The following is a 65126-nucleotide window of genomic DNA, read 5'->3' as shown; positions in this document are numbered from 1 at the left end:
TTCTAAGTCCCTCCGTACTATTTCTTATGCATCTCTCTACCCATCTTTCTGGCTCCCTTGTACTCTCTATGGCTGATTCCTGTCAACTAGTTGCTGGCTCTGCCTCCTGACCCAAGGTTGATTTTATTAATCAGTCTTGGAGTTCACAGTGTGGTAAAGTATCTCACAACATATTGGGCCCTGGATGGTCAGAAAGCAAGCCATGATAAGCAAGCCAGTGAACAGTGTTGCTCCAGGATCTCTGCTTCAGTTCCCACCTTGAGTTCCTGTCTTGACTTCCTTCCCTCCATGATGGACTATATGCTATAAGCTGAAATAAACATGTTCCTACCCAAGTTGCCTTTGGTCATTGTGGGAGCCTGTGGGAGACCAGCTCCAACCTTTTCCACCTTTTGAAGGGTTCTTAGGTAGAGGAGAGAGGAATTAAGAAATGACAGATAGAAAGAGAGACCTACCCAATGAGAAGAAAGACAGAAACTCAGGATAGCTTCAGGAGGGCCTGAATCAATATGCAACAGCCTCCAAGTTTATTCAAGAGGGCTTTTTATAATATGCCAAGGGGAAGGGCAAAAGATCTCCCCCTTGCAAGCTCAAAGCACATCATACAGCCAGTATAGACCCTTCCAAACACCTGGTAATCATGCCCCTGACCAAATCATCTCCTTATGCAGCCCCGCTGGGTAAAGCAAGCCCATATTCTCTGATCCTGAGTAAGTTCTCACTAGGAAGCCTCTGTGGGTTCCCACAGGTCATGATGCTTATCACTGCAAATTAGGACAGTGGAACACTGTCAAGCATGGAAGAGGCCGGCTTCACACCCCATCCTTCACGTTTCAGTGATTCAAGATTGGAATGGAGCATCTGAAATCAAGCTTCCCAGAGTGTTTGGTGACTCTCAGGACCATCTGGGGCTTGTGTAGAAAAGAGTGCCGGGTCTAATCCCAGCTTCTGACTTGGAAGCCTGGTGAGACTTGAACAACCTGCATTTCTAGGGAGCTCCCCACATGTGCCCCTGCTTTGAGGACTGCTGCTGGAGATGCTCCGGGACATCTCAAGCCTGGGTGTCTCCTGCCTTCTGCCCTCCACTGTCCCACCTCTTCCCTTTCTCTACCCAGGGTGCTCCATTTCTTCCCCACATTGGCTTACACTTTGATGAGTGCTCGGCATGTTGCCGGGGGAGCTGGGGCAGGGTAGAGGGCTACTGGGTTCACTCCCGGACTCACCCTGGATCCACTCTCTGTGTCTCTCTGTCACCTTCCAGGACCCTGTAGGACTCAGCTCTTCAGTTTACTCATTAGCTGTGTAGCTCCCTTGGATCTTGCTGGGACTCAATTCCAAGTCTCCATGAAAAAGAACATTAGCCTATTATCAGGGGTCAGCCCTGAGAGTTTGAACATCCAGTAGGTGGTTTTTTGTTTTTTTGTTTTTGTTTTTGGTGTGACAAGGCTATTCAATTAAAGCTGCTTGCTACTGAAAAGACATCTTGTCGTCACAGTTCCCAAGAGGAGTTGGCATGGTACACCATGAAGGGACAAGGCACTGGTGGGGCAGGAGCCACAGGAGAGGGAGGAGCAGTCTGCACTGGTGGGGGATGCAGGCCTACCACTGGCTGATGGAGATAACTTCATGAGGATCTGGGGTGACAGTTCTGTTCTTAGTTATCTGGTCCCTGGCCCTGTGGGGTGATTAGGCAAGTGGATGGGGACACAGAATGTGAAAGCGTGACAGAGTGGGTGGGCCAGGGTGTAGGCATTGCATTGGTTGGTTTGAGGCTCGAGCAGCCTGTGGGCAATAAATGGCTCGGTTAATGCAGAGTAGTCTGTGGAGAAGTGGGGAATTGTGGTTGTGGAGCTAGGTGGGCCCTGTGGATCCACCTCAAAACTGCCTTTATTTATTTATTTATTTTTGGATATGGCTTTTTTTTTTTCATTTATTTTACATATTTACATAGCGACCACAGTTTCCCCTCCCTCCTTTCCTCAGGTTCCCTCCTCCCACCTCCCTTCCACCCTCCTCCCCACCCCCACCCTCCCTTCCACCCTCCTCTGCCTTCATTCAGAAAGGGGAGGGCCTCCCACGGGAGTCAACAGAGCATGGCACATCAAGTTGAGGCAGGACCAAGCTCCTTCCCTGCATCAAGGCTGGGCAAGGCAACCCAGCATGGGGAATGGGTTCCCAAAAAGCCAGCTCATGTGCCAAGGACATATCATGGGCCCACTGCTAGGGATCCCACAAAGAGACCAAGCTACACAACTGTCACCCACATGCAGAGGGCCTAGGTCGGTCCTATGCAGACTCCCTAGTTGGTGGTCTAGAGTCTGTGAGCTCCCATGAGCTCAGGTCAGCTGTCTCTGTGGGTTCCCCTGTCATGACCTTGACACCTGCCTGCCCCCCCCCCCCCCCCGCCACCCCCAGCTTGTACAATCCTTCCTCTCTGTCTTCAACAGGACTCCTGGAGCTCAGCCCAGTGCTTGGCTGTGGATCTCTGCATCTGCTTCCATCAGTTACTGGATGAAGGCTCTCTGATGACAATTAGGGTAGTCACCAATCTGATTACAGGAGAAGGCCAGTTCAGACACCCTCTCCATTATGACTAGGAGTCTTAGCTGGGGTCATCCTTGTGGATTCCTGGGAGTTTCTCTGGTACCAGGTTTCTCCTTATCCCCCAACCCCCCCCCCCCCAATCAAGATATTTCTTTCATTATTCTCCTCGTTCATCCTGTCCCCTACCCACTCAACCTGATCCCTCATGTTCCCATACCTCCACCACCACCCCACCACCCCCAGTTTACCCAAGAGATCTCTTGTGTTTCCCCTTCCCAGGGAAATCCATGCATCTCTCTTTGGGCCCGCCTTGTTACCGAGCCTCTCTGAGGCTGTGAATTGTACTTTCTTCAGAACGACATCTAGTCTGCTCTTTGCTGAGTCCTGGGATATTCCTGACAGGGGTGGAATAAAGATTGCTTTTAAAAATTATTTTCTGTAGCCGGGCGGTGGTGGCGCACGCCTTTAATCCCAGCACTTGGGAGGCAGAGCTAGGCGGATCTCTGTGAGTTCGAGGCCAGCCTGGTCTACAGAGTAAGATCTAGGACAGGCACCAAAGCTACACAGAGAAACCCTGTCTTGAAAAACCAAAAACCAAAAACCAAAGCAAACAAAAAAACCTCAAAATTATTTTCTGTACTGATTACACATTAAGGAATGAAAACAAACAGCTTCCTCTTGGGGTCTTTTGACCAAGAGTGAGCCGGAATTTGAATCTCCACTTGTCTCCTTGTACTGTCTATCTTTTCTCTGGATTATTGAACAGCACAGAAAACATGGCATGGGAAAGGGATGAAGAATTCTTTACAGAAATCGTTAACAGAGTTTTTACAAGGGAAGAAGTTACCTTACTGACCCCCACTGTTCAGCACTGCAGACAGATGTTTCCAACCTACAGCTGCACATTGCTTCTGACATTACAGCATTCTAGTTGCTTAAGTTTGCTTTCAACCTCTTGGCTGCATTCACAACACACGCATATTATTCTGTGTCAGGGCATGGGAGAGTACACAATTTAAGATTAAAGTTATGTATTAGTGCTGGGCAGCGGTGGTGCACGCCTTTAATTCCAGCACTGGGAGGCAGAGACGGGCTGATCCCTTTGAGTTCGAGGCCAGTCTGGTCTACAGAGCAAGATCCAGGACAGGCACTAAAACTACACAGAGAAACTCTGTCTTGAAAAACAAAGACAAACAAAACAAAACAAAACAAACCCCCCCCCAAAAAAAAAACAAAAAACAAAAAAACCAAAACAGAAGTTATGTATTAGCTTAGGTTGCTGTGGTGGTTTGAAAGAAAATGGCCCCCAAAGGGAGTGGCACTATTGAGAAGTGTATCCTTGTTGGAGTAGGTGTGGCCTTCTTGGAGGAGGTATGTCACTGTGGGGACAGTTTTAGGATCCTGCCCTCACTCAGAAGGACTTTGAGTTTTTCTATGCTCAGGATACTGGCCAGTGTTACAGTCGACTTCCTGTGGCCTGCAAGATGTAGGACTCTCAGCTATTCCTCCAGCACCACGTCTGCCTGCATGCTGCCTTGCTTCCTGCCATGATGATGATGGACTAAACCTCTAAACTGTAAGCGAGCCACCCCAATTAAATGTTTTCCTTTATAAGATTTGCCATGGTCATGGTGTCTCTTCACAGTAATAAAAACCCTAAGACAGTTGTAAAAACTGATTGCATGAGAAATCCAAGGCATAGAAAGATGGGTGACATTGTTTTCTTAAAGGTAGTATAGCAGTCACGATTCTCTAGAGAAACAGAACTGATAGAATAAATTCCCCCCCACACACACATAGAATTTATTAGAGTGGATTATAGACTGTGATCTGGCTCATCCAACAATGGTTGTCTCCCAACAGAAAGTCCAAGAATCCAAGTTTTTCAGTCCACGAGTCTGGATGTCTCAGCTGGTCTTCAATGTGTCAGAATCCCAAAGAAGCAGGCTCTAATGCCAGTCAAGGAATGAACTTGCCAGAGAGAGTGAGAGCAAGCATACAAAGAGCAAAAACTTCCTTCTTCCGTTTCCTTCATAGAGGCCCGCACTAGAAGGTGTGGGCCAGCTTTGGGGTGGGTCTTCTGACTTCAAATGGTCTACATTTAAGGTCGAATCTTCTGGCCTCAGATGATCCAGTCAAGAAAATCCCCACAGTGTACCCAGCTTCTTGGGCATTAGTTAATTCCAGATGTAATCAAGTTGACAACCAAGAATAGCCATCACAGGCAGGTTAAATTTAAATATGCTGAGTACATAGTAGGATAGCAGGTTAAGTACACAGTATTAAGTGATCTCAAGGCTTATTATTAACTTGGTTTTCCAACAAGGTCCAGAAAATTTCAGTCTTTTTGGAGTCAAGAGCTTTCAACAGACCACTTTTTTTAAATTTAAAGACTTATTTATTTATTATATGCAAAGTGTTCTGCCTACATATATGCCTACCCACCAGAAGAAGACACTGAATCTCATTATAGATGGTTGTGAGCCACCCACTCAGGACCTCTGGAAGAGTAACCAGTGCTCTTAACCTCTGAGCCATCTCCCAGCCCCGTCAAGACCTATTTTCATAACGATGTATCACTATACTTCTTTCAGCTCAAAGGAGATGGGAATACTGCTAAAGTCCATTTTGGCTGCACATTGGTGTGTGTGTGCCCTTGTTCTCTAAGCTCAGCCTAGCTCTCTCCTCTGTCAGCTTAGGAACTGACCTCTTCTCTCCGTCCCTGTCTCTGTCTTTCTCTCTCTCGTCGAAGTTCATCGACATTGGCCGAAGCAGCACTCATCATATGCAAATGTTGTAACTTCAACGATGTTTGGGGAATGCCATCACGTGGCCACCACACTGAGTGCCTGTTATACAGAACTATCCTTCAAGCCAAATAGTCTTGAGAAGTTCAGCTGTGCCCTCTTGTAAAAGATCATCCCTCCTGGGTTTTCGACTGTTCACATCCCCGCATAGAGGGTAGGGAGGGGCATGAGACCCTCACCCGAGTATCCAGCTGCTCCCTACCACCAGGTGTATGCAGTTCTGCCCTAACTACGCTGAGGAAGATTACAGGAGTGGGTTCTGTCTATAGAGTTATTGGGAAAGACATCATTTCTGCTGGTAAAGAATGTGGCCTTGCTGATGTGGCCTTTTGGTGGGCGTGTCCAATTCCGTAACGAAGCTCAATATAACCTCATTGGTTCCCCCAGAAAGAACTGTGGTGGATTTGTATCGTGGTTTGTCAGTGGAACTGTGGGAGAAGAGGTAGGTGGAGCTTACATCGCCCCCTGGGAAGACACGTTAGCAATGGTGTCATTTCCCCCGAAAGCTGGCATTGCAGGATGAGGAGGAACCTGCCATCCTCTTCCTGGCTGACTTCACTGAAACTGCCCGCGTCTGCCAAGTCAGCGCACGGAGCCCATTCACACCAGTGTGTCCTGGGGAGAGGTGGGGTCTTGAAGATGACGGGGCTGAGTCAGGGCTCTGCATGAAGTGTGCGTGGGTGGGGAGCCACACTAGCATGTTACAGTGCATAAAGCGGGGGGTTCGTGAGAGGTTGCCGTGTATACACCATGATGCGAATGAAGAAGACGACGATGATGACGACTACGGGAGCTCTTGGGTATTATGGGATGGCTGCATTGCAGAAGCACAGGGTGTTGACAGCAGCTAAGGAAAGCAAATGATCTGTTGTGTGACTGAGAGATCAGTCGGAAGCATAGAGGGTTCATGATTCCAGAAAGAAGAAGGCTTGGGCGCTAGAAGATAATACAGAAGCTAGGGGAAGTTATGATATGATGGGCTGCTGAAGGCTGGAGGGGCGGCGAAGGAAACCACCGACCCAAGACTCAGTCATACTAGGCTTTGGGTAGTGACTTCGAGGTTTGTCTTAAACGAGTCCTACATATGGGTTCTATTAAAGTCCTGAAGCATTCTTTTTTTTTTTTTAAATTATTTACTTTTATTTCATTTGCATTGGCATTTTGCCTACTTGTATGTCTGTGTGAGGTTGCCAGATCTTGGAGTTAGAGACAGTTGTTAGTCACCATGTGGGTACCGGGAATTAAACCTGAATCCTCTGGAAGAGCAGGCCATGCTCTTGACCACTGAGACCCTGAAGCAGTTTCTAAATGTAAATTTTTAAAAACAAAATCTGATGCTTGTTACTCTGTTTGGGCCTGGGTCTTTAGTTTTTAATATACCAAGAGCTTTAACAATGTGACAGGGTGTGCGGTTTCTTACCCGTTGGCAGTCCTGTCAGGTCTAGGTGGTAGTGACAATGATTGGTGAATCAGGAATGCCAGGAGGCTGAGCGTGGTGGCTCTGGGAAGCAGGAAGAAAGGCTGTAATTCATTCACACGGAAGAAAAAAAGTCTACAAACACCTAACACCCTCTCCACATAGCTGGGGGATCCTAAAGTAGAGATCTCATCTAAAGGTTTGTGTGTGTGTGTGTGTGTGTGTGTGTGTGTGTGTGTGTGTGTGTGTGAGCACACGCACGTGCACCAACTTCATTGTGAGTCATGCCAGCTCAATTCTTCAGTAATTTTTACTTCGATATGAAGGCAGGATGAGCCAATGAGATCTCAATTAGACTGTCCACCTTGAGAAAATACCCATGCTTTTTTATTCTGAGGGAATGGAACTTTTTCTTCTCCCTTCCAGAGCAGAGTTTATGGAGGCCACTGCAGCAAGTGGCCTGTCCGTGGTCAGTGTCTGGGGTTCCCCTCCTGGACAGGCCCAGCAGGGAGAAAGGCAAGCTGCTGTTTGCGCTCCTTCTGTAAGAATCACTTCTATCAAATGCTAATAATACAGATGCTTAGAAAGCTGGAGAGATGTGAATGAAGGGATCTCAGGCACGGAAACCTCAACCAGAACTTTCACAGAAGACTCTTCTAGAATCAACCCTTTGCACAATGACTACCACAACCTTACACACACACACACACACACACACACACACACGCACACGCACACGCACACGCACGCGCACACACACACACACACACACACACACACACACACACACACACACACACAGATGTTTCTGCCCAATAACTTCCTGTTTAGCGTAACTGAAGCCACACATGGTATTGATCCTGTGGCCAGGCATTATTATTTCAAAACGACTTATGCAAGCCTTCTCTATTTCCCTTTAAAGCTGCCTCTTGACTCAACTTCCTTAAACTCCCACGTTCTTTACCATGGTGCATTCTCACCCTGATGTCCATCCCCAAATGAATTCATTGCTTTTGGAGGCTCTTCCTGTGGTCGTTGGTCAGTGTTTGACTCACATAAAGGAGGCAGTGGGCTCAGATCAGGGTAGGGAACCACTCGGTGTCCCTGGAGCCCCAGGGTTGGAGGAAAGACTGAGTGGGATTGATGGAAGAACACACAGTCTTGGGTGGTGGGTTATGCCTGGGTGCTCTTGGCCTGGTCAATTGGCACTGAAATGAGACCAGGTTCTAGCAGCCCTTTCATGATTATGTCCTGGGTCCTATGGGAAGGTGGGCTGGTGTGAGAGTGTTCAGGGGTGGCCAGTGTTAAGGTTGGACCCTCTGGGATTCCCGTTCTTCCTCAGTTTGCCTGGAAACCTGAGGTGGGAATAAGGAAAGAAGGAATAGGGAAATCAAAAATCCTTCCACAGTGAGCACTGGCTTTTCTTGGAATTGAACATCAAAGCAACGTTTCCTGGAAGTCTCCAAAACTCCACGCATACTTTGTTTCCACTTACTGTTCAACCCTAACCTGGGGTATGAAAGGAACTGGGAGACTGCAGTGAATAATTATGCAGAGCCATGTCGTTGTCAAGAGACAGCGTCTCTATGCTGAGCAGACTGGCCTTGAACTCTGGGACTTGAGTGATCTTGACACAATCTCTGAGTGCTGGGACTCCAGGTGCACACTGACGTAACTGACCGGAACCACCCTCTCATGCTTCTATTTAGAACGGTAAAGCACAGATTGTGAATGCCGGAAGGAAGCGTTGCACTTACATAGGCTGAAGAGCTGAGCCTAAAGATTTCTGTATCTGAGATTTGGAAGCCGGAAACATGCCCTCTAGTGTGGAGAAAGGGACTTCACTCGGATTTCCTGGTAGGGAGATGGGCCTGTGTTTGGTGCTTAAGGGGTGAGTGGTCCACTCACCAAGGAGGCCAAAGGAGGAAGGGAGTAGTGTGTGCAGGGCTGTAGCCCGTGAGCAAGAAAGTCACAGAGGCTGGAAAAAGACCAAGGCATGGGTGCTGCCCTTGGGGTTCCAGCAGGGACCCAGTATCAACTGCAATTCATTTTAGCCCATGGAGACTCATGCAGACCTTTCACCCCCAGAATGATGTAATAACAGGGAGCAAACAAAGATCTCATTCACCCCTGCCTTCATCTTTTTTTTTTTTTTTTTTTTTTTTTTTTTTTTTTTTTTTTTTTTTTTTCCGAGACAGGGTTTCTCTGTGTAGCTTTGCACCTTTCCTGGAACTCACTTGGTAGCCCAGGCTGGCCTCAAACTCACAGAGATCCGCCTGCCTCTGCCTCCCGAGTGCTGGGATTAAAGGCGTGCACCACCACCGCCCGGCCCCTGTCTTCATCTTACCTTTTCAAAACACAGGAGACTGAAGCCCATGTCTTCTCCTCCTCTCCTTAATTTGTGAAGTCCTTATGGGCAAGAATAGCTTTTCATGTCTCTATGAAAAATACATAGAGTTTCTCTGTTGCTCAGTTGACCAGAATAGGGTTTAGAATTCCCAACTGCATGATGTCTCACTGTGAATTTTATCCTAGGTGTTTGATGACCATATTCTCTTCCATCACAATTGCAGGATTTGAATCTGATAAGAACAAATGAATTGTATTTCAGAATTAGGATTATACCCTTAAACTGGGGACAAATTCATGATGTTAGGTAGCCCACATGCTGTCTTCCTGCTTACCTTCCTCCACCCTCTGGCCTGCACATCACAAAAAAGGACCTTGCTGCAGTATTTTCAGGGGGTGGCTGTTGGTTTCTGGGCCAGAATACAGGTTGGGAAAGCTCCCTTGGGTCTAAAAGATGAGGAACTGCTGCTTCAGCCTTTCCAACAAGCATCTTGGATAACACGCATCTTGAGCCTCAGAAGATCTTATGATGTCCTGGTTCATTTCCCATCAGCTGGTGGGGGAGTTGAACTGGACATCCTGTTGCTGGTGGGGTCATGAATGGAAGACAGAGGGGTATAGGAGAGGCAGCCATTGTTGCCTGGGTCCTGCAGCGGGCTTAGGGGTTTAGTCTCTGGGACTGCTAGGTTTGAACCTTAGTTGTTTTGATGTCATTGCTGTCCTCCTCCTCTTCTTCCTCCTCCTCTTCTTCCTCCTCCTCTCCTCTTCTTCCTCTTCCTCTTCTTCCCCCTCCTCTTCTTCCCCCTCCTCCTCTTCTTCCCCCTCCTCCTCTTCTTCCCCCTCCTCCTCTTCTTCCTCTTCCTCCTCTTATTAAGGTGTTACCATTTAACCCTAGCTAGACTGGAACTCTCTATGTAGACCAGGCTGGCCTTGACCTCACAGAGATTCACTTGCCTCTGCCTCCCAAGTTGCTGGAGTTACTATCATGCATTCCCTAACTACACCTTGAGCACTTGAAAGGTAAAGAAGCTTGCTAGGATGCTTCTAATTGCATCCTAGTTTAATAGGATTTATTAGTTTGGATTATTGGACTCTCTGATTGCCTTAATTAAGTTTCTAATGCTATAATAAACACCATGACCAAGGGCAACTTGGGGAGGAAAGGGCTTATTTCAAATTACAATTTACTATCCTTCATGAAGGGAGCTCAGGGCAGGAACCTGGAGGCAGAAACTGGAGCAGAGACCATGGAGGGTTGCTACTTACTGACTTGGTTTTCTTGGATTGCTCTGCCTGCATTCTTACACTATTCAGGACCACCCTCCCAGGGATGGCAGCCTAGTGAGATGGACCCTTCCATAGCAATCAGCAATCAAGAAAACTTCCCCACAGTCTTGCCTGTAGGCCAGTCTGATGGAGACATTTTCGCAATTAAAATCTCCTCTTCCCAGATAGGTCTAGGTTTGTGTCAAGTCAACAAAAACCACCCAACACAATGATCAAGCTTTCCATACACTGAAAATGAGGTTGGGTAAATTCCTCTTTATAGGTCACAAGGTTCATAGTTCCTCTTGACTGTAGACAAAGGCATCTGGGCACGATCTCGCTTCTCCTCTGAGGCTGTCTTAAGCTGTGTGTTGCCTTTGTTATTGGGTGAATAGGATCCTAAGTCAGGCACATCAGCTGGAGTGACCAGATTGAATGCATCGGCTATTTGCATGGCCTTTATGCTGGGATGGTGATGGCATTTAGGAAGACCTTCCTGTTGGGGTGAATTTCGGACTTTGAAACTTCTTTGGCATGGCTCTAAATTTATAACTTACTCTTCAACCTTACCATGTCAGAATTAAGAAACAAAAGCAAATAATTTTCCTTCAAGAGTCCTTGGTAAAAGAATAAACATGGATATAATTTAAAACTTACCCTTTGCCCCAAAAACTCATTTGGGGGTATTGATAGCTTCATAAGACCATTATCCAGTGTGTGTGTTGGCTTTCGTCAACTTGACACAAACCTAGATATATCAGGGAAGAGGGAATCTTGACTCTGTAAGATTGGCCTGTAGGCAAGACTGTGGGGGTATTTTCTTGACTAGTGATTGATGTGGGCGGGCCCGGATCATTGTGGATTGTGCCACCTCTGGGCAGGAGGTACTAGATAGTATAAGAAAGCAGGCTGAGTAATCCGTGGGGAGCAAGCTCTTTGGCCTGTTTCAGTTCCTGCTTTTAGGTTCCTGCCCTGACTTCCCTTGGTAATGGATTGTGACGACCTGAGAATTATGTGATGAAATAACCCTTTCCCCTCCAAGTTGCTTTTGGTTATGGGGTTTTATTGCAACAATAAAAACCCTAACTAAGATACCTAGTATGATACTACGTATGTGAGTAAATTAACACAGTTACGTCAAACATGGCCCCCACAACAGCCTGGATCTCAGTTTGCTCTTTTTCAACCAGAGGATGAATTTGACTGTCACCAAGTTCCCATCTAGTTCTCACATCTTATTTTTATGAGATACTAGTTACCCAATCTGAAATTTGAATCCCAGGAATTGCTTTCTTTGCTACCCAAAGGCTGTAAGTTTTAATGCGACCTCGAGACTTTAAAAAATATTTTGTTTCATTTTTTTGAAGTTACATGTATGTGTGTATCTGTGTGGGGTTAAGCACATTGGAACACAGTGTCCTCCATGGCAAGAAGAGGGAGTTGGATCCCTTGGAGATGGAGTTACAGGCAGTTGTGAGCCACTTTGACAGGGGTATTGGGAACCGAACTTGGGACTTCTACAAGAACTGTATGTACTCTTTACTGCTGAGTCATCCCTCCAGCCCTGGCCTTGAGACTTGTGTTGAGAGTATGGAAGTCTTAACGCTTTTCTTTAAATGCTTTTGAACCTACCTTTTCACCTGTGGGGATATGATGAGCTGATATAAACAAGGTAGAAAATATCATCAGGGCCAATAGCATGGGTTGTTTTTGTTTTTTTCCATCATTGATATTGTTTGTGTGTGGGTTTTTTTATTTGCAGTGCTGGGTTTTAAAGTACATTTTGTAAAGCCTTATTTTCCACCCTACAATGGGGGGCCTCTGAATGCACCTGCCTATACTGTATGGCACTGTCCAGCATCTATATAGCAGGGCCAAGGGGCTGTTGGAACTACATAGAGCTGGGAGACTAGCAGGGGTCAAGACCTGGTGCTTGTCCTCTGGAAAGGCCAGGACCAAGGCCCTGCTCTCTTCCACTTGGCTTCCTAACTAGGACCCAGTGGTAGACCATGATATCTTTGAGATCTTGCTAGGAGTCGGGGATGGATTTGAGGTGTGGTGCTGACAGACAGATGTGAAGTTGGCCTGCAGCAGCAGTAGGACTCCCCCTACCCCTCTCACGGTGTGGAGCTAGCTGCCTTGTGAATGAGAGAGAGCCTGCAATGGTATCATTCGGGTCTTTGGGGGAGTTAGTGAGGTGTTTCTTTAAGAACAGAAACTACTATTAGAACCATTTCACAAACTAGAAAAAAAAAAGAATTAGAAAAATCAACCTTTTACATCGCCCATCTTTGGGGAAAAAAATCATAGAAGGTAAAAAACAAACAAAACCCAAGCCCCCAAAACAAAAATTCAAATCAAACTCCCTAAAACAATTCCAGAAGCTTAACCCTCTTTAGATCCCAGAGAGTTCCTTGCAGGTAGGAGTGTGGACCTTCTGTCCCACTCATTAAAAACATCCTTTTCTCTGTAATGGGACCATGTTTGGGTTTTAACCAGCATCCGGCTGATGGGGTGAAATCCCATCCATGAAACTGTTTACAAATTGTGGATATACAACCAGAATCACTTTAAAATGTATTCTCAGCTAGAAGTACGTCATTTTAGCCAGTCACATACACACACATACAAAATAGGGAAACTCAGAGTTTCCAAGGCTACTTCCTCATCTGGCAAGCATGTACGCACAAAGCGCCACGAGCCTGAGTGCTCCCCTGTGAGGAGGGAAAAGGTGTGTCCACCGCCACCCATTCAGAGCGAGTGACACAGCCCAGTGAGGAAATCCCAGCAGACAGGAGCGTATAAATCCCTGTGGGGGCTGCGGAGACATCGCTGAAGGTGAAAGTCTGGCCTGGCAGCCTTCCCCAGCCAAGAAGCAGCAAGGTGCAAGAATGCAGGGCTCCAGGTAAGCTCGGAGAGAGGCGGGGAGAGACCAGAAAACAGAACAGCAGCTCCATTTTTTTTTTTAATGGGACCTCAGACCACTCTCTGTGCTCCTCCTGACTTCATCTGGGTGACCTTTCTCCCTAGTGAGTGTCTGGACAAGTGTGAATGTCACTTTAAGCGTTTTTTTTTTTTTTTTTTTTTTTTTTTTTTCTTTTCCCCACTTTGATTTTTCTGTTTAAAATAAAAGCGGGGGTGGGGTGGGGTTGGGGGTTGGGTCAGAGGGCTTCTAAGGAGAGTCTACAATTCCAGGCAGCAGATAAGCATCTAGAATCCTAGAGTCCTCCTGGAGAAGGTGAATGGGCTGGGCTCTCTCACCTTAGGAGGCTGCGCATGTGGGGCAGAGTGCAGAGCACTCTTTGGAGGGCTCCTGGGACTTTTCTAGTGTGGAATGTCTGTTTGTTTGTTTTAATGGACCTGAAGCCTCTCAGAAGCTAGAGCTCCCAGGCAGTAGGATTTGCCTAGCACACGAGGGTATTAGATAAATAGTCTCCCCGGCCCACCTCTTGCTATTTAAAGTCCCCTCTTTTGACTTCCCCACTCCCTTTTGGAGGTCCCTTTCCCCCCTCCCCCCACTCCCCTCCCCCTGTGAGCCCCAGTTTATCAGTCCCTGGCCTCAGCCTCAGATTACACAGGGTGATCTTGGCCAGAACTTCTCTTTGGGTAAACAGAGGCAGAGGATTGAGCTAGCCTCCCCGGTCTGCTTGAGGTGAGATGTTGCTGTCTTCTCTCTGCGCTCCGTATCACCTCCCATCAGCCTCACCCTCTTCTAACTCTGCCTTTCCAGGAGCCTTGCTTTCTGGGATCAGCATCTTGTTCCTACAGGCGTAAGTGCGGAAGAATGCCTTCCCCGGAGGCTCCTCTGAACCTCGCCTGTCTCAATGCATTCTTTTCCCTCTTTTAGCTTCTTAGCGTTCCCCAGGAGCTGTAGGTCTGGTAGAGCTGTGTGGATGGACCCTCCCCCATGGGCTGTAGGTTGGTTGCTTCCCCCACCATCATCCTCCAAATCCAACTGTTTGACACCTAGAGTTGTGATCACATCCCTCCCCTCCACCCCATACTCCAGGAGAGCAGCCAGCCTCTTGTTTCCGCAGAGCTGAAGTACTTACAAGTGGTACTGATGCAGGTGCTTTTTCATGGAGCTTTCCATGAGAGGATGCTTCATTGTGGCAATGCCTATGCTCACTCAGCAAGTCCTCAAACTTTGCCTCTATCAGACCTGCCTACGACACAGATTGCTTGGCCCACACAGATGTTCAGGTTCAGTAGGTGTGGAGGGGTGCTCAGGGACTTGCATCACAGACTGGAACTGCTTGTATTGGAAGTCCATTCTGAGAACTATTTTCTTAGGAGATAAGACAAGGTTCATGCCCATCAGTGAGCCTAGGAGGGAGTTATTTGGGGACAAGGACCTTGTGAGATCACTGTTTCTCCTGGGAGTCTTGTAAACACGCGGGTGATCTTTATTCGTGGGAGCTGTTGCAGGGCCTGAGCATCTGCATTCCTCACACGTGTTGCTCGCATTGCTGGACCACACACTCTGAGTAACCGAGCTTTAAAGAATTTGGAAGAGACCTTACTTGAGTGTGAGGAAGGAGTAAATGTAAAGCATTGGGTGGGTCTTGAATGTTCGAGAGGTAATACTCATTGGGATGTTTTACACATGTGTAATAGGCAGAACTGTAGAATGGGACCCACTGATTCATGCCCTGTTTAATCCCCTCTCATTGAGTGAAGCTGGGATGTATAAACAGATGAATGCTCACAGCCATGGCTTGCATTACCTTATATAGTGAGGCCGAAGGACTTTTGTGGGTGCAGTTCAGGCTCTTAATCAGCTAAGCAAAAGGAAGAGCAGATTGGTGGATCCCATGTAAGAGCCTCATTCTTTATAAGTGGGTCTGGAGGTCAGAATCAGCGAGAGCTGCAGCAGCATCAGATGGACTGTTGACCTCGAAGAGATGCATAAGGCTAGAGACTGGGTGGTCACTGGGACCCGGCCTTCAGCTGCTAGAAAGGAGGGGCTCAGGATCCCAATCGTAACCATCATGCAAACTTGGAAGAGGACTGCAGGTTCAAAATAGGAACATAGCCCAGCTGACCCTTGGCTTTAATCATGAAGGACTTTGTGCAAAGAAACCATCGAAGCTGAGCTTAGACATTAGGCCTATAGCAGGTGGGGCGAAAATGCCGAGGGCGTGGCCATTGGTTTCACAGAAATAGAAAACAAAACTGCGTCCTGGTCTTTCTCTTTGCCTCCTGTATGGACTAATCCAAGCTACAATGCAGTGGTACCTACAACGCCCTATAGCTTAACGCAGTATCAGTCAGTTTTTGCTCCTGCTGTTTCATCTTCCATCAACTATTCCAGACACTGATGACTCCTCACAGCTCCCCCAGGCCTCCCGGGTCATTTTCAAATCAGTATTTGCAGAGAACATCTACTGGATTATTATTGTTTAGACATTTGTCCTCTCTCTGAGACTCCTTCTCTCTGTCTTGGTGTCTCTATCTCTTTCTATCTTTCTGTCTGTCTGTCTCTCTCTCTGTGTGTCTGTCTGTCTCTCTCTGCCTCTCTGCCTCTCTCTCTCTCTCTCTCTCTCTCTCTCTCTCTCTCTCTCTCTCTGTGTGTGTGTGTGTGTGTTTGTGTGTATGTGTGTGTAATACCTCACAGGCTTGCTACAGGATATACGGGACACGAAACTTCCTCTTATGTCCCACGGAAGTGGTTTTCAATGTGTAGTCCCTGGACTAGAGGCTTCAGCATCATTTGGGAACTTCCTAGAAATGTAAATCCTTGTGTCTATGAGTAGAGACTCATACCTCCTAAAACATACAAACATCAGCAGTTGGATCTTAGGCATCTCTTGTCAGGGTGGCCAGCTGTGTTCTGCAGGCAGCGTTCACAAGAGCTAATTATTTACCATGGGCAGAGAGTAGAGGGCTGGAGTAGAGAACACTAGCTGTGAACTGGGTAGGCCTGGAAATCCAAGTGTTCTTACCAGTGATGTCCCAGGCCTAACTTCAAGGATGCAGAGAAAAGGAATTATACCAAAGTAAGTAAGTGCCAGCCATTAGTGAACCTGGGTATAGCATGTCTACCATGTCCTGTTGCTCAGTTATGTTAGCTGGGAGTTGCTGGGAGGGAAGTCCTGGACTGAATTCCAGACTGCAAGCTTCCTAGGGATGTTCTCACCACCAGGAACGTGCTGGTGGTGTTGTCTCCAGCTGAGAGAAGCCAGAGGGTTCAGCGTGGGAAGGGAATACAGCCCTTTGAATAGAACCAAGAGTGTTCAGGCCCATGGAAAATGCAGTGGGTCTGGGATTGCATTTTCTTACGGCAAGGGATTTCCCCACACAGTGTAGATGAAAAGTTCTTAGATTCCATGTGTGCATGTGTGTGCATGGGTGGTGTGCATGCATGGATTCTGGGGGTGTGTGGGTGGCATGCATGTGTGCTCACTGTTGACCTTAATTTTTTTTCTCATGGACATTCATCTTGCAGGGCTCAGGATAGCTTCTTTCTTTAGTGTCCTCAGAGGAAAGGACATTTTAGATGTTGTCCTTGGTTACTCTTAGACTATTGGCCATTCTAGGTTGGGCACAATTTCTAGAGAATGAGAAATACTCTTTCAAAGCATAAGAAGAAAAGTCCTATCTGTCCTGACATCTTGACAGTTCTAGAAGAAAATATTTCTGCAATGTATAGATATATTAGAGAAAAACCTTATACTCACTGCAAATCATTGTGCCTCCATGTCCCTTTATTTGCTCTTGTGAGAAGAATCTCATTTGGTTTCTGAGTCCCCTTCCCACAGGGGAGGGAAATTCAGCCTGCTATTATATATCTATGTCTCAGATGCCTTGCATTCATTCCTCTTGGGCTCATCAGATTCCTTTGAGTAGCTGCTCATTATAGTTTCTCATCTGGTCCCTTCTAGCCTTCTTCTAGGATGCATTCCCAAAGAATGGTAGGGGGAAGTGTGCTTGATGTATACCTGCTGACCTGGGGGTACTCACTGGCTTCCTCATAGCTCTGTTTGTATCTGCTTGGTCACAAAGTCCATACTGCTGGGATCCATGGCTGGGAAAGCCCATAGGCTAATGCCTAAGGTATGTGACAGCCAATGTCCTGGCCAATTTGTCCTCTGTACTCCTCACTGACTCTACCAGTCCTCTGCATTTGGCCACAACTCTGTTTTTCTTTCCTCTGGTTCAGAATGTCCAGGTGATAGTCAAAGTAATTAGTAACTAGTGGGGACCCACCCAAAACAATCTGAATGGATACTGCCACATCTGTTGCTTAACTATGGTGATGTCTAGCATCAGGGAAGCTAGAGCACCAGAGAGCAGAGTTCAGGACCTTGGCAAAGTGGATATGCCCTGGTTCCTTCTTGGACCGCTCTGTTGCTTCCCAACAACACCCTCATCCAGGTCCATCCCTTTCAGCACGGCAGCCCCAGCCGTGCCCAGCCCTTACTTCTTCACTGGAAGTACAGGGGAAGGTCTGAACACTGTCCGCTGACCCGGGGAGTGAGACAAGCAGCAGGCAGTCTAGTAGCAACCTAGCATCCCTTCTGCTGATGCATCCCATCATTACTGCCTTTTCTCCCTGCTGTTCCCACCCTACTAAGAGCACCTAGCCAGACCCAGGTGGGGTTCCTAGACAGATCCATTTGTAGTGAGCAAGATGTCTTCTGCTTTTGGCTTCTTTAAGAAAAAAAAAATCAAAATTCTTCTCTGCTTGGCTTTTGGGTTTCAAACACATATTAGGTCTATCTATCTCTTTCATCTGGTACCTCCCTTTCCCATTTTCCTTGGACCCCAAAGGACCTTTCTCTTCTGCTTGTATTTCTACTGGGAAGGAGTTTCCTCCATGTCTTATCTATATCTTTCCCTCCTTTCTGAGCAGTGTGTTGTGTTTCCACTCCTGGGGCTGTCTTGGAGAACCATCAGGAATAGCTCTGAAAGTCATGCTGCCGTCACTAAAAATATGCCTTGCTCCATCTCACAGAAAAGGGCTTGAACCAGAGTTGAACTGTTTTCTGGGATCCAAGGCCATTACTGAAAACCTTAGCTGCTTTGTGCTCTTACACACTCAGGTTCTTGTTGGGACCCAGTAACATGGAGGGCAATGCTGTGTCTGCTCTTCCAGGCCCCAGATGGTCATTTGCTTTTTTTTTTTTTAAGCAATCTTTTCTTGTCCCCTTTGTTACCAGGCAGTATGTGTGCGTGTGTATTCTTCTGTCAACCATCTAATTTTCTACCACTAATCAACTCCTCCCTCACCCTCCAGGAGCTCAGACATGTTCAGTGTGTTCTTCTATAACACTTAACAAACCCTTGCATCTCCCTTTGAGTGAACATTCACCCTTTACTCCATGATAAACTACACAACCACCGATTTGTCATAACACACACATCACATAGGCCACACACTTGAGAAAGACAATTCTTCTGTGCTGTGTATTTCATCTGAGTCCCAATAATGGTTATCAGTGAATGAGTGGGCATGTTTATAGACTGTAAGATTACCTCACATGGGTTGTACCTTTGAGGAGATTCTAGAGGTTGCTGTCAGCTCAGTCAATATCCCTTACCCAGGGCCTCCCTGGGGACGGTCAGGCTGCTTCCAAGGTGACTGGTTTTCTGCAAGGAAACTAGGTGGAAACTGCTCAGCGCTCTCTCACCTAGCTGCAGAATTCACAGGCAGTGAACTCACTTCTGCTGCATTCTTTTGGCCACACGTGAGTTACTAGCCCGTCCACATTCAAGGGAGGTGAGCTGGACTCCACCTCTTGATGGCAGGCTGATGGTAGCACTACAGAAGACTTACAAGGGAGTGAAGACGTGCTCATGGACATCTGTAAGGTCACATATAGAGAGAAAGAATACCGGAGGGGGGCTTCTAAGCTGCCGCTGTGAGTAAATACATGGACTCTTGTGTTGAGAGCCTATGGCTCTTTTAACTATTCTAATCTTTTGGTCCTTGTTTGTTCTGTCTGCTGTATTTTAGACGGATATGTTTTCTGGGTAACTGGTTATTTGAATGTTTTTGTTGTTTCCCATATTTATGGTATAGGGATTGGAAGCACACGTTTCATCTGAGGGGTGTTGTGTGTGCTAGGAGCCAGACTTCAACCCCCGATGCCAGCAGAACACCTGGTCACTAGTTACAATTGCCTAGAAGTGGTCCAACAGAGGCAGAACCCCAATGCCCCGGAGACCCCCTGAGTCCTGAGCATTGGTTCTGTTCTTTGCTGCCTAAATGGCCTACTGTAGATCAGCTGACTTGGTATACTTTTTCTGATGAAGCCCCTTGACTTGCGTCTTTAGAAATGGAAGTTGTAAGCCTGACCGAGGCCTGTGCTCAGATCCAGATTAACTTTGGATCCTAGGGATTTAAACCTGGAGTGAGGCCCCATCAGCACAGCCTGTGTATTTTAGAGATGAGGAAACTCTGACTGGGGTTGTGTAATTGACTTGGTGGTTACCCAAGACTCCATAGCTGGTGATGGCAATATGAAGACAGAGACCAGTTCCGGTCTCTATTACCTGTGCTTTAGGACTCCATCACTAAGGAGTCACTCTGAAAGAAGGTACCAGAAAGCTTAGCATTCCCAACCAGCTTGATAAATCCGTATGCATTTTTCTCTGTGTACTTGAGATCATGTTTTTATGTTAAACATACTCTATAATTTGGATGTATGCATTTGGTCTTACTGATCCCATTAGGGCCACGCTACATGCATTTCTAGCATGGTAACTGGTATTACCTCAGTTCTTGACTCTGATGCTGGAAAGTTCCTGGCTATGGAGTGGAACCAAAGCAGGAACCAGGCAGAATGCAGAGGGTGGACTCTGTGAGCTCTCACTCATGTCTGCCAGCTGCATGTCCTTGCCATGTCCCTAACCCCCTTCAAGCACCGGCTTCTGTAAAATGCCAGTGAGCCCAGCCGTGTGTTGAACACGTTCTCTTTTCTACCATTGCCTTGAGTTCTTCATGTGATATGTCCGTCATCCTGAAATTTCCACCAGCTTGGGTCCCTTTTACAGATGAGGAGAGTGAAGCACCTACATGTGATGTTTCTGGCCCTTGGCCATGCCTCTGGCAAGCTTTGTGTTCCCACTTTCTGTCCCCATATGCTTTTCATTGTGGTTTTTTGTTTTTTTAAAAGACAGAGTCTCACTGTGTAGCTCTGGCTGTCCTGGAACTCGCTCTGTATACCAGGCTGTTCTCGAACTCACAGAGATTCACCTACCTCTGCCTCCCTAGTCCGGGGATTAAAGGCGTGCACCACCACCGCCCGGCTTCACTGTGTTTTCTAAAGAGTCTCACTGAGGTCCAGGATGACCACGGTGAACAAGCTTTCCATGAACAACTCCAACAGTTCTAGACAGCAAAATCTGACCAACGAATGCCAGTTAGACGAAGGCAAATTTGGGCTCTGAACTGACAGAAAAGTTTCAGACTATGAATTTGTCTGGAGATGGAAAATGCCCGTATTTTAAGGGGATAAGCTCGTGACCATCTACAGGTGATCTCAATGGAAGGAATTTTCGAGGAAGTATCGCCTTCTCCCTAGGCTTCTCCAGGTCACAGCGATGGAGGAACTCTGGTTAAGGAGTGGTCGGTGTTCATTCTGACATGATTATGCAATCAGAAACAGCACCATCATGCTGTTTGGAGGCAGAATTCCCTTTGTTCTGGGGATAAAATCTAGATGCTCTCTTTTCTATGGAGCAGCAATAATTTGTGAACAGCCCATCAAGGGCTCTAATTCCAGCCAGCACACTTGCCAGTAAAAGCTGCTGCTATCCTGTCACATATTTATCCCTCCTGAGGTACTTTTGATGTGAACATTTATTCTCTTACTAATTGTAGAAGGCTTTAGATGACGCGCGGGAGACATGTGTGGGCTTTTAGGATTTTGTTTACCACCCTGGATGTTACTAAGTGATGGGTGCTTGAGCCAATAGCTAATCAACTTGATTAATATTCAACACTGCCACCTTGCTCTGTTCTTTTGGTGGCTGTTCTGTCTGACTCAGAGGTGGGACAGTTGCCCAAAACCTCTGGGCATCAAAATCAGGATAATGACAAACGAAAGCTTAACCTTCCAGATGATTTCAGTCCTGGTACATTCAAATACAGTATAGGAGGATTTTTAAAAAACATTTTAATGGATTAAAAAAAAGAATTTTGTGTGTATACTCACCTACGGTTCCACTCAGACTATCTCTACATCTCTCTCCCAGCTCCAAGCCTTCTTTTGATAACCCACTGAGTCCAGTTAGTGCATCCTGGATGCATACGGTGTAGAGCCGGCCGCTGGAGCGTGAGAAATCTACCAGGGGCTGCGTCTCTAAAGAAAGCTGACCCTCCCTCTCTTAGCAGCCGTTAGCTGGCCAGTCGCTCATCAGCTGGCAGCGGGGCTTCATGAATCCCTCCTTCATCCACGCTGCAATGTTGACTGGCTTGACATCTGCCAGTCTTTTGCAGACAACCCCAGAGGCTAGTGAGCTCATGAGTGCAAAGTTCCTGTCACGCCCAGAAGACACAGTTCAGCAGCAGTCTTCACTGACCTCAGGCTCTTTCGATCTTTCCTTTTCCTCTTTCAAGAAGTTCCCTGAGGAGTGGCTTGATATAGCTGCCCCATTTGGAAATGAACACCCCATCGCACACTTTGGTGATTTATCTCCATAGTAACTGCCACCCACTGTGCAAAGAATCTTCTGGGATGGGGGCTGAGAGCTGCCAGTTTGATGCCATGTCTGTGCAGCCAAATAATGACCATAGGTCCTTCCCTAGACCTAGTGACTTTCCAGCCATCAGTTCTTATTTTTACTTATTTCTTCTCAGACTGTTACAATGTATTTATTCTTATATGTATTCTGAAGTATTTAGAAGTTTGATGATACCTGTAATTTTTAAGTGTATGGAAGTTTATTGGAGAGAGAGAGAGAGAGAGAGAGAGAGAGAGAGAGAGAGAGAGAGAGAGAGAGAGAGAGAGAGAGAGAAACAGTGAGTCTAGGTGAGATATACCCTGAAGTGCTCCACACCATTTTTCATTTCCGCTCTGTACCTTGTGGAAGTTAGACCGAAAGGTGATGTAATCACCTTCGTGCTCTGCGGCTGTTTGCACTGTCCACACACAGAGGTCAGAGGACAAACAACTGGTCAAAGGCACAAGACCAGTCCCCCAGGCCTGGGTGAGTACCAAGGGAGGATGGTGCCTGTCTGCTCAGGGACGGGCCATTTGACCTTCTACTTTACTGTATTCTTTCTCTTTTTACCTCATCTCCACACATGCTCCTCATGTTCACGTCCCCTGCCACGCTTTTCAGACCATCCCCATTTTCTTAAATGGAATGGGAGGCATGAAACATGATTATTTGTCTAGAAAAAAAAGAGAGAGATCAAATTATAACTGAGATGCTTGGAATGAGGCACCCTTGAAATTTCCTCCTGGTAACAAGGCCAACTCAGACTCCAGGAGAAAAATCAAGTTGCCTGTGATTTGTGTTTAGAGAAAGTAGGGCACGGGGTGTGTTTGGATGGGAGCCTCAGCAAATGGTTTCTTCGCCTCTCGGGGCCTGCCAAGGGCTCGCTGTTTCCCACACTACGACAATTTTCGTTCCAGCCTTTTATGAGGTTTTGATTATTGAAAACTGTCACTTCTATAGGCCTGTGGTTTGCTTGTCGGAAGCCACTTCCTGGGGGAAGTCACAGGGAAGCAGTTGTTTCGCTGAAGTCCAGAGAGAGAGAAGCCAAGATAACCCCTTGGCTCAGGGTGGCCCGGGGCATGGACAGAGGCTAGCAGAGCTCAAGAAGGGCAGCACTGGAGGATTTCCTTTCCTTCTGGAAACAGTTATCCTCTTGCTTGACCAGATGGACAACCTGGAGAGAACAGTCAACTCCAAATTCTGTTTGGTTTCCTGTTCAAGGAAGATACTGGAGTAGAACTCTTGTATTAGTTACTTTTCTTGCTATTGGAACAAAACAAAACCAAACCTAAGAAGCAATTGAAGTCCAATTATTTTTGGCTTCCAGTTCTAGGGGGATATAGTCTATCACGGTAGAGAGCACTTGGCAGCAAGGATGCTAAGAGGCAAGCTGGTCACATTGCATCTCCAGTCAGGAAGCAAAGAGTGACTAGGAAGTGAGGCCAGGCTATAAAACCTCAAGATCTGCCCCTGTGACCTGCTTCCTCCAACAAGCACCCACCTCCTAAAGATTCCACAGCCTTCCAACACAGTGTTGCTAGCTGAAGACTCAGTGTTCAAACACACGAACCTGGGACATTTCCCACCTAAACCACACTTCTCTGACTCCACAGCTTCATGGTTCTACGTCACATCAGCTACAGACCACGCATGAGTCAATACGACCTGACTTTTTGGTCTCAGAGCAATTTTATTCATGTTATAGACCTCTCTAAAAACCCAAGGAAAGCCTGACTCAGAAACAGTGTGAGCCTTGGGGTGGGGACTGCTTTCATCTAGCAGAGGCAACTCCTGGGATGAAAAAAGTCCCTTTCCAGAATCCTACCATCAGAAAACGTCTGATCTGGAACAAGTTGGTGTCAGAAGGAGGACTGTGGGAACAGCATCCCTTAGGCTACCTTTCAGGGCTCCTTTCCCTGGGTATTTTTAAAAAATAATTTAATAAACTCTAGACAGGTTATTTATCAGATTTGCCTACACATTATAGAAAGCTTAAGCACATAAAAGAAGGTGATCTAGGAGTCAACCCTCTTCTCATTGATCCAATACTTTCCATGAATTCTTTTAACTTGTGGTCCAAGATGGTGGCTATACTGTAGCCACCAGTGGGTGTGAATGCTGAGGACAAAAGGAAGGATGATTAGTGGAGGCTTTGTTGGGGATATTCTTTTTTTCTAACTGATAATGGTACATGTTTATGGGATACAACATGGTGTGGTACATATATATATATATATATATATATTATATACACACACACACAGATATTTGTATATATATAATATAATGAACAATTCTATGCAATTAGCATATTGATCACATGGTATAGATCTCATTTGAAAACCTCCTAGTTACTTTGGAACACACAATAAATCTTTGTTGACTACAGTCATCTGATTGATTGCACAGTTAGAGTAGTAGCATTTAGTCTTCCTGTCTGCTTCTAACTTTGTACTTGTTGACCAACTGTTTCACATCTTCTCTGTCCCTACCCCATCTCTAGAGACCACTATTCTACCTATAACTTCTATATGATCAACACTTTCAGATTCCACATACAAGGGAGATTTTATCATAAGTATCTATGTCTGACTTCTTTTGCTTGACATGATATCCCTTCTACCTATGTTGATGTAAATAGAAGAATGTATACTTTAAAAAAATAACCAAACAGTATTCCATTATGTAAATATATGCTAGATATTTTTTCTTTGTTCGGACATTGAGTTGACTCCAAATCTTGCTTATTGTGAATAAACACGAGTGTCTCTTTGAATACTGATTTCATTTCCTTTGGATAGATGCCTAATAGTGGGGCTGTGAGATTCATAAATATTATTTTAAGGGACCTCCCCAGGAAGACTACACATTTCAATTACATTGGCCCACATTTTCAGGCTACACCTCAGGTAGGATTTCAGTCATAAATATTCCCTGGTCCCTTCCATGGCTGCACACTGTGAAGCCGAGAGGCTTGTAAACACGACACAGCTTCTGACCTGAAGGTTGTTGCTGCCCATGGAGAACCAGGCAAAGAGCAAGCACAACAGAGGCCATGGATGCTCCCATAATTACCCTGCTGCTGTGTAACTCTTTCCTTGAGTCCGTGACTTGCTGAGGCCAGTGGAATGTGGGCCAGTGAGAAAGGGCCGGTTCCAAGCACAGCATTGCTGGCTTCTGCCCGCACTGCTCTGCCATTCCTGAGAATGGGTGTTTACTGCTTTAAGGATGCCGAGAGAAACATGGAGCCGACTGGGACTGCGCCTGTGTCTTGGCGTCATCCTCAGCCCTGCCTGGGCTTGGCTAGTTAGCCTCTTCATGACATCAAGACTTGTGAGGCAGAGCAAATGATCACCAGCATTGGGGATAATCTGCTAAGCTGCCTTGCTATAGCAACGGTTAGCTGGTATAACCAGCAGTTGTGTGGTATAGTGTGAGAAGGGCCACAGGGAGATTTAGATGAGCAAATGGTGGACCGTTCTTAGGGGAGGAATGCTTCATGAACTTGTATATGATATTCACTTTTTGGATACTCATTCATTCAAGATACTCTTGCCCTCTCCCCCAATACTTCAGATCAGGAAGTTAGCAGTGTGTAGAGTCTCTAAGTGCAGGTCAGAATTGTGTAAAGGAAAAGTCACTCTCCAGAGAACTCATTTGTTCCTCGGTGTCTATGGGTCATTGACTTAAGGATCTTCTAGATACTGAAGACTGAGGATTCTCAAAGTCCTTATAAAAGATGGTACAATATCTGTTTATGAGTTGCATAATCCTCCTGTATACTTTGAATCATATCTATGTCACTTATGACATCAAACACAAAGCAAATGTTAACTGTGTAGTTGTTATAATATCTGGCTTAGGGAATAACAAGAACTATGTCTTTGTATGTATAACAGAGATGCTGAGAAAGAATAAGAAAGGCCAAGTTTCCCAACCATGTTTTCTTACTTTAAAAAGTAGTCTTAGCAAATAGGCACTTCAGATACAATACCATTCTGTGAAAGAGAGGGAAGGTGGGAAGAAAAGCCCTGAGTACAGGCCTTTATGAAGTATCAGGACTCTCTTCTGTCATGGGTCTGTATGGGTACAAGTCTCCAAGCCCCCTAGGTCTATAACTCCCTAACTCAGACAGGCAGACTCACTCCCCAATCTGGTACCTCACCAAAGTCTGTCCTCTGTTCAGATTCCTCCTCCTCCCATACAGAAGGCTGTATTTGGGAACGCAGCAAAGATGTGTAATTATTTTTTCAAACCCCCTTTTCTGTTGGAATTTAGAAAAAGCAAAACTCTCTAGAAAGGAATTCCAGTCGCATGTCTTGAAGCATATCTCTGAGAGGGCACAGGGATCTAGCTGCTTGCTGACTGCAGGTTGGAGTCATCTGGGGCGTGGGGTGGGGAGAATGAATACTGATTTGGGGAACTCTTTCAACTGCAATTTCTCAGGGTGTTAGGTACTTTTTGAAAGCTTCCAGGTGATTCTAGGACACAGCAATGCTGAGAAACATGAATCCAAGTGGGGACTTCCTGAGAAGACACCTGTGAATCAGAATCTGGGGCACAATAGTCTCCTCACTTACCATGTGCTAAGCGAGTTAGTTAATGCACGGCAAGTCCTGGTTAGACGCCTCTGAAGACACCAAGGGCTAAGGGGTAAAGGGCTGTCACCTCCACTCACGGTTTCCATGTACTTCAGCAGGACCATCTTAGTAAAAATGCTTGGCCCTGCTTCCAAGTACAATATGCAATCACACTGACATTCCAGCTTTCAAGTTTTGAGGTGTTTCTTCCTCTTTGACCACCTACCCCCTTTACCCCATCTCTAATGAGACTGAGGTCAGGAAACCAGCTAATACTCTACCCCAGGCAAGATAATCAGTCTCCATCTTTGGAAATGACAAATCGAGACAGAGGAATGATCAAGGTGCAGGTAGGTCTCCCTTTCAGCAATGGATATGACCCAATGTTAAGACAGGTTTGGAAACTTCTCAGAGAGTTTGACTTTTGTCTTGCCTTGGAGGTGTGTTACTACCGCACTATGGACCAGCAACCAACACGTGGCCACATAGATAATGTTCAGCGACCCAGAGAAGATGTAGTTCTCTATGTGGGTCCCCACTGAGACCTGGAGAATTCCACTTTGGAGCTAGGCAGAGAACAGAATATCACATGACCCATGTTTCTGAAAGACTGAAGGGCTTTAAGGTCAAGCCTGTTCCACTACAATCAGGTTAGGCCTTCTTGAACCTTTATCCGGGCACTCCTGAAAACAGGCCAACACTGTCTCAAGCTCAGTGGAAAGAGGGGCTTCAGTAGCTACCCATCTTATGACACAGGCTGCCCCAGGTTCTTACAGGAAGCTACACAGCTTGAGGCTGACTCTGACCCTTTGTCAGCTCTGGTAGAGGCCTTTAAGGCTTATAACCACAGAGTAAGTGGAAGGTGTGAGAAGAATAGGAGATTAGAGAAACCTGTGAAGCTCTGGCTTCCCTGACTTGACTGCTACCTCAGGGCAACCCCACACGGTCCCGGAAGATCTACAGCCAGCTCCAATAGGAACAGGGACACCAGGTCAGACCCAGGGTGCTACTGTTAAAGGAAGGGAGTCTGCTCTCTCTGGTCGCCCCAGAGAGGGCAAGCTGAGTGGCATCCCACACTAAGCCCAAGCTCAGGTCTGGTCCCCTAAGGGGGGATGTCACCACCTGGACTGAAGAGGCTCTACCACCTTCCCCACAGAATCACTATCACACCAGCAGAGCCTTGACTTGCATAACCCTTGACGGGCAAACAGGGAAGCAGTTTTATTGTCAATAGAGTTTCTTGTTCTATCCTAACCCAACTTCTTGGCCCTCATTCCAATATCAGCTGCCCGATGATGGGTGTTAAGTGGGCAGCCTAAGGTAAGGAGTTTTACTTTCCTTCCGGTGGGCACCTGCTTTGATTTCTCTTTAGAGAGAATGGATAGTAGGTTTCTGTAGAGCCGGAAGAGTCTTCGTCAGCCAGCTTGCTCTGATGATCCCAGTTCTAAATTCATAGACACTCCTAAAAGACAGTCTATGAAAATATATCTTGGCTCTGGGATTGCCAGTGGGATTTCTTGGACATGGACTCCATAGACCCCACCCTTGTCCATGAAGATAAAGGGGAGCACCATCTCGGGTCCCTGGGACCCAATATTTATCCAAAATTGGAATCTCTTCAGAGCCACAATCGTGCGTGCCTTCTCACGGTGTGATGAGGACCCACAGGTAGCTACTGCGCTTCCTCAGGGTTGGGGACAGCCTCCATCTATTTTGGCAATGCTTTGGCCAAACTACTAAGAAAATTATTCTAAGAAAGGGGAGTAGGCTGCAAACAGAGATAAGAGTCTTTGTTAGGGTCCAGGAGACAATTCTGTGCTCCCCAGGTATGGCAAACTATAGGTTTCTAACCTGTACCCACCCTCAGGAGAGGCATCAGGACCACATGTCACCAGGACAGTCGAGGAGCGATTTCTATGCCTCTGGCCTTTGAGTGGCCAGAAACAGATAATGTCAGCTGGGAGCTGTTAAAAGTCTCAGCAGATAATAATCTTGAGGGTGGAGGGTGGGACCAGAGAGATGAAAAAAGTGCTGATTTCTCAATCTCGCTTTCTATCTTTAATGAGAACCAGGCTCTGCGGGATCACGCTATTTAAGCCATTTCCCTCACAGAGGGACTTCAGTTCTGAGCAGTCCCGGGTGTCCAAGGCAAGCATCTCTGTTTGTATAGGCTTCCATCCTGCCCCTTCAGAGTGATCCGGGGACTCTAGCCTGTGTTCTGCTCTCTTATGCCTACCCGAACATAATCCCTACCAAGGCCTCCCTCAGATGGAGTTGCTTGCCTTCTTTCTACCTTGAACGGAGCAGAAGAACCCACAGCTGAGGAGGCATTGTAGCTTCCTGTGAGTTGTGGCCCTGCCACTGGCAGGGCGAACAGGTAACAGAAAGGGCTGAGTGGATGGGTAATAATGAGAGGCATCCCTGTTACTGATTTTCCATCCATGATCTGTTAAATCTGACCACATGGAACCAGGAAAAGCTCCATGACAAGTAAAACCTGAGGATCTTTTGGCTTCTAGTGATTTGTTGAATTGTTCAACAAGCGAGTTGGGGTTCAGTAGGACAGTGACTAAAATGAAGGGAGTCTTCATCGACATAGAGTGTGTGTGTGTGTTCAATGAAGAATTGTTGCAGAAGACCACGGAGCCAGAGAGGAGGATGTGGAGGGTGGCCTGGGGTCAGAAAGTGGTGCAAGGTTCATGCTGAGGGTGAGGAGGGGCCTCACGTAGAGAGTGGTGTGTGGGCACACGCCTGGAGGAGGAAAGAGTGCAAACAATGGCCCAGGGCTGGAGCTGCGGAGGTGCATTTCTGGAGAGACAGACACTTGGGACCTGAAATTTCCATTCCAGGTAGGTCTGTGGGAGGTGCCTGGGCTTTTAATGTCAGGCATGTTCAGAAATACAGCCACAGGGAGACAGATACAAATAGTTTGAATTTTCTTATTCAAAAATCTCTAGACCAAATGTTCCCATTGTCAGGTGCAGTTTCAAGACCCTGTTCTGTCCTCCACCTCCCACCCACTGCCCCAGGACCATCTTCCCATGGAAACTCACACTCCTACCAATGCCTCTTTCTCCTCTTGTAGGCTCCGAGAGTCCCGTGCCCCCGGGAAGTTGGTGCGGACAATGTTCATCTTGTGTGTGTTGGTGACTGGGGTCTCTGCTCTCACCACTTCATCAGTGGTGCACACAGAAGGGGTTTCTGGATCTCCCATTTCATCAGAGAAGCACACAGGTAAGAAACAACCACTTCAGCTGGGAAGGGGTTGGACCCAGTGTGTCTGGGGAACACAGTTCTCCAATGGGGTTCTGCTCACAGACAGCAAACTGTAAATATTTAGATCATGGCCGATCGATCTGCCCTTATTCAAAGATACATTTGTTATGGAGTTTGAGACCCCTAGAAAAAGACCACAAACTTAATCCAGGTTGGAATTAGTTAAGTCTATTGAAGCTGTTAGCAGGACAGGAATCTCTGGGCCAAGCTCAAGCCTGCTGCTCCAAGGAGGGTAAGGGAAGAGTTTTTAAAGATGAAAACTGCAAGAAGACCTTGAGTATCTGCACAGGCAAGCAGAGAGTGTTCTGCTCCACCAAGATTAGGTAATCAAGGTGACCGCAAAATAGTCCTTGAATGTCTGCATAAGAAGGTTGCAGAAGCAAAAAAAAAAAAGCAGTCAGTCATATCATAAAAGTCATGGTCATGGGTGTATATTTCTGGGTGAGATTCACTGAGTCAGGGTTACTGAGAATTTATCTTCCAGGGACTGGAGTCAGAGACAAATGGCTAGTGGGTATCAAAGGTGGAAGCTTAGCATAAAAAAGTTTCTTTTGATCACAACCAATCTGTTTTATCTGTATTTATATAGTTCAACTTTTAATATCAACAAATGAAAAAAATATGACCATGTATTTAAATCTTTAAAAACGATTTAAAATTTTGTTTTTATTTGTGTGTGTGTGTGTGTGTGTGTGCGCGCGCGCGCGCGCGCTTGCGTGCGTGTGCACATGCACCCATGTGTGCAGGTGCCCTAGAAGGCCAGAAGAGAGTGTCAGATCTCCTGTAACTAGAGTTACAGATGGTTGTGAGCCTTCTGATGTAGATGCTGAAGAATGGCACTCTAGCCCCCTCCCCTCCCCCCCCCCCCATTTTAAAAAAATCATATTGTGAATCCAATTTAGCTGCCTCCTCAGGATGAAAATTGAAATTGATGGTCCCCAGTTATCATTTGGGGAGTCTAAAGCATAGAAACAGGGGGCACTGCTCATGGGACCCGGGGTGCAGGTCATTTTGTTGGGAACACACAGAATCTTACATAGATCACATTGTGTATCCTTCTGTTGGGGCCTCCCTCAGTTTGGGGGCTTGCGGTTTGGTGATGTGAGCAGGTTTGGGACCTAAAGTCTACTATCTCTGACCATCAGTGCCTGGAGACAACTGCCGATTTCGTGGCAGGGATTTCAAAGCTGAATTCAGGCTGGAAGGCGAGCCCGTGGCTCTGAGGTGCCCCCTGATATGGCCTCATTCGGATGCCTCTGCCAGCTCCCACACCCTTCTGACCTGGCGTAAAATGAACTCCTCTCAGCTGGTCCCAGGAGATGAGGCAAGGTTGTGGGTTGAGGATGCCACCCTCTGGGTTGTGCCAGCAGTGCAGCAGGATTCTGGTACCTACATTTGCACATTCAGGTAAGACACTCTGGGACTGGGGCAGTGTGGCTCCAGACATTGGAGTCCAAGGTTTCCAGCATCACATGATGGTCTCCTTGGTGTCCCTGCAGAATCCCTGTGCCCAGTAGGATTTATTTATTTATTTTGTTAACTTGACATGAGCTAGCTTCATGGAGAAAGGAAACTCCATTGAGGAATTGTCTCCATCAGATTTCCTTGTAGGCAGTTAATGTGGGACACTTTTTGATTAATGATTTATATAGAAGGGCCCAGCCCACTGTCTTAGTCAATGTTCTATTGCTATGAAGAGACACTATGACTATGGCAACTTTTATAAAAGAAAGCATTTAATTGGGGCTTACTTATAGCTTCAGAGGTTCTAGTCCATTATCACCACAGTGGGAAGCATCATGGCATGCAGGCAGACATGGTGCTGGAGAAGTAGCTGAGAGTTCTACATCTGGATCCACAGGCAGCAGGAAGAGACCCTGGGACTGGCTTAGGCTTTTGAAACCCCAAAGTCCACCCTCCAGTGACATACTTCCTCCAACAAGGCCGTACCTACTCCAGTACGGTCATGTCTCCTAATCTGTCTCAAAATAACACCATTCCCTAACAACCAAGTTTTCAAATATATGAGCCTCTGGGGGCCATTCTTTTTCAAACCACCACCCTCACTGTGGGCAATGCCAGCCCTGGTCTGAAGGTTCTGGATTGTGTAAGAAAGTAGTCTGAGAAAGCCATGCGGTATTCCTCCATGGCCTCTGCTTCAGTTCCTGCCTCGACTTCCCTTCATGATGGACTGTATAAGCTGTGAGCTGAAATAGACCCTTTCCTCTCCAATTTGCTTTTAGTCATGATGTTTATCAGTGATAGAAAGCAAGCCAGGACATTATTATAGCTCCCTCCTTCCCTCCCTCCCCTCTGTGGTGTATTTGATCTCTGCTCAAATGTCACCTCTCTGGAGAGAACTCCCCAGTCATGTTAGCTGGCACAGCATTTGGTTCTCTCTCCTTACCCTCATGTTATTATTATTATTATTATTATTTTCTGATGAAGTTTTCCCTACCAGGGGAACATGACATTTGTCTACCGTCAGAACATGAGTCCCAGAAAGATGGGGACCTGCTTTGTGCTCTTCACCGATGACTCCACATGGCAGAGAAACGAGACATGAATGGGATGTCCCAAGGAGAATTTTAAAACAGGATGGAGTCTTAGAAGTAGATGAGTCCAGTTGACTATTACATAGATAAGGGAAATCCATATGCATGGGAAGTTCTTCTGGGGCAGGAGGAGGGGATACACCATGAATCTGGACCAATATTCCCTATTTTATGTCCCCATTGCTTTTGGAAAAAGTTGTTGTAACATACATATAACATAGACCCTACCATGTCAACTATCTTTAAGTGTGCAGCTCAAGCAAGTTAAGTACTTCCATACTGTTGCAAAACCATCATCATCGTTCACCTCCAGAACTTCCTCTTCTTCCCAGACTGAAGCTTGGTCCTCATTAAACTGCAGCTGTCCATCTGTTCCTCACCTCCAGCCCCTGACAACCACGATTCTACCCTCCGTCTCTATAGATCTGCCTCTGTAGATGCTCCATGCAAACATTACAGCCCATGTCTGAATTCCCTCCCTTTTCAAGGCTGATCGTTGCTGTTTTATGGTGCAAACATCCTACTGTCTGTCTGTCCATTTGTCCTTCCGTGAACACTCAGATGTGTTCTGCTTTGTGCCTATCTTCAGTAACACCATTATGAATAACTACACAAGCTTTTGGTCATGTTTCTGGATCACCTGGCAATTTATATCTGTTCTTACTATTTTTTTTAGGAACTACCAATCTGTTTTCCACAGCAGCACATTGACTTCCATCCCCACAGGGGTCCTGATGATCTCCATTCTTGGCAATGCTGGTTGCTTTTTATTTTTCACAGTGCTGTTCTAATGTGTGTGAAATGGTGACTCATGTCCTTGATTGTAGTTTCCTGGGGTTTCAGCTCTCCATGTCTTTCTTGGCCACTTGTGTATATTTCTTGGAGAAATGGCAACTCAAGCTACTCAAGTCCTTGCCAGTTTTGAGAACGGCACTGTTTATTGCTTGCTATTGAGTTGAAGGAGTTTGGGATGTCTACACCTTATTAGCTGTATGACTTGGGGATACCTTATCTTACTCTCTGGCTTGCTTATTCACTCCATCGATAGTGTCCTTTGCAGAAATGCATTTATATTTTGGTGAGTTCTAAATTATGTACTTTCCCCCCTATTGTTTGTGTTCTCTGGGGTTAGGGAATCACAGATGAATTCGAAGTGATAAAGCTTTCCCCTGCATTTTCTTCCTACATGATATGTTCTTCCTATGTGTTTAATTCCTATGTTTCAGGTGCCTGGTACGTTTTTGAGCTAATTTTTGCATGCGATGTGAGGCAAGGGTCTGGCCCTGGTTTTGCATGGGGCTTTGCTCCTTTCTCAGCACCATTTGTTAAAAAGATGGCTCTTCCTTCAGTGGTTGGTGTTGATGTACCCTGCTGCTTCTTGAAGGGTGAAGTTGTTGGCTGCACGTTGACGATCTTAATCATTGCTGGTACAGTTCTTCTGAAAGGGTTAGGACACACCCTTGACCTGACAGGAGAATCGCCTTCCCTCTCCAGATGGCTACTTCTGTTCCCCGGCCTCTGCTTACTCCACCCACCTGCTGGCTTTAGAGACCTTCTAGATTTCATTAACTCATTTATGGAGAGATCGCCCAGGATATTGACACTTAGAAGGAGGTCCAGACAAGCTGGTGTTCTTAGCAGGAATGGAGGAAGCTCAGACAACACCAGACCCAGTCTGAGGTGGGGTGTGTAAGAAACATGCATGTGTTCATGGCATTGAACATTCTTTCAGATCAAATCCAGCTTGGCACTATGGTCTGTGTGGCTCACTCCCCCTATAAATAACTTAGAGACGGGTTTAGACCTGTCGACTCTTGCTGAGGAAGCAGGCCAGGGATCTCTTATTCCTTGTATTGGGGAAATGGGAACATCTAATTTTGCAGCTTCTTTTCTGCTAGGTTTTCATTTGACTTTCTCTGAGGAATACTCCCAGGAAAATTAGGAAGTGTAGTAGAAAAAAAAAAAAAAACAACAACTACTGAATCTGGAATCAGACATAAATGGGAATTTTAGCTGCCTACCTCCCACCCCTACCCTATATCCTGACACTCAAGTCTCAGTTTTCTCCCCCCTTGAGAGCTTTGTTGGGAGGGTTGAATACGCTAACCGCAGCATGGGAAGGATCTGGTGTACGGAGACTCCTGGTCTTTGACCAATAGGAGCATGGAGCCCCTGCAGGGCGACTGCCTAGAGGTACAAGTGTTAGGGAGGGGTGAACAGAAGCATGTTGGCCTTGTAGTTAGTTTTTATGCTAGATTAAGAGTTATAGCTAATGCCCTTATTTTTTGCAGGGAAAAGGGGAGCACTGAGATTAAGGTGGGGTGGTGAAGACCTCGGTGTTTAAGTGCTCCTTGCCTGGGGGAATGTTTGCCTTCTCTTCCAACTGTGTAATACTGGGCTTCAACCAGAGTGGAAATCTCCAGCCACTGCTAGAACAAACTTTAGCATTTACAGTTCCAGGACACGAGTCTGCCCGGCTCTTCTATGTTTGTGCTCTTGCTATTGGCAACTTACATGACCTTTCTCTCTCGCTCAGAGTAGTCAAAACAATGTTGCCAGGACAAACAGTCCTCAGCCTTAATGTTTTGCCCAAGGGGGAAATAATGGAATGAAAAAAATGGAAAAATAGAAAAAAAACTGGAATAAATACCAGATCAATAATACGAACAAGCTTGGGACTTGCAATATGTCTGGCAAGCTTGGGTTCTAGAGACTTCTCGTAGTTTATGGGATTTCCAAGAGCATTTGATTTTTGCCTTTTAGTAGCTATAGAGACTTAGAAGATTACTTAAATTTGAACTTAATTTACTTTAGTTGAAAACACTATAATAATATGTACATACACATATATATGGTTAATTTAAGGTTACTTAAATGTGTACTTAATTTACTTTAGTTGAAAGCACTGTAATAATCATGACTCTCATAAATATTACTCACCTGATGATCACTTCGCTAAAACTAGCTACTGCGAGCACTCTCCAGACTTCTCATTTGCCTCTCTTCAATTTGTAATGTGATGATTCATTGGACAACTTCATACACATATTTACTGAATGGTGGTTGTTTTCATTCCCCATTACTGTCCTTCATCCCCCTCTTTTTTTCCATTGAAATCCCTTTTCTTCCCCCAAATCCTCTTCCAACTTTGGTGTCTTTTTGTGTGCACGACCCATTATGTTTAATCGTGGTTGCTTGCATAAAAGCATGAGTGGGTCGTTACTTACTAGTGGAACATGGGAAATTTATCAGTGGCCGCACCATTGGAGAAAAGGACAGCTGCTTCCCTTGGGACCCGTTCATTGCCCACAGTTCTTCTTCAGTGAGGGGTGGGCCTCAGGAGCTCCTCCCCAGTGCACTGTGCAATTGTAACCAGCCCGATCTTATACAGGTGACCACAGCTGCTGCAAGTTCATGGACACAGTGGCTGTGTCACTGCTGTTTCGCGGCATTACCCCAACCTCAGGGTCTTAACATTCTTTCCATCTCTTCTTCTGCAGTGTTCTCCGAGTCTGGGTGCTATGAATGTCCTGCTTAGGGCCAAGCTCCATAGTCACCTCTTCTTTACACTTGTACCAGCATTGAGTCTCTGTGTTGCCACTCACTGCAAAAGGAGGCTTCTCTGATGAAGGCTGAGAACAGCGTTCATCTATGGGTATAAACATAAATATTTAGAAGGCAGTTTGACATCATGCCCATTTACAAAACAAGAGTAGCAAGTTTCCTCGTAGGACCTATGACCTCTCTAGCCTTGGAGAATAGGCTTATGGAACCAAGCATGCATTTCCTCCTGTGGAGGAAGCCTCCGATCTAACCAGAGAGCAGCTGGTTAGCTCCATAAGAGCCATGCCATTCTTAGATCAGTGGGCATATCTTGCCAGACAGGAAGCTGTAGCTTATGGGGTCCACAGCCAGTTAGACTGGTGGTGACTTTTCTCCTCCCACAGTTTGCAAAGCACTCTCTGGCACTGCGAAGGCTGGCCAGTGGGGAGGGAACTTCCAGCATAGATCCAGCTTGATTTCTCAATGCCCTTCAAATCCCAAGTGTGATTACTCATTTTTTTTTTTAAAGTGGGAGTTAACATTCTGTATTTTCTTTGTGCATAAATTGCCCATCTAATTTAATTTTTCTTGGTTTTATGTTTGTAATTCCTTTTTAAAGCTTTCATTCAGTTAAGTGATTATCAAATCTCTCATGTATATCTGTCGTATGTTATTGCTTCTTTGGATGTATACTGTTAGATTTTCTTGTGAAAGTAACTTTTATACTATATTTACAGTTGATTCTCATGGTCTCAGTTGATGTGTTATTCATCTTAAGTAGCTGTTCATCTTAGGGTCTTAGCTGATACAATTATATTTTTTCTGTTTTAGTTTGTTCCATTTTTTTGGATGGTGCAAATTAAATGCAGAGCCTTATCCACACTAAGTGCATGCATGCTCTACCACTGCTCTTGCTTCTAATCCCTTGTTCTTCTATTTTAAACATTAAATTTATTAATCTCTTCTATCCTTCATCCATTTCCCCTCGTATTTCCAGCAATGTTTTTGCCTACCCCTGGCCTTTTCTCAGTTCTAAGGGCTTGATGGAATCACAATAGTAGGGTTATGGGTGGGGCTGACAAACACGTAAAAACATCTTACCAAATTACTTGTGTGTTCCTCCCCCCCACCCCCGTCATGCATTTTTGTTCGTGTCTTTTAAAGCTCAAACACGAAGTTCTCAGCAGTTTTCTGAAACTAGAAATCAGTTGGTAAAGGATTCCTCGGGAAGGAAAGAGGTTTTTCTTTAATGGAGACAGTGGTTCTTGGGAAACCATCTGTTTCGGCATGGTTCCTTGGATCATATCCAGGCTGGGTTCAAGGTTCTCAATTTTTGAATCCCTTTGGAGAAGACTTGGGGGTTTCTTAGTGTCCTGGGCTCTGGAATGAAGCTTCTGTAGGGCCCTTCATGAAAAAGCACAGGACACACAGCTTCTTTATCGCAGTTAGGATGTGAAGCTTTTTATATCCCAAGAACTTAGAGCAATCGGGAGTTAAGCAATAGTCATCAAGACAATGCAGGCAGGGTTGAATGGGGTGGGGAGTTGTTCTCACGTGCATTAGCTTTTGTCCTTCTGTCTGGCCGTTCATTGCCTCTTTCTTTTCTTTTTTTTTTTTTTTTCTTGATAAACAATTAGAAACACATCTCACTGTGAGGAAATGTCCGTGGAACTCAAGGTGTTTAAGGACACTGATGTGTCTCTGCCACTTGTCTCCTACTTGCAAATCTCAACTGTCTCAGCCACCGGGTTACTAGTGTGCCCTGACCTGAAAGAATTCATCCCCAGCAAAACTGGTGGAAGAGTACAGTGGTATAAGGTATGCTTCAAAACGTGTCCGCCACTAAAACATGTCTTACAGCCCATAGGACACATACGCAAAACCTGTTTGAAGACAATACATCCATGTAGACACACATACACTTCCATGTTTAGAATTATAATATTAATTAAAATGGTGGTGATTAGTATTGTCTGGTTTTTCTGTGGTTTGAGTAAGGTTCATGTAGATAGACTTATGAAGTGATTCCAGGGTAAATAGCTGCAAAAGAGCTTTTGACTGTTAGGACACAGCCATACCATCAGGTCATGGATTGTCTGTGTACCACTGAACAGTTGTGACAGAGACCAGGTAGACTGATGGCTTTAAAACATTCCCATCTGTCTCTTATCTGAAAGAACTTGCCAACCTCTGATCTAGATCATAGAGTGATGCTGAGAAGTCTAGTATTCGTTTAGTCATTGATAAGAATTGGTCCTTTAATCAATAGGTTAACCAGTTGACTAGTATTATAATGACAAAATGCACATGTGTGCATGGGCACACACACATTTATACATGTCACAGCAATTCAATACTGTAAACTTTAAAATGTTTTTCTGAAAGTAGTTTGTGTACAAGCCTGGTGAGCTGGAGAGGGCCCTCGCTAGGTTTAGAAAGAGTGATTGCAGGAAGCACCTGGCACGGTACTTACTTCTATCCCATGTTTAGTAAAGGGGGCTAGCATGACGGCATTAGCAATAGCTGCTCCATCCGTGGTCATGCTGAGCATTTCTGAGTATGTACTATGATGAGCATGTTCCAACCTCAATAAATAGCTTAACGCGGTAGGAACTGCTCATCTCTTTCCTTTACAGATGACAGGAACAGAAGAAACTGACCCAAAGTCTCAGTTTGCAGAACAACTGTGATATCATGCCCTGTGTCCATGTTTGTCTATTCATGCTAGGAGCTGTAAAATCCTGTCCTTTAATGAAGTGTATTTGACGACAAGTCACTGGCTGTCTCAGACAAGTCATTTGTCTGTGTTCCACCCAGAGTGTGATTGTGATGTCACTCAAGGTTATGTTTGATTACTAAAACCTTTGAGTTTTGATCACATTTTCTTTTTCCCTCTCTCCCTCCCTCTCTCCCACCCTCCCTTCTTCCTCAGCCCCTCTGCCTCATTCCTCCTCCTCCTTTCGACAGGGTTTCTCTATGTAGCTCAGTCTGGCTTCAAACTCATAATCCTCCTGTCTCAGCTTCTCCAGTGCTGAGATTACAGGTACACAACAACATGCATAGGTTTATCATGGTTTAGAAAGCAATATTCTTGAGGACATGGTATGCTGAGGATTGTTCTCACCCTGTATACTTCTCCTGTTTTACTGGAGGCCTTGCTCTCGAGGGTTCTGTTTGCAGGGAACCTACCGGACTCCGTGTCCATATGAGAAGACGGACCCCAGCTCCCCTGTTTATTTAATTAAAAATGTTCTCTCTTGTAGTAAGTCCTGAAATTGAAATGATTTTTAAAGAAATTCCTGCAACATGCTCCCTTCCCATCCTTGTTCTTCGGGTTTTCATGTTAGATCTTAAATATATTTGTACTTAAATGGCCTAAAATAAGTTAATCTTAAAAAAAAATCAGATGGTAACAGATTCCTTCTCCTAAACTGGGTATGGGGGCACATCCATATCCTCCCAGAATCCAGAAAGCTAAGGCAGGAGAATTAGGAGTGTAAGGCCAATGTGGGCTACATGATAAGATCCTGCCTCAAGAAAAAAAAAAAATCATTTTCCTAAAAATTCAGCTAAAGGTGTTCCCCAAAGACAAAATTGTCAATGTAAACATGTACCAGGGAAATTCTTGGGTTGTAGGCTCTACATTGATTGACAGTGATGATATGATCCGAGTGCTTGAGAGTTACGTTATTCTATGATGTAACTTTATTATACATTTCCCCTCAAGGGCTCTGTCCTCTTGGATAAAGGCAATAAGAAATTTCTAAGAGCAGGGGACCCCACACGCTTGCTGATAGCCAACACATCCATGGAAGACGCGGGCTATTACAGATGTGTTGCGACATTTCTCCACAAGGGCAAGGAATACAACGTCACTAGGAGTATTGAACTCCGGGTCAAAGGTAAATACTTAACCACTGAGGTACCTGCCATGCCTAGAAGCAGCATAATGAGAAAAAATTCAGAATCACATAGAAGCCCTGGAATGTCTTTGGCATAAAGGAAAAGAAAAACGTGTGTGTCAACTAGTCTAAAGGTTACTAAGACATGTGCAAGATACTTTGAACAGTATCTACCAGGGAGTTCTGAGAGAAGGAGAATTAATTCTTCGGCAGGTAAAGGGTTAAAGTGGGTATTTGAAAATGGCAAGCCTAAAACTCACCACTAGAGGAGGCCAAACCCAGGTGTCCTTCTGGAAAATGGAAGGTGCAAACTGAGCCGGTCAGGACACACTTGCCATGCCCTAGTATATACTTCTAAGGTCCAGAGATTTTACTGTGGTGGTTCTCAGCCTGCCGGTTTGACCCCTTTGGGGGTCACGCATCAGATATCCTGCGTATTAGATATTTACATTAAGATACGTAACAGTAGAAAAATTGCAGTTATGAAAGTAGCAATGAAGTTGTGTTATGGTTGGGGGTCACCACAACATGAGGAGCTGTATTAAAGGGTCTCAGCATTAGGAAAGTCGAGAGCTGCTGTTTTGCTGGGTTTTTGGCCAGAGTGCTATGCATGGACATGGCCCGTTCAAAGTGCCCTGGCTGTTGTCTGTGGAGTATATGTCTAGTGGCCCTTCGTTCAGGTTGAGCACTACCTGACTGAAAGTTGACCGCAAAAACCTGCAGAATCTTAATTTTTTTCCCCCAAAGAATTGGCATGTTTGCACTGGCATAATGAAATATATTGGGGATAGGTACAAGTTTAAACATGACATTGGTTTATGCTTCACATATATTTTTACGCATAACCCAAAAATAGTTTGATGTGATGTTTTATTATTATTTTTCTTTTTGAGACAGGGTCTCAGGCTGTTCTTAAAATGACTATGTGGTCCAGGGGCTATAGCCTGGCTTCTAACTAGAGAACCTACTGTAGCCTTCCCATGTTGAGATTACAGATGAACGCCACCAAGATGGCTATCACAGTATTGTAAATAACTCTGTGCATAAAACCAAGTTTCACAGTATGGAATTTTCCATGCATGGCATTAATTAGTGCCCAATAAATTTCAGATTTTAGAGTACTTTAGATTTTGAAAACCTGGAGAAGGGATGCTCAGCCTATACCAGGATAGATTATACGTAAAAAGAATGTGGTAGGCCGGGTCAGGCAGCATTTAACAGCCGCTTCATGTCCATCCCACCTCTTCCATGCTGGAGAGGAAGCTAAGTGAGAGGAGAATAAAATTTGTGAGCCACAGACTCTGTCCTGGAGAATATGCAGCATTTCTTTATACTGAGGAGCAGACACAATTCAAGTCTTTAATTAAAGGTGGACTTCAGAGAGCTTTGGAAACATTGGGGGTTAAACAAGTTCTGTGAAGGGAAAATAACTTCTCTCACAGAACCCAGAGATTCATTTGTATCATAAAGAATATCTTATCCTCCATGAACCCAAGCCTCTGGGTTATCCTTTTTTTTTTTTCCCCTGTCCTGTGAGAACTCCTTGCTAATTTCAAAGTAGTGCTTGAGAACATTCTTCATGGCTTGTTTGTGTGATACTGTGTAGAAACACTAGGGGGCGGCAGACCTGCACTTTGTACTGAGCTGTGAAACTGGGGAGGCTCAGTGGTTCTCAAATGGTGACCTTGAACCAGAAGCAGCAAGGTCACCTGAGTACACCTCCCACACAGAATCTGAGTAGTCCCCACGCAGAAGAATCTAAGGTCCTGTGCAGATCTGCTAAACTGGAGCTTGGGAGTTGAGGCGCTGAACTCTGCATTTCCCAAGCCCTTCCCCCTCAAGGCCTTGCAGGTGCACCCTCAAGCTGGGGAACCATCCCTGAGGCTGGTCTTTCTTCCTTGATTGTCCCAGCCTTGTTATAGGTAACAATGCCACTTTCCCAGTGGAGAAGCCATCTGCCCCTTAAGTTGCACTGTCCACTCAGCAGGTGCTCATTTCAGTGCTCTTTAGCAGATGAAAGGGGACTCTTGAGGCCAGTTGAGGGATGGCTTCCAACCCCTCCCTCCCTCCCCAGCTGTCCTTTCTGCTCCATGTCAGGTGCCCAGTTCCTCAAGCTGGTTCAAATCCCTCAGAGGTCCACTCCAGCCTCCCTAAAGAGTTTATCTCCTTAGTGAATAAGACATCAGTGACCAGTGTGGGATTAGTTTCACACACGGGCAACTTTCCAACCCCTGTGCCTGCTCTTGAAGAAGTGGATCTTTAGTGTTGATGGGTAGGGCAGACCTTTAGGCAAAAGCCATCCTGTGGATATCATCAGTGTGCATTCAGGAAGCCTGGGAGAGGACTAGCTAATTGTTCATCACAGAGCAGATAAAAAAGACATCTGTCAGAGGAATGTGTAACTGTGGCCTCTTCCAGTAATGTCTCTGCCGGGAAAAGTATTGGCTTAAGATACTCAGTTTTACAGAGAGCCCATTTCCGTTGCCAGACAAAGGCCGATTCTCGAAATGCCTGGCCACATGGGGAAGGATCACTTAATTAGCTAAACAATGGAATTCAAATCTCAGCTCGAAACCGAGCCTTCCCTAACGCAATCTTTTCTTTCCCACCTTCTCAGAAACAACCACGGAGTCCATCCCTGTGATTATTTCTCCCCTAGAGACAATACCAGCATCTCTGGGTAAGGATCTGCATCCCATGTGCCTATCTGAGGTTTGGGGGCCTGTGTCTGCTGACCACACCATGCCTTTGAGTGTAGAGTGTTCGAGGGGAGCCCAGAAGCCACAATATGTAGGAGCTGACATAAGCAATGTAGGGGACCTCTGTCTTTGCCAACTACTTTTAGGATTACATTTGAGAGCAATGACACTTTATGTTCTCAAAGTTATACCTACAAAAAGCTAAATGTAATGAGGCAAATGATTTGGTCACAGTTATTCACTGTAGGAAAGAGTCCACAGAGCCGGTATATTTAGTATATTTAACTTAATTCATGTTCTCAATATTTAGGAGCTGCTCAGAATCCCTGTAAGAATCCATTTGTCAAACAAAGCCAGCAGCAGCTGCAGAGACGGTTTCTTGTTATCAGAGTAGCTGCAATAGCCGTTTAATGGTCTGATAAAAAGGGCTTTCCATTTCCACCCTATGCCGCTGCAGAAAGTCCTGACCAGCACACTTGTTGGATGGTCCGTAGTGCGTGGCCAGTGCAGGCACATGAATGAACTGCACTAGACCCTTTTTGATGTTCATGGGAGGGAAGGGCTGGTCATTTATTGAGCATCTACTCTGACCAGTGGGCGCTCATGCCATGCCAACACCAACTCTCAAGGAAGGTTTTATTTCTACTATTTACCCCAAGGAAAAGCCACGGAGGAGTCATGGAGATACAGTGCACTTCAGAAACTCACACTTGGTATCAAGTTTGGATGCAGATTCTGGTCTGCATACCTGGGAAGCCAGCCGACATGTATATACCCTTTCTATGTGCTTGTTTTTTTTAGTAATATAGGTTTTTTTTTTAATAGTTCTGATATTCATTCATCAAGCCCTGGCTTCAGAGTCCTTTTTAAAACAAAACATTATTAATTCTGTTTAGTGTTGGGTTCAAATATTAAAGTTTAACCCCGAGGCCCTAGGAACAGGGGGCTCTTGTGCAGAGGTTGGAATTGGTTGTATCCCTTATGCTTTCCTATTGACCAGCTACTTGAAAGCCAGAGTAGTGGAGACAGTGGTTTGTAGGTACTGCCTGGCTCCCAGGTTTCCAGATCTCAGGTGCTACCCAGGCAGCTAAGTGAAGCCCAGTCCCAACCTGTTGCTTTGAAGGTACTGCTGTGAGTAATGGAGTCACGTGACTACTGTTTGTTTTGTTTTGTTGTCTCAGTTCTGGGCATAGGGCCAGACTTTCTCTACATTAGGCATGAATGGGCTATACTGTAGCAAGGGGTGGGAATGGTGAGTGTTTAAGGCCACAGGGACAAGAAGTGATGGAGGAGAGCTGATGCTCTCTCTGAGTGTGACACGGGACCAGACCTATTAACAGGCAAACTGCAGGAGGTGTATCTTAGGAGTAATATCTGAGTGAATGGGATTTGCTCTCCTTTTTCACTGTCTACTCTTTGGTGACTCAGAAAGAAAGATGAGTTTCTATGACTGAGGCAAGGCATTGGCACCATCCCGTCGCACAGTTGTATAGAAGTTGCCGTCCTTAGAATATGCAGTTGACTTTCAAAGGGTTAATTCTAAACTCGGGCCCTCTTGGAATGGAGCCTCCCATAGGGAAAGAGTAAAGCTAAGACCAGCAGTGGTCCGAAAGAAAGCATCACGTATGGCTAGATTTTCTGTAGTTAGAATCAGTGTAGAAGAAGACAGTCTTTGAGCATTGAAGGCTCCATAGGAACTGAGTGGCCTTGATGGGGCCATTTAAGTACATGTGCTTTGGGGCTTTTGCCTGCACAGACCAGTGGACAGTCTTGGAGACATTTGGTAAATAAGTATGCAAACTTTACTTGAGCAGAACCATTTGAGGAAACTAAATTTCCTCATAAGGAAGGGATTGACTTGTGAGGGGTGTTTGAAAAGACAAGGGAGGCCCTGTGTTGAGAGCTTTCTGAGAGATGTGAAGCAAAGTGGCCCCGTTTCCCTGCTGAGTTCTGATGGCTGATGTTTTATATCTTGCTATACCCAGGGTCAAGACTGGTAGTCCCGTGCAAGGTGTTTCTGGGAACTGATACATCTGACACCACCCTTGTATGGTGGATGGCTAACAGCACTTTTATCTCAGTGGCCTACCCAAGAGGCCGTGTGACCGAGGGGCTATACCAGTAAGTGGGTGAGGGTCTTCTGCTGTGATGTACTTCCTTCTGGAGATAATGTTACAATCAGGGCCTGTTAATATGACATAAAAGTTATGTTTAAAAATGTTACAAACTGTTGGGGATTTAGAACTTTAAAAAGTGAATTTTGCCAAAAATTATCTTGAGAACCAAACATTCTCTAGACTTGTATGAGTTGCGGTTTACTAGTTGACTCTTTGAACATTTATTTCTTGATTTTTTGCATGTTTAAAATATTTCAGAGTTGGTATATTTCCATTTCCCACTCTGTCACATTCATTACACATAAAGATTTTCATAAGTCCTCATAAACATTGTGAGGCCTTCCCATAGTATCTGTATTAGAATGGTAACATTGTAGCTTGATGTGTTCTAAAGGAGAGAGAGAAAGAGAGAGAGAGAGAGAGAGAGAGAGAGAGAGAGAGAGAGAGAGAGAGAGAGAATATGAATTAGTTGTGTGTAAGCATCCATCTCTTGAATAGGTTTTTGCACTCTGAAAATTGACAGGAAAGGAGAGAGATGGTCCAAAATTTCCCGTACTTTTAAAGTTGTAGTCTTGATACTTTGAATTAGCCTGGATTTTGTCACTCTTTTGCATTTTGGGGAAGATTAACAAAAAGTTCTTTATGCCGGGCGGTGGTGGCGCACGCCTTGAATCCCAGCCCTTGGGAGGCAGAGTCAGGCGGATCTCTGTGAGTTCGAGGCCAGCCTGGGCTACCAAGTGAGTTCCAGGAAAGGCGCAAAGCTACACAGAGAAACCCTGTCTCGAAAAACCAAAAAAAGAAAAAAAAAAAAAAAAAAAAGAAGTTCCTTATGGGTACCATTAGTGGATGAAGATGATGCATGGTAGCATAATCATTTGCTTTCAGTTCCTTGTTGCCAAAGACTTAGTCACAATAAATGTCCAGTGTTCATAGACTCAGACCGCTTCCTTAATAGTTCTAGTTAACACATCTGGGATGCCTTTCTTCTTATGAATGGATAGTAGTAAAATATCTTTGGCTTCTGCTAACATTATGAATGGTAGCCACCGTGACTAGTACCTTCCCCGGGCTGGCTGTTGCCTCTGACCTGGATTTGTTTCTGCCATGAGGGTAGCAATAGCAGAGGGAGGACACTGCTGAGGGCGGCTAGGCTTCTGGAAACTCCCTCTGCCTCACCATGCAATAACCGATTGGTGAGGAAGCCAAATTCCCCAAACTAGAATTTTCTGTTTAGTTGATTGTTTAGTTTTCTTGATTAGTGAAGGTGTTTTTGTTCTCCCCAAAATGAAGTTTTCCATCCAAACCAAGAGGAGAGTATGGGTTTTCACTGTTGGCAAATGTCTTGTTACAATGAACAGCATCTTCAAGGACACATTGTCCCCCCCGCCCCCCCGGAACAGGCTAGAGGGTCTCTCAAATGAGAATCGAACATGATGGCAAGTTCTCCAAACTCTAGAGAAGTCGCGGTCAGTTTATATAGGACAGATGTTTCTAATTTGAGAGTGTCTGCCTGGCTAGCTTGTAAAAGGCCCGTCTACTTGCCATAGACATATCACGCTTAATCAAATGTTTTCTCACCCAGCGAATATTCGGAGAATGATGAGAACTATGTGGAAGTGGCTCTGATTTTCGACCCAGTCACAAGGGAGGATCTGACAACAGATTTTAAATGTGTTGCCAGGAATCCATGGAGTGTTCAGTCACTCCATACCACAGTCAAAGAAGGTATGTATCTGGGGGATACTGAAAGGAAAACCCATTTGTTGAATGCTGGACAGAGCTGCACACTGATGAACCTCAAGTGTGTGTGTGTAGTGTACATACATGTTCATGTAGGGGTGTGCATATGAGTGTAGGGGTTAAAGATGGATGCTGGATGTCTTCCTCAATTGCTCTCCACCTTGTATTTTTTGGGACAGAGTCTCCTACTGGATATAGAGCATATTGATTTGGCTAGGCCGGTCAACCAGTAAGCTCCAGGGATCTGCCCTTCTCCACCCACGCAGTTGAGGTTATAAATGTTTGCACCCAGCTCTTACATGGCTGCTGGGAATTCAAACTTAGGTCTTCATGTCTGCACAGCAGACACTTCACTAAGATAGTTCCCCATTCCAAAACCTCTTTTTTTGACACATGTATGTGTTGTAAGTGCACATACGTATGTGTGTTCATATGAGTGCATATGCAAGGGTAAGTGTGTGTGTGTGTGTGTGTGTGTGTGTGTGTGCGCGCCAGAGACTGAGTTTTCTTTAACCACCCCCACTTTATTTACTTAGGCAGCATCTCTCACTCTAACCCAGAGCTCATTGCTTGTAGGAGTGTAGCTACTCAGCCAGCTCCAGGATTCCCTTTTTCTCTCTCCTGGGTACTGGGATTATAAGCAAGCTGCCATGTCTACCCTGCATATATGTAGGTGCTGGGACCTGCAGTCTGGTCCTCATGTTTGTGAAGGTAAATACTTCATTTACTAAGTCACTGTCCTGACCTCCAAACCTCTACTCTGAAAAAGAATTGTCAGTAGGGCGGACATTCGGCATTGGGAAATTATACTTAGATAAAAAGAAAACTAAGTTGCAATGATTTTTAGCAAACACACAGAAATCTGCAATGAACTGAATACCCTGTGTCCTCTTGGGGCTGTGCCTTGAATCACCAGGGTTTGCTGACCAGACATCTCACATGGTCTCTAGAAGGTGATACATCATTCTTTATCTTGAACTTGACGTTGAAAATCTCTACCCTGCTTTGTGAGGACCAGGGTTTCAGGGCAGCTGTAAGGTCAAAGCCACCAAACAACAGGAAATAAATGTAGTATACAAGGACATTTAAAAGAGACAGAAAACAAACCTCAACAATTTAATCTGATTGTTTGAATGGCTAGGAGGAAAGTGAGGTGCAGTTAATATAGTTTCTGTTGACAGCCCCAGGATACACTAACCTGCAGGTCACAGTCACTCTGGAGAGGAATCTAAATGCAGCCTTTGGAGCAGGCTACACCAGTCAGTGAAAGGCCTTTGTTCCACATCAGTTTGCATGCCCGGGGAGACAGCTGTAGACGTACTTTAAATTGGGAAGATGATGATTTGGCCAAACCTCGGAATGGTAACTGATGCTAAGTACATCTCCATCTGAGCTCTGTACCCTGCCAGCATCCACCCACCCGGACCTCTATTAGACCATAGGTACATCTATTGCCTCATCCAGGTACCTCCTCCATACACATTCTCCTGAGCTGCCCCAGATTGCAACTACCCTGGCTCCTTCCAGCTTGAATAATGGATAACTAGAGCTTGTGTGTCTGGGGTAGTGTCTCAGGTCATCCCAGTGCCGTTCAAGTTGGGAGGGACTTGGTGATGTATAGATTTGGAAATCAGAGTCCCACAGAAAGTGGCTTCCTAATCTGGGGATCAGATTAACGAAGGAACCTGAACTGTGTGTGGTCCCTGCCCTGGAGTCCTTTTACATGTTGGATCACCAGGCCATAAACTTAGTGTGTTTGTCCCTGGGGAGGCTGTGGCTGCTTCTCAAGAGCACATTAGGATTGAGAGATACACACAACTTGTTTCTCAGAACAAGTTGCAGCTTCAAATAGTTCTCATCCATGTGGAATTGTAAGCTAGTGTGAGAATCCCCCATAGAACTGGCTTGAGATCCTATTAATTCCTGAGCAGGGCATGGCAAATAATAGCTCCAACTGTGTTATCTGACGCTGGGGAGAAGTTTAGCAGGTGAAGTGGACCTGAGTTCAGATGCCAGGCATCCATGTAAAAAGCCAGCAATGATAACATGCACCCATAATCACAGTGGTGGGAGGAGGGGCAGAAGGATCCTGGGACTCACTGGCTAGTCAATCCATCCAGGAGATGAATCGAAGTTCAGCGAGAGACCCTGCCTAAAAACGTAAAATGGAGAGTGATAGAGGAAGACACCCAAGTTAGTCCCTGGTCTCTGCACACACATACACATCCACCTACACATCCCCACATATGCCCACCCGCACTGACCCTACAATCCCCTCCACATGCACATCTACCTCCATGCATGCCCATATATATACACCCATACACATACCCTAGAACTATCACACTTCACACACACACACACACACACACACACACACACACACACACACACATACACACACACGTGTGTGAATACCCCTACAAATGTGGAATCCTACATACCTATAGCCCTAGTCCTTGAACTGAAGCGAGGGGGACTCAAGAGTTTGAGGTCCTCCTGGGCTCCATCTTTTTTAGACTCTATCTCAAAAAAAAATGTAGTGGAATTCTGGCTTTCTCAACATGATATCTCATAACACTATTTTCATAGACACTTTATTATTGTATTCCCAATCTCTTCTTGTCCATAACAGAGATGTCTAGCAATCAAATATACAATAACTGAACCCAAGAAATAGTCTTGGCATCCAAAGTTCTTTACCCAAAAGTTTCTTGTCTTTGCTTCTATTTCCCATTTAATCCCCATGACACCTGAGGTCACTGGCAAGGCACAGATTGTCCCCTGGCACATCACAGACAACTAATGGAGACAAAAGCAAGCTCCATCTTACATGCACCGCCCACAGCTGATACAGCCCCATGGCCTCGGCTCCTTACTTTGTGACGTCCGTCCTTTAATCAGGGTTTGCCCACCTTGCTTGTTCTCTGATGTCACAGACGTCATCCTCAAATGGCTTTGGCTTTGGTGTAAGACACAAACTTCCTAGAAATCAGTGCACATTTATCAAAGAAAGCAAACTCTAATTTGTTTCTTCCCTGCTGCCCTGTGCTGCCCTGTGCTGCCCTGTTCTGCAGAGAGATGTTCCCTCTCACACCCTGTCTCCTCTCTACAGTCTCCTCCACATTCTCCTGGGGCATTGCGCTGGCACCCCTATCGCTGGTCTTCCTGGCTGTGGGGGGAATATGGATGCACAGACGGTGTAAACAGAGGGCTGGAAAGACATATGGACTGACCAAGCTACGGACTGACAACAAGGACTTCTCTTCCAGCCTAAACCAAATAAAGGAAATGAAATAACACAAGGCTGACCTGTGTCGTCTCTTATGGAGGTGACTGTGCCATTTAGAGGTTCTGGTTTTTCCTCTGTTGCTTAGCAAAGCTCCTTGTTTGTAGCAGATGTTGGAAGTCCACACTGTACACTTCTTGAAAATCAGTGCCCGGAGCAACCGCGTAGGGAATAGGGGAAGCCCCGCCCTTTGTGGTCCACAGATGAGAACAAGGCATGAGGAGCCACAGCAGCTGTAGAGGTCTTGTGGAGCATGTGCCCACTGGGCCCAATCCTTAGTACAGTAACTTCCTTTCTCACCCCTCCAAACAACCACTAAAACAGGAGCCATTAGTCTTGAATAAGAGCAAAAACCCTCCAGCATACTTTGAAAGTCCAGTCACTCTTTTAATTAAAGTGTGCTAGAAGTCTGTTTGGTTAGGCTGATGGGACCTACTGGAGGTACAAAGATGCTTAAGGTGTAATGTGCCTTTAGAAAGGGCAGCTTTAATTTGGATTCTGGAAGGATGATGTAGAAATACTCAAGCAGGAGAGTCAGTAAGCATTAGTGATTCAAAATTAGCAATTATCTTTTGCAGCAGATAGAAACCACCACAAGAATCCTCAATTGGTCAAAACTGCAGAGAACAACTGCCTGTCGAGGGCCTATCTCCAACTGATCCATCTGCAACACAGTTCCTAGACCAAGGCTCAAAGAACATCTCAGAGAGGGAGTAAAGATTGTGAGAAACAGAAGTCCGGGGCATCTGCTCTGAGGCAGTGTCTTCTAGACATGATGAGAAAGTGGCACTTATGAAATATCAAAAATATGCTCTTCTAAACAGGACCTGAACATGGCAACAGTTGATGGGGGCATTTCACAAGTCTCTATCCCTACATGAAGAGCCACAGCTAATTAATGGCTGCGGAGGGAAGGAGAATCAGTCTTCTCCAGGGCTGAGCTCCCAGTAGGTTACCCAGTCCCACGTGGTCAGCTCTGAACACATACACATATGAGCAACACTAAATGAACTCAGCAGGTTATATATAGGCATATGCACATACATACACATACATATAAAATAATAACTAAAATTTTGGTCATGAATTTGAGAGGGAGTTGGGGCACAGAAGGAGCAGAATGAGGGAGAGGGTGGGAGATATAATGAAAATACAGTACTCATATATGAAATTCTCAAAAAAAAATGTAAAGAACAAAAGAACAACAAAATATAGCTTGCTTAAAAAATTCACTAATTTTTTTCACAAACAATGGAGTAGTTTAAACTTTAAAGTTACTTAGCTGGGAGGCCTCATTCTTAGTATGCTTTGCTACTGTCTTAGTTTGATTTCTGTTGTTATGATAAAACCCAATGACCAAAAGCAACTTGGGAAGGAAAGGGTTTGTTTGGCTGGCCGGTTGGAGTCCATCACCAGGGGAAGCTAATGCAGGACTCAGGCCAGGAACCTGCAGGCTGGAAATAGCAGAGACCACGGAGGAGCGCTGCTTATTGGTTTGCTCCTTAGGGTCACATCTAGCTCCCTTTCTTATACCTCCAAGGACCACCTGCCCAGGGATGGCACCACTCACAGTGGGCTGGGCTTTCCCCATCAATCATTAATCAAGGTAATTTGCCTACAGGTCATTCTGATGGAGGCATTTTTCTTCAGTAGATGTTCCTCTTCCCAAATAACTCTAGCTTGTATCAAGTTGACAAAAAAAACCAACCAGGACAACTATTGTAACAAATTACAATAAATAGGGAGGCGCTTATAAACAACGGGAGTTCATTTTTACAGTTCCGGAAGTTGGGAGTTCAAGATCATCATGCTGGTGCTTCCTGGTACACAGAGAGCTGCCCTAAGAACAATTTCCTTCCAGTGGCCCCGCCTCACAACACCATTCTGTTGAGGGTTAGAATTTCAACATAGGAATGTTAGGAAGACACAAGCTATCTGGTAGTGCCCACACCCTTGTCAATGTGAGAACATGGGTAGGAGACACACACACACAAAATGCTTGTGTTAGTGATCATCAGATGTAAACTAACTTTGAGTTACCTGCATGCTTACACCCTATCCCGTGTTAAAGAGTAAGGTCCAGGTTTTTTGGATTCAGACACTCCTACACCCCATAGTTCCTTTAGTAATTTGAGAACAGGAAAAAGGCAGTATAGATAAAGCCAGTGAGGTGCTGGGGTCAACTTGAACATGTTTCCAAGAACCAAGTATCTCTTTCCTTTTTCGCTCAGTGACGTCACGTTGGTAATGTAGAGCCATTGTGAGTTTATTTCACCATAAAAAATGGCAAATGCCACAAACAAGCACTTTCCTTCCCCTCCCCAGCTGCCACAAAGATTAGACAGGCTCCAAGAGGTGCTAGTAGTGCTACTCCTAGCAATTTAACTCAGGGAGTTGATTAGAGATATACAATTGAGTGTCCTCATGATAAAAAATTATGCATCAATTATCATTATAATTGCCCATATTGTAAGACAAAGAGAATGTTAATGGAAAATTATAAAGTGTTTGGCATGATCCTTGGAGTTCTATTATGAAGGATGGTCAGAATCGGGACAGACAGATTGCAAAGGTAGCAGGGAAACCATTCAAAGCACATTGATAGCACAGATCAACACTACACTGTTAAGACTGACAGTGGTCCAAATGAGTGAAGTCTTTAAAGGCCTGACTGTTTTTCCAGGACTTTCTTGTATGGTATTCAAAAGAAGTTGGAAGTTTTGTTAGTAGGGCATAGTTGGAGCAATTCTCTATTTTGATTTACCGGTTTTGTTGCATAATCATTTCCCTTGGTGCGTCCCTTTCCTTAATGCATCTGATTATAATCATCTGCACACCCAATTATGCATATGCATAAGATGGTAAACAGAGGCTTCTTCCCAGGAGTTCACTTAGGGACCCAGTTTTGCATCGTTTCAAAATGCATCCAAAACCAATCTAGCCTGGATTGGCGCTCGACCTTCATACCTAGACAGAAGCAGAGCATGAATAAATAGAATCTAAGTTTGCTGGTCATAAGAGAAGGGAGAACACACTCCATTGTTCAGAGTCAGGTGTGTGCACATAGCTGGATTCAGGTTTGGGTCCCAGGTTGCTGAAGGGTTGCTAGGCGCATTGTTTGGAGTAGGGTGGGTGCATAGGCTGAACCAAGTGGAGTTCCAGGTGACTAAGCTATTCCCCATGCTTGACTGCCTTCCTCACAATGCTGTTAAACTGCATCTAGACAGAGATGGAAGTTGGAAATAAGGAATTGAAAGAGAGCTATGTGGGCTCAAGCAGTGGCCTGTGTTAGCTTTGTGATCCTGGGCAAATCTTTTAATCTTGCAGGCTACCACTTTGCTCATTTGAAAAGTTGGGATGATAACAAAAGCTCTATTAACGATTTAGCTGTATTTGGTATATTTATACCTTTCCTTTTTAAAACATAAAAGTCAAACACAGGAAGCACCAACAGAAATCAGAACGGCTGCTTTGTGTAGGCTACACACAAGCCAACCACAGAGTGCCAGCAGCTCCGGTCTGCCGTTGATTTGTGTACATTACTTCCTATCAGAATGTAGCCGTGCCTGCATGTGTATGGATTGTCACTGGCTGTCTTTGCTCTTTGCAGACAGAGCAGCTCAAACAGTAAAGCCTGAAACATTTACTATCTGGCCTTTAGCAGAGAGAGTTTAACAACCACTGATTTGGACCAAGGGGAACCAGGACCAATTTTGACTTTTATTTTGACATTTCCCCGTTGTTATCTCCTCTTGCCTTGTCCCCCTGTTTTCCAAACATTTGAGAGGGAGAAGAAACAGGCAGAGGAAGCAGAGGCTTTTGAGCATCTAGGCTTTCCCTGTGAAGGCAGAGCATATGGATTGAAATGGAAGAACCAGGCAGCCTATCGCAAGCCGCTAGGGCAGCAGGGGCTTGGGCTCTGTGTACCCTTCATTAGTCCCTTCAGCTCCCGGGGTCCCCACCTGCAGATTTTGGCAGCTTCAGAAATGATCCTAGAAAAGAACCTGACCATGACTAGAAGGAATTGCCGGCTATTATTCAGACTCACGTGACCATGCCTTGAACATACTGCCTTCAAACTATGTTCCTCAAGCATTAGAAGAATATGAGACAGGGGTTCTAAGCACCTTGTATTCATGTCAAAGAAGAAGCATGATGAGGTCAATACATTAAAAGGGAAAAAAAGAGCTGTTATCTTTCTACTTTCTTTTTTTTTTTTCGAGACAGGGTTTCTCTGTGTAGCTTTGGTGCCTGTCCTGAATCTCGCTCTGTAGACTATGCTGGCCTCGAACTCACAGAGATCCACCTGGCTCTGCCTCCCAAGTGCTGGGATTAAAGGCGTGCGCCATCACTGCCTGGCTGAGCTGTTACCTTTCTAAAAGACATAGTGCATTAAGGACAGTATTTTAGGTGGAAGAATAAAAGAAATAAGATTAATCATGTGTTGACAAGTGTTATCACTGGTGATAGTTGTCGTGGGCCTTTCCATGCCATCCTGTCTATTCCTGTATAAGTCTGAAATTTTCCATATTTGGAGAATAAAGTATAAGGTAGAACCAAGTCAGGTATCTACTCGGCAAGAGGCAGGTATGTAAGCTGCAGTGAGTAGGGTGGTGGGCTTACACAATGGGAGAATAAAGAAGTCACTATAATAGACAAATGGCATGCAACAGTATCATTGGGTCTTAGAAGTATGTTAATGAGTGAAGTCCAAGAAATATCCATTCACACCATGCTGCTCTTCTAGGGAAAGCAGGAACAATGAAATTGGACATTTGCATTTTCTCTCTCTACTTTTTCTTTCTCTGTTTGTATACACACACATGTACAGACACATGTCTACAATGAGTACAGTTTTGTCATGCATATATTTCTAAATACAAATATGTGCATGTGTGAAGAGTGATTGTGTCAGCCAACAAGTCGGGGTTCAATGGTTGGAAAGACATAGACAAAATAGGAAGACATCAGGTTCATCAAGTTCTCATTCTCACATTGGGTAGTGGACTATAATTGCTTAGCCTATTATCAAATAAGCAAATAACAAACCATACCATTCAGGGAACAAGGAAAAATGTGTGTGATGAATCAAAGATCACGACTAACACAGGTTCACGCACTCGAGTCCAAATTAAATACACCAGCAAGTTGATTTCTTAATGTGCCTGATCCCATCTATCCCAGGTTGATTCTCTTAACTATTGGAAGGTGTTTTTTCTTGTTGTTTTTTTTCCATATGAAATATGGATGTGGGAGGCAGATCATGTTGGGGACATCACATTTCCATGTGTTACTGATAGGAAAAGGACAAGCCCTATGTAATAAGATGCCACCTCCAAGGGAAGTAACTGAGGCTAACAGGGTGTCAACAACAGTTACTCAAAGTGACTGATGCACTAAAGGTATATTTGATGCCTCCCGTATTTCAAATGCCCAAGGGAATACAGAGGGACTCTTAAATAGAAAAGGCAGAGATTTATTGCAGGTGTCTCAAGGCAGGAGGGCTCTTACTCATGGGTACATCTCCAGCACTGGGCACAATGCCTTGACACACAGTAGACCTTTACAACGTGTCTGCAGCATGGACAAACAGTTCCCATCCAAATTTGCGCTGGCTTTTGTCCTGACTTTCTGCCAACAGTTGGGTACCAAAGCTCCCTGTGTTTTTGTTGTTTTCCTGAACATGTGTTCTCGATCCCCTGGGCATCTGCCATCCTTGTCACCTCTTCAGGTCTACTTGTGACTGCTCCTAGGCTCCAAGAGATCACTGCCACCCACAGGGGAGGTGGCCTCTTGGTGTCCAGGGACAAGCTGTTCAGCTGCCACCCTTGGCTGCAACCACAGCCAGCTATGGTCACCCTCTATAACCCCAGGGAAGTTCTTTTCTCTGAAGCTCATGTGGTCAACCAGACTCCCAACCAGGGTGGTGGTGGTAGCTGCAAACCCCGTTTCTTCCCATATCTTCAGAAAAATCAAAGCAAAATAAGTCTGCTGTGGACAGACTTGAAGAGCCCACTGTTCACTGGTTCCTGAGAAACTGCCCAGGCCACAGCTATAGGGCAGAGTTATCAGGTCAAGGAGTGAGAGACCAGCTCCAAGGACAGGGGGAGAGAAAGCTTCGGGTGAAGAAAAGGAATAGAGAAGAAAGAGAAAGTATTGTGAATTTACAATATGTAAGAATCTAAGCCGGGCGGTGGTGGCACACACCTTTAATCCCAGCACTCGGGAGGCAGAGCCAGGCGGATCTCTGTTAGTTCAAGGCCAACCTGGTCTACAGAGGGAGATCTAGAACAGGCACCAAAGCTACACAGAGAAACCCTGTCTCAAAAAACCAAAAAAAGAAGGAGGAGGAGGACGAGAAGGAGGAGGAGGAGGAGAAGGAGGAGGAGGAGGAGGAAGAGGAGGAGGAGGAGGAGGAGGAGGAGGAGGAGGAGGAGGAGAAGAAGAAGAAGAAGAAGAAAGAATCTAGTAGATAAATACAGTTACTCACATTTTAGAGATAAAGAAACAGATGCTTATTTATTCATTTGTTTATTTGCTTATTTATTTATTTGTTTGTTTATTTATGTATATGTACTCGTGTAAATGACAGCAGGATGTCTTCCTTAACCTCTTTTCCACTTTATATTTTTGAGACAGTGCTCTCACTAAATCTGGAACTCAGAGCTTGCCATATCATCTAGGTTGGAGCGGCAATCAGCCCTGGAGGTACGCCTCTCTCCGCCCTTCAGCACATGTTCCCACACCTGGCTCTTACGTAGGTGCTCCAAGTTCCCTGTGCTCACACAGCATGTACTTCGCCCACCAAGCCATCTCCTTAGTCCCCTCTTTGCACATTCAATTTAAAGGTTACATTGTCGAGTAGTAGGGACAATGGGCTTTCTGATACCAGATCCCTGAAATTTGAACACACCTGCATTAACAGTTGACCCAGGTCAAAGTCACTGCTAGAAAAGACAGAGTAAATGTTTTCACTCCTAGGGAGAGCTAGCAGATGTGGGACCAGAGTCCTCAAATATTTTACAAAGATCTCTCCCTGGAAAAAGAAGCATCAGGAAAGGAACTAGAGTCCTGCCCTACACCATTTTTTGTAGTTCTTCTTCCCTAAGCTGGATGGACCACCCGACAAGACAAGCTCATGATGTGTTAGGATACCCACCCTTGCATCTGCAGGTATGAAGATGAGCCATCCGATAGAATAGCTAAGCTTGGCTGCCACCTTTGCGGCCTGCTTTCCCAGGGAAATGCAGGTGTGCCTTTTGGGACCTTTCTGAAGCTATTGGGAGAGAAGTCTGGATTTCACCCCCAGGAAGCTCTGAATATTTAAAACAGTATGTGAACTAAATGAGTATCAAAATCCCCCACTACCCTGGAGGCTGACGATTCATCTTGCATTTCTTATCTCAGCTGACTGTTTTAAAATATAGACATTATTATCCAGGTATGGTGAGGCCAACAGATCAGGAGGCAGGTGCCCTTGGAGAGGCAGCATCATGCTCTTATACCAAGATACAGGACAGGCATAGTGTGAGGGGGCATGGGAGACCGAGAGGTCAGTCAGGTGTCTGGGAAAGCAGAGAGATGTGAGCGTCCGCCTTTGTGATGTCTCTGGGGCAGAAGAGCAGAGCAGGAGGCAGGTTCAGGATCAGCCCCTCAGAATAGTGACTGGCTGGCCTCTGGTTGTGCAGGAGAGTGAATCCACAGTGGGAGGTTCAAGACTGGGCTAGGCTTAGTTGGTGTGCATTTGAGTGGCTCATTTTCTGGATGAGTTATTACCTGTAGGAATTGACTGAACCTGGGAGAAGCAGACCTTCCAGGGTCAGCAAAACTCCAGTGCCAAATCATCAGAAACACACACTTAGCACAAGTTTTTTTCTGAGATGGTGCATGAGAAACAAAACAAGAAATTCAAATGGCCAAATACAGTGTCAGGTGGGTGTTAGAGCTCCATGGTGGAGCTTCACCTCTCATATGCAAGACTCTGGTTTTACACCCAGTGCTGAAAAAAAAAAAGCCAACTAAATAACTATGTCCCCAATACCAAATATCATTTACCAAGCACAGTAGACTAGTCACAATAAAATCTTACAGGCATGGACAGCAAAGGGAGGGTGCTGCATAGAAACATGACCTTGGGTTTATAGCTTGGCCAATAGAGCCTGAGATCCTTTCCCCTAATTTCTTCTTGCTGCATCTCATCCAGAAGCAGGGCAGTCGGGGCTGTCATCTTCTGCTGGGAAGTCTGTGGCTCCAGATCTTGGACTCTGGAATGGCCTCTCGCATGCCCCCTTTGTGGTGTTAACAGGTGTTAATACAAGATTAGCTTTGCATTGACTCCATCCATATGACATTTTAACTCAAGCCCTCCTGCAGCCCTGGGGCAGATTTCCAGAGGCATGTAGCTCCTAGGGCCTGGCTGACTGTCAACAGTGTTCACAGCAGAGATTCGGGGGTTTCTGATTGAAGAGGAGAAGGTGGATGCCAGCCTAGCTGCTACTTCTCCGTGTGTGAACCCTAGGCCAGCATCAGCAGCCCTAAAGAACTCTTAGACATGACAGGGCTGCTGTTAAGAAACTAGGGCGGCCTGTACTTCAACATCCTCCCTGACCCCTGCTAATGCTTATACACCAAGGCTGAGCATCAGGCCTCTGTGGTCGGTCTAGAACCCATGAGCTGGTGTGGAAAGATCTCTTTGACCCTTTCTTTTCAACAGAGGTCTGTAGCTAGAGTTTTCCTGCCTGGCCCACAGTCAGGACAAATCTCTGTCTACTGCCAGTCCCACAGCCGCTCAGACCCAACCAAGTAGACACAGAGACTTATATTGCTTACAAACTGTATGGTCATGTCAGGCTTCTTGCTAACTGTTCTTATAGTTTAAATTAATCCATTTCTATAAATCTATACCTTGCCACGTGGCTCGTGGCTTACCGGAGTCTTCACATGCTGCTTGTCATGGCAGCGGCTGGCAGTGTCTCCCTCACTCAGCCTTCCACTTCCCAGAATTCTCCTCTCCTTGTCCCACCTACTTCCTGCCTGGCCACTGGCCAATCAGTGTTTTATTTATACAGAATGATATCCACAGCAGAGATCAATGAGGACACTGTGTTTATCACATCTGGCTAAAATTCCACTTTGCATCTCACACCAGCAAGTAGGACTTGGGCTGCTATGGATAGCACACACCCAGGGCTAGACACCTATGTCCAGGCTCAGCCTTTTTGGGTGGCTTTCTTCTCCCCTGGCACCATGCTTTTTGCCTGGGACTCCACATTTTGGTTTTTCTCTGGTGACAGAGCTCCCCATTTTGTTGCTAGTAGTCAGTTACCATATGCCCTTCTGCCAGGGAACTTTCTAGATCTTCTAGAACTTTCTCAAGGAGATGGCTCTTTCCTAGCCCCACTCCAGCTGCATTATCAGGTCACACCCACCACCTGTGTCCCTGAGTTCTAGTGAGAATGTCCCTGTCACCGTATGTTTCTCTACATGTGGCTTGTCTTGGGTATTTGAGTGGTCAGAATGCTGCACTACATTCCCCCTTTGAAATCAGTTTTTAGAAGTGGAGGGACCACTTCCCTAGTGCTTGTGTGGTGGGCGAGTGGGAGGTTCCTAGCCCTGGATACAGAATGAAGTCACTGATCGATGAAAGTGGGTAATCCAGATCACTCCAGGGGTTGTGCTACAGAGTCGGAACTCTGGAAGTTGTCAAAACTTCATGGGCAGTTTTAATGGATGGCTGGGAGGAAGCCCTGGCCTGGCTCAGCTTAACCTCTTTGACATTCTAGCTCTTTTGGGCTGCTGTCCTGACCTTCGGTCCGTACTGTAGACTCATCTGTCCATCCATCCTTTCTTCTTTTACCTACTCTAACAAACATCTCTAGATTTTGGTCTCATACATGGATTTTCAGTGTGACTGATAAAAATCCATAAGTTCAGGCTTGGCAAAAGATCCCTGGAGCATTGGGGGCCAAAAAGAACCCCAGAACATCTGGCTTCGTAATCATGACCTGTCTCCCAGTAGACAGCATATGAACAGGAGAGCAAGGCACATAAACTTAGCTCATTTCTGAAACTCCAATAAGGTCCATACTTCTCTCTTGGAGGAGCGTCCATGTAGAAGAAAACACCGGGCAAGAGGACCAAGTGTGACTTCCTCAAAAACTAAGCATGTCTCAGCTATTTCTAGCAATTGTGCCATGGTTTTTCGGTTCCTGTTCTGTTCTTCATTACTATAGTGCCTCTTGGGCCCTTGCCTGGAATGCAGAAACAGGAGTGGTTGGGATGCGGTTTTTGAAGTTTGAATGCTGCTGAGCTATCTCTTTGGAGCCCAGGCCCTAGCAAGTGGAAAAGGAATCTTTAAAAAGCTACTGTTCATGCTCCTGTCCCCCATGTTGTGTGACCTCATCTTCATACCATGGGCATTTGTGCTAGAGCCCAATATTCTTCCTTTGATGCATCCAGAAAAGAGGTTTAGTAGACAGGAGGCAGTTAACAAGTGCTGATTGGATGCATACACACATGAACAATGACTGGTTTCTGCGCTGAGGGGAAGGGACATGAGAAAGCTTTTCATTGACCATTAGTACTTCTACAAAGGCTGGGGTCAGGTTCCCATCGAGCACCTCATCTGTATCTTATTAGAGCACCTGTGCTTCCTACTTCCTATGATGCTGACTTTGTTTTCCTTCTTCAGCTCTGGTTGGAGTACAGGCTAGTTGAGAACAGGTTCAAGGTTTGATTGATCTCTGCCTCTCAGAACCTGTCCTGTCAGATTTCACAGGGTAAAGGCAAGGGATGCGCTCATGTAAAGGCACCAAGGGAGAGGAGAGTAACTGAAGAGGCCCCCGAGAGTCACATAACTGTGCTGTGACACAGGAAAAAGGCTGGGAGACACAAACTCCCTCTGGCTCGCCACACTCCATCCAAGGAAGCTGACAGGACACAGGTCTCTGATGAGGGATACAGCCTGTGAGGCTGGGAAAGACCAGCTGACCAGTCAGATACTCCCCTGTGAGTCTGAACACTCCAAAGAGAAGGAGGTTAGGGGCACCTTGGGGGCAGCACACAAACACCACCGTCGAGTGCACCACAGTTTCACTGTTCATTCTGGCTCTGTTTGTGGTGCAGCTCCACTCTCTCCTTGGTCTGTCAGATGGCAGCATCCCCTTCCTACCCTCTTTATCCCAGCGGCTCTCATAGGGTAGCCAGAGTGTTCTGTCTAGCCCACACCTGATAGCATCACGCCCCAGCTTCAGACCTCTGAGTGGCTGCTGCATGCCCATAGTCTAAATGCCCAAGCTAAGATGGCCTTTTACTTGTTTCGTCCACGTAGTTGGTCCGCTGTGTTTGTTTCAGGGTGTAAGATTCCAGAAGGGTTTGCTGCCATTCTTTCAGCTTCCAGAAGATAATTCTTGTCATAGAGTTAGTGACCAGAAAATACTGAATGTGTAGATAGTTCTCAGCTTTTCTACTTCATCTCTTGCCACTGTACCGCTCTCTGCTCCAGCCTGTGACTAGTCATAGACGCCGGTGCTTTCCCTAAGGTCTCCGCTCTTTCTTGTGTTGGAGCCTTGGAAAATGTATTTCTTCCTTCTGGAAAGTCATGTACCATTCTGTCCATTGGCTGACCCCCCATTTCTGTTTAGGGTCTGTCGTGGAATGTTTAACGATGTAAAGATGTGTTACATTTGTTTCACCTTGCCTGCCTAAGGCATCTGATTGGTCTAATAAAAAGCTGATTGGGCAGCGGTAGCCCACACCTTTGATCCCAGCACTTGGGAGGCAGAGGCAGGTGGATCTCTATGAGTTCAAGGTCAGCCTTGGCTACAGAGCAAGTTCCAGGACAGGCTTCAAAGCTACACAGAGAAACCTCATCTTGGGAAAAAAAAACAAAAAAAACCCAAAAACCAAATGAACAAACAAACAAAAAAGCTGAAAGGCTAATAGCTAGGCAGGGATAGGCAGAGCTGGTGGGCAAGGAGAACAGATAGGAGGAGGAATCTAGGTTGGAGGAGAGAAAAAGAGAGGAGAGAATGAGCGAGATAGAGGGAGACACCTTGGGCCAGTCAGGCAGCCACCAGCCAGCAGACAGAGTTGGATATATAGGAAGAAAGGTAAAAAAGTCTGACGCAAAACATAGACGAAGAAAAACAGATTAATTTAAGTTAAAGAAAAAAATAAACTAGCTAGAAATGAGCAATAAGCTAAGGCTGAGCATTCATAACTAATAACAAGTCTCTGTGTCATGATTTGGGAGCCGGTTGGTGGCCCCAAAGACAAAGCCTCCTCTAAGGGCCTACCTAGGAGGTCCTTCTGGATCCCTTCCATCAGTTGGCAGAAAAGTCTTCTTACTGGATTCCAGAGCACCAAGAAGCTACCTCGGCTTGTACTGGTTAATTTTCTTGTCACTGAGACCCCATCCAAACAAGCTGAAGAAGGAACTGTGTCGGAGGGAGTCAGTCTACACTCATTTTGTCCCCATGTACTTTGGCAGACATGATAGCTGGGAGAGGGAAGAGAGGGAAGAGAGCTGTCTACTTCATGGCCCAGGAGGATGCAAACAAAGAAAAACAAGCAGCCAGGGATAGTATAACCCCTGGGAACCCAGGGATTCATCCCATCCAGCTAGATCTACTACCTAAAGTTTCTCCAACCTCTCAGCACAATGCCTCCAGCTGGGACCAAGACTTCAAAACATGAGCCATGGACAACATTCAGTTCATTGCATAGTTAGAATAGTCAGCCTTTGTTGAACTGACAGACAGTGACAGAGCCTGAACTCTTATTATATAATGTCAGAGGCCATGTTTCTTCTTCTTCTTCTTCTTTTTTTCTTTTTTATATTTATTTATTTATTTATTTATTTATTTATTTATTTATTTATTTATTTATTTATTTATAGTTAGGGTCTTTCTGTGTCGTAGCTCAGGCTGATCTTGAACTTGAGATCTTCCTAGTGCTGGGATGGTAGGCATGTATCAGCAGCCTAGTCATATTTATCTGTAGTGGGTAGCCATTCCAGCTTTGGTCTGGAAGTTCCAACCCCCATTGTGGCTTTGGTAACTATCACGCCCACAAGGTGGGGCCAAGGGAGGGCCTGAAGACCCGAGATCGGGATGTGCCGTGCTCTCTTGCTGTTGGGAGCCTGGACGCTAGAGGTGGACGGAGGAGAGTTCTCCAGAGAACGTTGCCAGACTACTGCTGCGTCTTTCCCAGAATCCTCAACCTACCTATCCCTTCATTTGTAAGTTACGCCATTAAATAAACCTCCTTTTAACTACGTGGAGTGGCCTGAATAATTTCACCAATACCAATATTTATCTATACATATATCTGTGTCTATCTATTTGTATATGTGTGTTCATGTATGTGTGAGTGAATATATGTGTTCAGATGCACATGCCTGTCTGTGTATGTGCATGTATGTAAAGGCCAGAGGTCAACCTTGGGTGTTGTTTCTTAGGAGCCATCCACCGTGTATTCCCATGCTACGTGTCCTGTCCCATCACTCTTCACCTAATTCCCTTGAGACAGGGTCTCTCAATGAACCTGATCTAGACTGGCAACCACCAAGATCCTCATGCCTCTACCCTCCACAACTGTATGGTTGCAAGTGGGTACATGCCCATGCAAGCTTTCTGTGGGTGCTGGGGAGTCAAATTCAGGTCCTCAAGCTTACTCAGCAAATACTCTTTCCCATTGGGCTATATCCCTAGTCCCTGTCTTGTTTTTTGGGCAAGGTCTCTCACTTAGACCTGGGTCTTGCAGATTGGACTAAGCTGACTAGCTAGCTGTCCTTAGGAACCCCTCTGTCTTCAGCTTCCCAACAATGAGACCAAAAATGCATACCATCATGCCAGGCTTCCTACATGAGTGTATGTGTGTGGTGGTGGGGGAGGGGCTTGAACTAAGGTCCTCATGCCTGCGCCGCAAACACTTTGCTGACTGGGCTGTTGCCTTGGTCCCAGATGCTGTATTCTTTGCACCTACATGTGTCCTGAATGCACTAACATTACTTGTGCCCTTGTTTGTCTCTGCTGGGCTGTGAGCTTCTTGAGGATGGGGATTTATCTTATACGTGTTTGGATTGTCCTTGCTGACTGACTAACTACCTTTCGTGTGTTCTAAGCACTCAACAGACATGAGTCAATGAACAAGCAGAGGGTAGTGGAAGGTTCTGGGTGGAAGGCTAAAAGCCCTGTCTTCTACCTCCCTGTCCATGCAGGATGCTCAGCACTAGTTGGGGTGTCTATATTGCAAGCCCCCTATAAAATGGCCCATTATCCCATATGGAAAGGGGAGTGTTACAGGTTTCATAACGTCAAAGATGTGTACACGCTTGAATGAATGAATGAATGGGACATGGTAGCCATGGGGGATGTTAAATTTACAGAGCTACCTGTGATAGAGATGTGGGTCCTCTTTCAGGCAACTGCCACTCCTCAGAAATCAGTCTCTCCCTCTTTCATAGCTCAGCTCCAGTCTCTGCTACCGGTAAGCCCTTCATTTCATCGTAAAAGGAAACTCCAAATCTTCCCTTTGGTTTCAGGCTGAACTTATCTCTCAGTGGAGTAGGGGACGCCCGGGAGTCTGCTCTAAGCAGGGCGGGTAGCCTTTCCCAGCCACCTCTGGCATGATTCTGAGTGTTTTTTGTTCTCTGGACTCAGGGTTTCCTGTTGAAAAAGTCTGAGGGAGTATCACAGTTGGGCACAGAGTACTTGTTGAGCTCTGGCTAAATACAGCCTCCGATTGAGTCCTTCAGACGCTAATGAAAATGTTTTTTAGGAGACTCCTTTGGGCATCATGCCAAGTGCAAGCGCACTTTTCTCGGTAAACACTTGGACTTGCCCATCTTTCTGAGTCAGCTCCTACTCAGCATGCCCATCCTGAGGAAATTCGGGACACTGATCTTCAAAGTCTAAAGTGGGAGTCAATTTCAGACATCTCCTGGAGATAACGGACCTGACAAGACAGCCCATGGTCCTGCTGCTTTCTGTTTGTGTGTCTTGGCCTCTTCATTTAACACTTTAAATAGAAGTTTCCAGCAACATGCTGGAAATGTCAACTTGTCAGGAGGAAATCCACAAAGGAATTTTCCATCACCTCTCTGTGTCCTACTGCCCCCTAAATCCAGATCATGTGGTGGTAGGCTGGAAGTGACATGGGGGTGACCTTCTTGACCACAGGTAACCACTCAAGCATGGAGATTGCTTAAATCACATTTCACCCCCTCCAATAACCAAAGCTAATTCTCTGTTTCTTTCTGCCTTGAAGCAGAATGGGCACCATTGTGAGGGGGAGGCCATGTTCACCAAGGGCTTGGAAGGAAGCATGTCTGTGGACCTTGTGGTGTCCCTACAACGAGGAGTGGGCAGG

General features: G+C 45.6%; 1 protein-coding gene across 1 annotated transcript; it reads left to right on the top strand.

The window, feature by feature from the left end:
* Positions 1–29726: 29726 nt before the first annotated feature.
* Positions 29727–49765, top strand: Il1r2 (interleukin 1 receptor type 2). The gene is made up of 8 exons (XM_052745068.1): positions 29727–29867; positions 31055–31316; positions 37645–37825; positions 39735–39909; positions 42527–42589; positions 44594–44729; positions 46308–46450; positions 49581–49765. Exons 1-8 carry the CDS (start codon positions 29759–29761, stop codon positions 49763–49765), a joined length of 1254 nt encoding a protein of 417 aa, XP_052601028.1. The 5' UTR covers positions 29727–29758.
* Positions 49766–65126: the final 15361 nt, after the last annotated feature.

This window comes from Peromyscus californicus, unplaced genomic scaffold, assembly GCF_007827085.1.
Source record: "Peromyscus californicus insignis strain IS unplaced genomic scaffold, ASM782708v3 Scaffold_19__1_contigs__length_69161282, whole genome shotgun sequence".
NCBI lineage: Eukaryota > Metazoa > Chordata > Mammalia > Rodentia > Cricetidae > Peromyscus > Peromyscus californicus.
Note: the sequence above shows the minus strand (reverse complement) of the source record. Positions and strands in the feature narration are given on the sequence as shown.

What these genes read in the sequence shown, in the direction of transcription:
- Il1r2 (XM_052745068.1), top strand. Translation starts at nt 29,759, where the DNA reads ATGTTCATCTTGTGTGTGTTGGTGACTGGGGTCTCTGCTCTCACCACT. An exon ending in TATTGAACTCCGGGTCAAAG is followed by an intron (nt 39,910 to 42,526) that starts GTAAATACTTAA and finishes CCACCTTCTCAG; the next exon opens with AAACAACCACGGAGTCCATC. An exon ending in GACAATACCAGCATCTCTGG is followed by an intron (nt 42,590 to 44,593) that starts GTAAGGATCTGC and finishes TGCTATACCCAG; the next exon opens with GGTCAAGACTGGTAGTCCCG.